The sequence below is a fragment of the Hyperolius riggenbachi genome, chromosome 3 (genome assembly GCF_040937935.1).
Source record: "Hyperolius riggenbachi isolate aHypRig1 chromosome 3, aHypRig1.pri, whole genome shotgun sequence".
In the NCBI taxonomy this organism is placed as follows: Eukaryota; Metazoa; Chordata; class Amphibia; order Anura; family Hyperoliidae; genus Hyperolius; species Hyperolius riggenbachi.
Genome location: NC_090648.1, coordinates 428,657,996 through 428,730,084, shown reverse-complemented (window position 1 = coordinate 428,730,084; position 72,089 = coordinate 428,657,996). Strand labels below are relative to the sequence as shown.

General features: G+C 44.0%; 1 protein-coding gene across 2 annotated transcripts; it reads right to left on the bottom strand.

The window, feature by feature from the left end:
• Positions 1-13,704: 13,704 nt before the first annotated feature.
• IPO8 (importin 8) lies at positions 13,705-68,843 on the bottom strand. 2 transcript variants are annotated; one of them, XM_068277603.1, is made up of 25 exons: positions 68,635-68,843; positions 62,538-62,619; positions 59,734-59,890; positions 58,489-58,647; positions 57,959-58,115; positions 56,373-56,462; positions 55,231-55,325; positions 54,324-54,408; positions 52,918-53,052; positions 52,348-52,447; positions 50,487-50,563; positions 48,861-48,977; positions 48,684-48,773; positions 47,550-47,715; positions 44,748-44,908; positions 43,865-43,990; positions 43,724-43,790; positions 33,724-33,849; positions 32,901-32,998; positions 30,194-30,289; positions 29,827-30,047; positions 27,790-27,995; positions 25,159-25,356; positions 21,629-21,745; positions 13,705-15,446 (listed from the first exon to the last, which is right to left on the bottom strand). In XM_068277603.1, exons 1-25 carry the CDS (start codon positions 68,716-68,718, stop codon positions 15,382-15,384), a joined length of 3,075 nt encoding a protein of 1,024 aa, XP_068133704.1. In that variant the 5' UTR covers positions 68,719-68,843; the 3' UTR covers positions 13,705-15,381. The 2 variants fall into 2 exon arrangements, with proteins under 2 accessions (XP_068133704.1, XP_068133705.1); XM_068277604.1 differs by having other exon boundaries at positions 43,724-43,781.
• Between the last annotated feature and the right edge of the window lie 3,246 nt (positions 68,844-72,089).

Genomic DNA, 72,089 nt, shown 5'->3' with positions numbered 1-72,089 from the left:
TCCTGGCCCCGCCCCTTTTGCGATCCAAATCACTCATTTTGATGATTCGGATGATTCGACTCACAAAATAGATTCGGATCAAAGATCCGAATCGTTCATGATCCGGACAACACCGCCGGCGCTTCCCTCAGCCGCCGAACTGCATATCTGCCCTCCAGGCAGCCGCGGCTGAGGGAGTGAAGCCAGGACGCCACCGCTGGAGCTGGAGGGAGGTTCCGTGCACCCGGGCTCCTATACCCAGCTAACCTACACTAAGGGCACCCAGCTTACCTACACTTAGGGCACCCAGCTTACCTACACTAAGTGCACCCAGCTAACCTACACTAAGGGCACCCAGCTTACCTACACTAAGGGCACCCAGCTAACCTACACTAAGGGCACCCAGCTAACCTACACTAAGGGCACCCAGCTAACCTACACTAAGGGCACCCAGCTAACCTACACAGGAGACACCCAGCTAACCTACACTGGAGACACCCAGCTAACCTACACTGGAGGCACCCAGCTAACCTACACTGGAGGCACCCAGCTAACCTACACTGGAGGCACCCAGCTAACCTACACTGGAGGCACCCAGCTAACCTACACTGGAGGCACCCAGCTAACCTACACTGGAGGCACCCAGCTAACCTACACTGGAGGCACAGACACCTAGCTAACCTACACTGGAGGCACAGACACCTAGCTAACCTACACTGGAGGCACAGACACCTAGCTAACCTACACTGAAGGCACAGACACCTAGCTAACCTACACTGAAGGCACAGACACCTAGCTAACCTACACTGAAGGGACCTATACCTAAGTACCTTTGCAGGGGAGTTCCAGGGAGGGGGGGGGGGGCGGTTGCCTTTGAAACGTCGGTAGATCTCCTGGCCTCAGCGAATTTAAAAGTAGCTCGCGAGCCGAAAAAGTGTGGGCACCCCTGCACTAACAGCATGCAATCAGAGTAGGAGGAGAAGTGAAAGGAGAGCGAGGTGAAGATGCCATCATTCGGGAAAAGCAGCTTGTTATGCTGTGTGAGGAGTCTGACAGTGTGTGAGGAGTCTGACAGTGAGTAAGGAGGGGGGAGGCAGGAGAGCAGCAGTGTTTCATTTGACTTGCACATCAGAAGGGAGGAGGTGGCACTGCTCTCCTGACTGAGGAGGAATGAAGTGGCTGAGGGTTAGAAGTTTGTTTGTCACAGACTCACAGCCAGCCAGTGTGCTATTGTGTTGAGCTGCAGCATGTCATGTGAAAACATTAACTGAAGCAGAGTCGAGTGTTGTGCGATCATTCTAAATTGGGGGGGGGGGGGGGGGTCGGCAGGGGGCCACATCCTCTCTAGTTTGCCTCCAAAAACTCTAGAACCGGCCGAGTATTTATATAGCGACAACATCTTCTGCAGCGCTTTACAGAGTATATATAGCCTTGTCACTATCTGTCCCTCAGAGAGGCTCCCAGTCTGATCTCTAGCAGGAAAAAGGGCGCCAGCTGAGGGTGGAGAAAAGGGTGCCGCCATGGACTCTAATGCAATTATCCTTAATAAGGTGAAAAAAGCAGAAAAAAGGCCACCCGATAAAAAACTGCAATGTTCTAATGTTGTTAACGATATTTAAGTATGTTATTGTTTCAGAAGCTTGCAACATTATAGTTTTTGTCATATTATTTTGTTTGTATGTACGGATTTTACGTTATTAAAGATATTATCGTTTCTATGTGTAAAAGGGTGTTTCTGCAGAGCGAGTGGTTAGGGTTAGGCACCACCCGGGCGGCGTTCAGTTTTAGGCACCACCAGGGGGGTGGTTAGGGTTAGGCACCGGTGGGGGGGGGGAGGTTAGGGTTAGGCACCACCAGGGGAGGGTTCTGTGTGAGAGTAGGGTTGGGTTAAGCTGTATTGTTGAATTATGTAACGATTTTTAACGTTAATATCTTTTTATTATTCCCTGTCTGTTTTCAAAACTGTATTTATCATAAACCAAGTTTGACAACGATATTTATTGTTATAAGATTTTGTTATATTAATATACATAATATATCCCTAATTATTAATTGTTTATTCAGTCTTAATTAACACATGGTAACACACCCATTTGAATGTGGCTGTTGACACTATGCATTGTGATCTGCAGCATAACTAGAACATAACATTGTAATGAAAGTGAATTTAAATATAGCTTTCACGCATTCAGCTTATTCACACAATTGTATTGCAAACTTAGGATTAACGTTATTTTCACAGTAGTGCATTGCGGTGCAGCTGTAACGGCCGCATTAAAACACAAAGTCACGCCAGAATGCAAAACCTATGTGACATTCACAGTGCAGACAGTGTGATCAGCACCACAGCAAACTGCATACAGTGCGTTACTACATAAGGCGTTCGTGAACAGTGAGACCTTGTTCACACTATACTCATTGCCATGCATATTTCGGCAACGTTTTTGGTGTGCAGCAAGCAAGAACATGAGAAGTTCATAGACTACACTGTCTGACAGTCACAGTTCATGCGCTGTGCAGCAGAGCGATGCGATGCAGCATGCATTATCGGCAAAATGCAACACTGACCCCATTCACTGTAGTTCCGATCACGTGACCATCTACGTTTGCTAATGTGAACAAGGCCAGATCTTTATGAGTGCCCATTTTTCCTGCTTCCATCGTAACCTTTAGCATCATCTAAGTGACATGTCCCTGAGCGTCCATCTGAACTCGCCCTAACCCTGTTGTTTAGCCATCACAATGTAGCCTTTATAAAAATCTGTCAGATCCTTATGAGTGCTCATTTTTCCTGCTTCCAATGTAACTTTTAGGAAGTGTTCACTTGTTGCCTGATATATATCACTGAAAGGTGCCACTTTGACGAGAAGCATTGTATTCCCTGTAAAAGCAGGAACACAACAGAAAAGTCACACAGCATGTTATGCACGTGTCACATCGCGTATAGTGAAGCATATGAAGTGATATATAGCAGGCAACAAGTAAACACCTCCTAAAGCTTACATTGGAAGCAGGAAAAATGGACACTCATAAGGATATGACAGACTTTTATAAAGGCTACATTGTGATGGCTAAACAACAGGGTTAGGGCTAGTTCAGATGGACGCTCAGGGACATGTCACTTAGATGATGCTAAACGCTTCTCTGCAAATGAACAGAGAAGCATTTGGCGTCTGTTTCCATTGTTCGGTAGTCACTTTGTGTTTTGAGCCCCCTAGTGGGGCATACATATGAACTGACCGCTGGGAGACTTGGGCGCAGGATACAGCCGGTATGGCTTATCCTGCTGCTGCACAAGTTCCCGGTGGCGGTAAATACTATTCCCCCTCTAGGTCCCCGTGGATAGTGGGGAATAATGTAATTCACCTTTCAGCTGTTTACTGGAAGGCGAATTACAGTGTTTTAGAAGCAACTTCAGCTCAGTTTTCTGACGTTGAGGAAGTTACTGACTGCGCGCCGCTATAGCCGGAATTCCTATTACGGTCTATGGTGGCGCCGGCTGTGCCCAAGTCTCCTGCACTGTAATCACAGCGCTCGCTAGCGAGACACGGAAGCACCAAACATAGTCGAGATGAAACAACTAGATTGAGCGTGGCGTTTTTATGCAGATGGGAAAAGCCTGGTTGCTACTAGTTACCACAGGTCCTGGCTGGTCTTAAAATACCAAATGTTTTACTTACTTTACCAAATGCTCTAATCTTCGCGAAGTGACATTTATCAAGGTTTTTACCGCGCAAGTCGGTAATTTACCTCACTAGTCAGTAATTTAACTTTTTAATGTGATATCAGCCTTAGTGAATTGATGTTTAGCAAGATGTTCGGTAAAATCAGCTGTTTTCTACATTACTGAATGTGGTAAGGCTTGAGGAATTGAAGCCATAGTCCGATACAAGAGCGGAAAGCTTTAATGTTGTATTATCTCATATGACTAATAAAATCAGCTAGTGTCGGGGGCAAATTATTTATAAATGGTCTAGCGCTCAACAAGTCCTAGGAGTAATGTATTTTTTCTCTCAATAGATACAGTTCAATAATATTCAGTTTGAGGCAAACAGTCCTTGGCCCATATGCAATGCAGTTAACTTTCTCCTGTGTTTTCTCCTAGGTGATATTTTTAAACTTGTCAATAAAATACTTCTTAAGCCGCCAGAAAGCAAGAAAATACTCAAAATAATTTTGTTATTACTTTTTCACCTACTTTTTGGTACTTTTTTAGTTGAAAAGTGCTGGAAAGTTATTTAATTATCTCCTAGGTGAAAACTCAGGTGAAAAAGAGAATTGCATATGGCCCTTTCTGTGCATAATACTCTCAGATTGCACTCACCAGAATCCAATGCCAATCGATAACAGATTAGCCAATGCGTTTTTGGCCCAGCCAGTGTACTCTTCCTGGTTTTAATCTTCTGGGTAGCTCATAGAAAAGAGAAAAACACACTCATGGTGCAGTATGTCAAGTCACTCCACTTACTAGTGCCCATACATAGAATTGCGCTCACCAGATATTAATGCCAATCGATTTTGGCCTAGCCAGATCAGCCAATGCGCTTTTGGCCTAGCCAGTACTTTTCTGTTCCCCGGGGGGATATCTTCAGTCACTCGTAAATATATGGGGGAAACAAGGAACAATTATGGTGCAGTATGTTCATGATCCACCACCACCTTATATGCACACACACATAACAATGCGCTCACCGGACAGTATTGCCAACCAATTACAGATCAGCTCAAGGGTTTTGTGGCCCAGCTAGTATACACTGGCGTCCTGCCCATAGCTGGCCTTTGACCTGAGCGACCGGAGCAGTCGCTCAGGGCGCCGGCTTCCAATGGGGCACCTACACCTAGCTACCTATACTGAGGGCACCTACAGCTGACTTACTATACTGGTTGCTTCTATAGCTGGCTACCTTTACTGAGGGCACCAACACCTGGCTACCTACACTGGAGGAACCTACGCCTGGGTACCTATGAGGGCGAGACCTTCAACTGACTTCCTATACTGGGGCACCTATGCTTGGCTTCCTATATTGAGGGCACCTACACAGGAGATCCTACACTGGGGGCACCTATACCTGGCTACCTACCTATACTGAGTCTTAGGGCATTTTTTTTTTGGGGGGGGGGGGGGAGGCTGTTGCGCTGTGGCTATTATGCGTGGTGGAAATTGTTGGTGCTGTGCTATCATTCCAAATGGAGGGGCCTAACTGTCCCACTGATAGTTTTTATTGATATTCCTGAAAGGTTCTAGCCTTCATTTTTAAGTATATTGAGGATAATGCAATCTTACTAGTGAAATGTCACGGAGATCTGAGCATTTGGGGTGATGTGTCATGATGTCAAAAAGGTTGGGAACTGCTGTCCTAGGAGGTAACTCAGGAGAAAAGGTGAATTGTGTGTGCGTGCGTGTGTGTGCACGTGCGAAGAGGATGAGGGGGCACAAAAATCAGGTTTCACTCAGGGCACTGTGAAACCTAAGACCGGCCCTGCTCCTGCCGTGTCTTCAACAGCTTGAAGAAAAAAAGGAACACATCTATGGTGTAGTGTGTCCAGTACAATCACCCTACATGCACATACACCACATGCAGTACCCTCATCAGATTTCGTGGCCAATCTAAGTCTATTAGCAACAGCGCTTTTGGCCCAGCCAGCAAACTCCTCCTTGTTAGCATTCACCCTCACGTTCTCATCCCATGGAAACAGATGTGCAATGCTTTGATACAGTATTGATCTGAACACCAGCCTTGTGAACCCACTCCACATAAAACTAGAGCCTCTCACCGGGTTCTGTTGCTGATCCCAATCCGACCAGCCCAGCTCACTCTTGGGTCCAGTCTCACAGTTTTCTCCAAAAGGATTCAGCCTTAAACTCGAGAAAAAGCTCCCATAGCATAATACTGTTTATTAAACAACTTTTTTTTAAAGTAGTGCACTTACAATTGTAAGAAGATATGCACATTTAAAAGCCAGTTGCAGCAACGTGTGTAGTGTCTCCCGTCCTGCCAAACTCCACCCGACTAGTTTCGTCGGTATGACTCATCAGGGGCGTGGCTATTGGCATTTGGGGAGACGCTTTTGACAGGATTTTATGATCACATGAAGCGGCTGTTTTGGTACCGCCATCTTGCAGAAATTGCTTAAAATTATAATTATATACCCAATTCCTATTATTCAGATCAGAGTTATCCTCTTACTGTTGCTTAGCTGCCATTCATTACATTTGATGTTTTAAATTTGCCTCTATTTGGTAAACTACCTTACCCAGAGGTCTCCATGCTCAGAACTACATTACCCACAGTGCTCTGGGGAGGGATCGCGTTCTAGCTACTTCTCACATATGGCAAATCTTGCGATATGAACTTAATTAGCATTACTACGCCAAATGACCTGCATCTGCACACTTTCAGCACTTTCTGTGTGGCAAGCATTACGATATTACCTTTGTTCATACTACTCGTCTGAGCGGTCTGTGTCTGCGCACTTACAGCTTTCCTTCAGCTGCTGTTCTTTTGTGCAGGGGCTCCCATGAATATCTTGCGTTTGTGCAGTACCATAGGGGTCTGATCTGCCCTATTGTGTCTGATTGCCAGAATGCCGCTCGGTTTCTCAATGTTATGCATAGTGCTTAAAGTGAACCAGAGACGAAGTACCCTTATGTATTTTACCATATACATCAGTGGGAACATTAGAGAAAACACCTACCCTGCTTTCTGTTTCATTCTTCACTGCTCAGCCTGCTTGTTACCAGCCCTGATAAAATCCCAGACTGAGCATTCAGTCTGGCTCTGCTCAGGAATCATTATAGCCGAGTCATTATAGCAGAGCCAGAAGGGGCAGGCTTGGGCTTGAAAAGACATCACAGAAGACAGACTCAGCTATAAAGATTCCTGAACAAAGCCAGACTGAATGCTCAGTCGGGGATTTTATCAGGGCTGGTAACAAGCAGGCTGAGCAGTGAAGAATGAAACAGAGAGCAGGGTAGGTGTTTTGTAACACCAACATGTAAATGCAGGAGGTTAACCCTCTCTATGCTCCCAGCAAAGCAGGAAGAAACCACATTGCAACATCTCTATGGAAGTTCTGTAAGTTGTAATGAAAAACTGTTTTCTCTAAACAGAGGTGCCTGGCTCTTCTACTGACCACATATGCTATTGCTCCGTTGTTATTGCCTGATGAAGCGGGATCAAACCTGCGAAACACGTTGCATATTTGGAGTTCATAAATAAAATTTATTGACTGTCTTTACTACAGTCGTCGTGTGTCTACTTGGAGGAAGTACAGGATCTTCTCAAAAAATTAACATATTGTGATAAAGTTCGTTATTTTCTGTAATGTACTGATAAACATTAGACTTTCATATATTTTAGATTCAAATACACACAACTGAAGAAGTTCAAGCCTTTCATTCATCAAAAATTAGCATATTTCATTCGACCAATAAAAGAAAAGTGTTTTTAAACAAAAAAAAGTCAAGCTTCAAATAATTATGTTCAGTTATGCACTCAATACTTGGTCGGGAATCCTTTTGCAGAAATGACTGCTTCAATGCGGCGTGGCATGGAGGCAATCAGCCTGTGGCACTGCTCAGGTGTTATGGAGGCCCAGGATGCTTCGATAGCGGCCTTAAGCTCATCCAGAGTGTTCGGTCTTGCGTCTCTCAACTTTCTCTTCACAATATCTCACAGATTCTCTATGGGGTTTAGGTCAGGAGAAGCGAGAGGAGATGGAAGCATGAACCCACTTTTGAACCAGAAACAGCGGCAGAAGCGCCTGACCTGGGCTACAGAGAAGCCGCATTGGACTGTTGCTCAGTGGTCCAAATTACTTTTTTCGGATGAAAGCAACTTTTACATGTCATTCGGAAATCAAGGTGCCAGAGTCTGGAGGAAGACTGGGCAGAGAGAAATGCCAAAATGCCTGAAGTCCAGTGTCAAGTACCCACAGTCAGTGATGGTCTGGGGTGCCATGTCAGCTGCTGGTGTTGGCCCACTGTTTTATCAAGAGCAGAGTCAATGCAGCTAGCTGTCAGGAGATTTTGGAGCACTTCATGCTTCCATCTGCTGAAAAGCTTTATGGAAAAGAAGATTTTATTTTTCAGCACGACCTGGCACCTGCTCACAGTGCCAAAACCACTGGTAAATGGTTTACAGACCATGGTATTACTGTGCTCAATTGGCCTGCCAACTCTCCTGACCTGAACCCCATAGAGAATCTGTGGGATATTGTGAAGAGAAAGTTGAGAGACGCAAGACCCAACACTCTGGATGAGCTTCAGGCCGCTATCGGAGCATCCTGGGCCTCCATAACACCTGAGCAGTGCCACAGGCTGATTGCTTCCATGCCACGCCGCATTGAAGCAGTCATTTCTGCAAAAGGATTCCCGACCAAGTATTGAGTGCATAACTGAACATAATTATTTGAAGGTTGACTTTTTTTGTTTTAAAAACACTTTACTTTTATTGGTCGGATGAAATATGCTATTTTTTGAGATAGGAAATTTGGGTTTTCATGAGCTGTATGCCAAAATCATCAATATTAAAACAATAAAAGGCTTGAACTACTTCTGTCGTGTGTATTTGAATCTAAAATATATGAAAGTCTAATGTTTATCAGTACATTACAGAAAATAATGAACTTTATCACAATATGCTAATTTTTTGCGAAGATCCTGTATATGGTAAAATACATGAAGGTGCTTCGCCTCTGGTTCACTTTAAAGGCTTGCTAGCATTTATAACTATGCCAGAGTATGGACTATTTCCTCTTTGCATTAGACTCCATGTGTATTTCTAGGGGTGAGTGTCACTGGAGTGGCTGCTCCCTTATATAGGTCTTTTTTAGAGGCCCTAAGATTAGTGTAATTAGGTTTAAATCTGATTGTCCCCAATTTAGCTATCGGCCACCGTGCCTACCTCCACAGTCCGCATCAACATAACACTCAGACATCCTAACAGTACTTAATCGTCTGCTATGAAGCAGTTTATATCCAGGTCTACATTTAACCCCATTGGTACAAGTGTTTTTTTTCCATAGATCCAATGTGTCTCCATTTTGGAGATCTCACAAATTTTATGACAACCCCTCCACCGTGTAGTGAGTTTTTGAATCCCTGCAAATTTTAGCAGGCTTGGGTCCCTATTATGTGTCTCTTCAAAATGCCGAGATACACCGTGACCTTTAAAACCCTTTATGTTGTTAATATGTTCTCCTATTCGTGTTTTTAAGTGCTCTTTTTGTGCAACCAACATATTGCAGCCCACATGGGCACCATAATAGGTATACCACATGTGAGCTGCTACAGTGAATAAACTCTTATCTTATAGTTAGCCCCTGTGTGCGTGGAAGAAAATTGGTGCAGTCTTACACTCTGAGAATGTTCACATGCATCTGATGCACGACATTTCTTAAATGGAAAAAAACAACCACTTGCCCCCACATATCGGTTTAGTTGCTACTTTTTGGACCCTCCACATGTTTTCACAAGCTGACATTGCAGGTTATTTGCCTTCTTTTTCTGTCTGGTAGTGTCTTACCCAAAATAGGGTCATTTTGCAGCAGCCCCCAGTGCTTTTTAATGATGCTTTCAACCTCTTTGTATTGGGAGTTGAAATTGAGCAAAACTGCATAATCATAGGCATTAGTAGCAGTTAGAGGATCATTTCGGTTTTGTAAAAGCAAGTTTCTGCCTTTATTCAATACTTCCTCTGCTGTTTTGGCCAATTCCTCACGTTGATAGCCTTTTTTCGACAAATCTATTTATTTGAATATTTACTTGCATGATATAATCAATGTCATTAGAGCAGTTCCTCCGTACTCTACTGAACTGCCCTTTGGGGATATTCTGCAGCCATTTGGGATGATGGCAGCTCCTGATGGGGCTATAATTCCTGTCCGTTTTTTGAAGAATGTTTTTGTACTTAATTCCCCTTCTTTATTCATAATGACAACGTCCAGAAATTCTATTTCATCTCTACTGTTTTTTTTGCAGTGAGTTTTATCCCCAGATTGTTCCCATTTAACCACTCTATATACTCTCCTAATTCTGCTTCCGTACCCTCCCATATCCAGAACAAGTCATCAATGAATCTTTGCCATTTTCTGACTGCTAAGCTTGGTCTTAAAGGATACCCAAAGTGACATGCAACATGATGAGCTAGACATGTGTATGTACAGTGCCTAGCACACAAATAACTATGCTGTGTTCCTTTTTTTTGTTTCTCTGTCTGAAATAATTATCAGGTATGTAAAGTGGCTGACTCAGTCCTGACAGGAAGTGACTACAGTGTGTGTGACCCTCACTGATAAGAAATTCCCCTTTGTATCTCTTTCTTGCTCTCAGAAGCAATTTTCTGCTAGGAAAGTGTTTTATAGTTGGAATTTCTTATCAGTGGGGGTCACGCTGTAGTCACTTCCTGTCTGGGTCAGGACTTAGTCAGCCACTTGCATACCCGATATTTAACTCTTCCAGGTAGAGAAAGAAAAAAAGGAACACAGCATAGCTATTTGTGTACTAGGCACTGTACATACACATGTCTATCTCATCATGTCACGTCACTTCAGGTATCCTTTAATTGTAACACTTTCTTCTCCCACTGATCCATAAAGATATTGGCCACGCTGGGGGCATATTTGGCCCCCATTGCACAGCCCAATACTTGTAAGAAAAATTCACCCCCATACCAAAAGTAGTTATGGGACAGTGAAAAATCCAATAAAAGAAAATGTATTTGTACCTTCTTCAATACCCCCTGTTCAACTGATCTGAGGGCCTCAACATGGGGAATAATAGTATATGGCGCCGTCACATCTGCTGTGACAAGTCGGCTTCCTTCTCTGATTTTCATCCCATTCATATTTTGTAGGATTGTTTTGTATCTCTCAGCAGATAAGATAGAGATCTTACCACTGGTTGCAGGAATTTGTCAATGTATTCACCAATTCTCTGGTTTATTGACCCAATCCCGCTTATAATAGGTCTACCTGGCGGCTGCTGCAAATTCTTGTGAATTTTTGGATTCATGTACATGACTGGTATTCTTGGGGCATCTATCATCAAGTACCTAAATTCTGCATCGTTAATTCCTTTTTCCAATACCCCTCTCAGGATGGTACGCATTTTCTCCTTAAAGAGACCCTGTAACAAAAAAACCCGTCCCCTGGGGGGGTACTCACCTCGGTAGGGGGAAGCCTCACGGTCCCAATGAGGCTTCCCCCTCCCCTGTAGCTGCAGTCAGTCCAGCGCTGGCTCCCCCCGGAGTGTCCCGGATTCCTCCCTCGACAAGGCTGACAAGCGCTGATTTAATTTACCTTTCCTGGCTTCAGCGGGGGCGCTGTTGCAGCTCTTCGCACGGAGATAAGCAAAAATAGCCGACCTCCGTCGGGCACACTCTACTGCGCAGGAGACTTGTGCCTGCGCAGTAGAGCGGCCCAACAGCGATCAGCTTTTTCTGCCTATCTCCGAGGCGGAGAGCCTATATTGCGCCTGCTCTGGAGCCCAGGAGTTAAATATTTACATCCTCGCCGTTCCGAGAGGATTTTTGCCGTGGGACCGAGGAGAATGGGGAAGCCTTGATAGGATCCGGAGGCTTCCCCAACCGAGGTGAGTACCCCCCCAGGGGAGGTTTTTCTCATTACACGTTTTACAAGTGCACTTGTGTCGGGTCACTTCTAAGTTTTTTGTATGTCTGTTGGTCACCAAGTATGTTCTGTATCTCTTTTTTTTTATTGATCAATGTGCATTATCACAATCCCACCACCCTTGTCCGCTGGACGTACATGGACTTCTTTGTTTTCGCTAAGTTCCTTTATTTGTTTTATTTCAATGGTATTCTTTCTTACCGTTATTTTCTCAATATCATTTAAAACCATAGTCTTAAAACTCTGCACCATACTGTCCTTACAGTTATCTGGGGGGTTAAGTGTCAGGGGAAGTTACTCACCCACTCACCCGTAAATCATTAATGAAACACTTTCCCCACTAGTGGCAAAACCGATGTGCCTCTTTTTTCTTGTGTTGCCAAAACTCTGACCACACCCACCTTTGTCACCATTGCCCGCCCCCAGCTCGGCAGCTGCGACCTAAGTGGTGGCCAGAAGCAACGCAGGTCAGGGTGGCCACAGAGTTTCCAAAACACTTTGGACAAAAATGGGAGGGATTCGTAGTTTCCACCAAAAATACTGATTTATGGGCAATCAGGTGAGTTACTTGATCCTTAACTTGAGTTAATCCTTGATGCTTGAAAAAATGAAGAACGAAAGAAGACGGCAGAGGTAAAGATGGATAGACAGAGTATGTGAAGCTATGAACATGCCTATGCAACATCTGAAATTTGTTGTGAATGACCAACACCTGGTGTGAAGAAGTAGATATGGTCATGAAGAGTCGAATAAATGAATGAGGTGAGTTACTGCCCTTGACAGCCACTGATTGTAGTAGAGCTTGAAAAGAGCTTTACATTAGGCCTGGGGCCTACTAGTGACGCTGGGAAAATGGGAGGAGTCAGTCTTCCTGGGAACACAGAGCTGACCCCACCCACCTCCTCTGTGTTGGCTGAAAGTCACTATTTGTAGTAAACACCACAACTAACGCTCTGCAGAGTCTTCCTGTCGTTTTTCCCGGCTATATGTTTAATAAAGCATTTACTCATCCTCCCAACAGTAAGGGCCTGTTTCCACTTGTACGATTCTTCTGCGATTCCCTGCATGCAAATCTGGATGTGTATTGAAACCAATAAAATGCTTCTCAATTGGGGGGGGGGGGGGAGGGAAGATTGGTGGTTGAAACAGACAGACAGAAGAGCAGCAGCATATTTTCACATTACCCACGTGTTTCCCAGGCTTGGGAATCGGATGCGGTCTTGCATCAGAAGTGCCGACATATGCCTTGGAGATGCGAGGGGCACAAGTGGAAACAGGCCCTTCAGTAAAACAGCAAGTGATGGATGATTTCCTACTGCAGGCAGGGTGATGTGCTGAGAGGAACACATGGCTTCTATAAACACACTGGGAAGGGATAAATTACACACTGAATGAGGAGGAACTATAGTTGAAGAGTAGGGAGATGGAGGGCTGGGCCTGATAATCTGCTCTATGCAGGGCAAGGAACTACTGTATATCCTGCGTATAAGACTACTTTTTAACACTTGAAAATCTTCTGAAAAGTTGGAGGTCGTCTTATACGCTGGGTGTCATTGATACTGGGTGAGACGCCCTATTCTGTTACCGCCTCTCTGATCTCACTGCTGAGGACTGTACTGAAGCTGCGCAGGTACATATATGTGAGATCTAAGAGGCAGAGAAGGAGGTAAATAGGATACAAGGGTGGGCCAGAAGGGTGAAAGAGGCGTATTTTATGGGCACAGCGCAATCTATTCTTCCATACTGCTCTGATTAACCAGTAGACAAGGAGAGCTGACCAATCCACTTATGGAGAGGGAGAGTTGACCAATCCAACCAGTCAATTGACTTTATACTGTTATATACTGGGTAACACATACAGTACAGCAGCAGAATATGTCCATATATAGCACCAGTATATGAATTTTTTTTATTTTAATGTGGTGTGCGTTGGAAGAGGGGTAGTCTTATACGGCGAGTATATCCCAAACTCTATATTTTAACTGTAAAAGTTGGGGGGTCGTCTTATACGCCCAGTCTTATACTCCGGAATATACGGTACCACTCTGCAGGCAGTAGGAAACTTCAGAAACAAGGGAGGAAACAGCAGCCAGGTATTTTAAATATATTTATTGCAAAAGTACAGATGTGCAATACACAGAACTCCGTGCATTGCTAATTAATGCAATCTTCTATTACAGTATATGCATTAAAAACAGGAGAATGAACTAGGACTTAAGGAAAATTCCACTTTCATATAAAATTGTGAAACAGATCCATGCTGCTTAAGTCTTCATAACTTAATATAATAGATAACCGAAATTTCATTTCAGGAGCTAGCTAAGAATTTCCGAAGAGGAAGCTCCAACTGTAATTCTGTGTAACCGTGACAACAGTACTCTGGAATACAGACTATCAGGAAACTCCCACTTTACTGCATGATTAACCAATCAAGTACCACCGTCACTTGGAATCATTTATTGACTGCCAGACAGCTTTGACATTCTAATCTTTTGTAGTGGTGGTGTTTTATATGCACTTAAAATGTAAATATGATGAGATAAGTTTTGCCATGGATCATTGTAGTTTATATTGTTTGAAGGCACCCTGTAATGAGAGGAGGCTGCCACATTTATTTCCTTTTAAATAATACTAGTTGTCTGGCAGGCATGCTGGTCTCTATCTGCAGCTAATATGGCCAGACTTTAATCACATCACCTGATGTTCATACTTGTTCTGGGTCAATGGCTGAAAATATTGGAGACACAGGATTAGCAGGACAGCAATTAGCAGCACTGTTTAAAGGGAACACAAGGTGAGAGGGATATGGGGGCTGCCATATTTATTTCCTTGTAAACAATGCCAGCCACCTGGCAGCCCTGTTTTTCTGGCGTAAGTAGTGCCTGAGTCAAAACCCTGGAACAAGCATATGGCTAATCCGGTAAAACCTGAGTCAGAGTACCTGATCTGCTGCATGCTTGTTCAGGGTCTATGGCTAAATGTATCTGAGACACAGGATTAGGACTGCCAGGCAATTAGTATTGTTAAAAAGGAAATAAGGTAGCCTTCATATCCCTCTCACCTCGGGTTCCCTTTAAAGGGAAATAAATATGTCAGTCTTCATACATCACTCTCACTACAGGGTTCCTTTAAATGAATGAACTGCATGTTTCTCAACAAAAGTGTAATTTTCCTTTAACTATGCAGGGGACTATCGGGCCCAGCATGCTGAATACATCTGACCTGTGCAAAATACAGACACAAACAGGTTTGCAGCTGATGGTTTGTAGATGTGCTTTAAACAGACATGATTCTTTATTGAAAGACAAGTATGTATAAGGCTGGCCTTGAGTGTCACACTGATTGTTTAGAACAAGGTTTATTAAGTTGTATTTCATTGTTAATTAGGATTCTGCTCCTAGGGGGTGGGGTCGGCTGCACACACCACGCCTCCTCTGCAGGTTCCAGAGTCTGCTACATCCAAGTAGCGCAGGAAGGGAATGAGTACAAATGCACCGGCCAGCTGAACTAGAGTTCTAGCTCAAAGCCCTTGAAGCGCTAATTTACACAGTCCTTCAGTCAATTCATAATTGGGTCCGCCACATTCTGTCATCAGTCAACTGTGTGCCCCAAGTAATCCACAGCCCTCCAGCAATGAATGTGGGCAATGGCTGCTACATCTGCGGCAGCGGTCAGCAGATCTGCATCATGATTTGTGTCTCTGCGGGACATCAGTAACATTTACAAAACGGGGTAGTGCAAATGTTCCAGAGCTCTTATCCACTACTCAGTTCATTGTTGGGAACCACCAACCATATGTGCCGCGAAACATTGCTCTATCTCCAAGCGTCGAGTAGCTGCGGGGAGAAAGAGGAGAAGTATGAGCTTCAAACGTCAGTATAACTAAAAGGTGCCCATACATTATTCCATTTCCCTTGTGGATTCAATCACTGTGATCAAATCAGCCAAACATCAATTATCCATCATTGTCACCAAATTGTATTTTTTTCAGTTTCAGACTGAAATCGATCAAAATGACTGATCAGATAGGATGGTGAATTTGTGCTGGAAAGAGGGTGATGGCGGCGGCACGATGGTATCTATGCCAGGGGCCCAGAGCTCCATGATGGGAAACCCAGGTGTCTCCCCAGCCAATACTGCTCCCCCAGGTCCACTACAGAGCATAAGCGGCAGCGGAGCAGACTCATTACTTACCTGTCCGGCTGGCGCACTCTCCTGTGTCCTCTCGTCATCTCTCGATGCCCTTATTCTGTAACCTGCCGGTATTACTTATGTACATTCTGCTGGGTCACCAAGTACAGGCACTGGGAGAGCAAATACTCTGTAGGGGCCCTGCAGGAGCAGTATTAGTGCCAGGGAGACCTAGTGGTCCCGTCACCAGCTGTGGGGGAGCAGCAGTAGAAGCAATCCTATACATTTTTCATTCAATAAAACTCTATAAAAAATTTATCTGCAGCGTGTGGCAGTAGTAGATCCCTTGCTGATCAGATGTCGGTCAGAAAGAGATCTATCTTTTGGGCAAGTCGGTGGTAATCTGCCAGTGTATCTCAGGCTGAATTATTGTTGTGCTAGGATGTGGTGTTAATGCAGACTGTTGTATCTTACTGTGTCTGGAAAACTGCAAATGATTTACAGCTATGGTACAAACACAGCAACAATGCGTTCATATAATGCTGATGTGCTTTTCTACCACTGTTCATATATACAGGATCTTCTCCAAAAATTAGCATATTGTAATAAAGTTCATTATTTTCTGTAATGTACTGATAAACATTAGACTTTCATATATTTTAGATTCAAATACACACAACTGAAGTAGTTCAAGCCTTTTATTGCTTTAATATTGATGATTTTGGCATACAGCTCATGAAAACCCAAATTTCCTATCTCAAAAAATTAGCATATTTCATCCGACCAATAAAAGAAACGTGTTTTTAAAACAAAGAAAGTCAACCTTCAATTATGTTCAGTTATGCACTCAATACTTGGTCGGGAATCCTTTTGCAGAAATGACTACTTCAATGCGGCGTGGCATGGAGGCAATCAGCCTGTGGCACTGCTCAGGTGTTATGGAGGCCCAGGATGCTTCGCTAGCGGCCTTAAGGTCATCCAGAGTGTTGGGTCTTGCGTCTCTCAACTTTCTCTTCACAATATCCCACAGATTCTCTATGGGGTTCAGGTCAGGAGAGTTGGCAGGCCAATTGAGCACAGTAATACCATGGTCAATAAACCATTTACCAGTGGTTTTGGCACTGTGAGCAGGTGCCAGGCCATGCTGAAAAATGAAATCTTCATCTCCATAAAGCTTTTCAGCAGATGGAAGCATGAACCCACTTTTGACAGCGGCAGAAGCGCCTGAACTGGGCTACAGAGAAGCAGCACTGGACTGTTGCTCAGTGGTCCAAAGTACTTTTTTCCGATGAAAGCAACTTTTACATGTCATTCGGAAATCAAGGTGCCAGAGTCTGGAGGAAGACTGGGGAGAGGGAAATGCCAAAATGCCTGAAGTCCAGTGTCAAGTACCCACAGTCAGTGATGGTCTGGGGCGCCATGTCAGCTGCTGGTGTTGGTCCACTGTGTTTTATCAAGGGCAGGGTCAATGCAACTAGCTATCAGGAGATTTTGGAGTACTTCATGCTTTCATCTGCTGAAAAGCTTTATGGAGATGAAGATTTCATTTTTCAGCACGACCTGGCACCTGCTCACAGTGCCAAAACCACTGGTAAATGCTTTACTGACCATGGTATTACTGTGCTCAATTGGCCTGCCAACTCTCCTGACCTGAACCCCATAGAGAATCTGTGGGATATTGTGAAGAGAAAGTTGAGAGACGCAAGACCTAACACTCTGGATGAGCTTAAAGAGACTCTGTAACCTCAAAAACCTCCCCTGGGGGGTACTCACCTCGGGTGGGGGAAGCCTCCGGATCCTAATGAGGCTTCCCACGCCGTCCTCTGTCCCACGGGGGTCTCGCTGCAGCCCTCCGAACAGCCGGCGACAGAGCCGACTGTAGCTTCAATATTTACCTTTGCTGGCTCCAGCGGGGGCGCTGTAGCGGCTTTCGGCACGGAAATAGACGGAAATACCCGATCTCCGTCGGGTCCGCTCTACTGCGCAGGCGCCGGAAACTTGCGCCTGCGCAGTAGAGCAGACCCGACGGCGATCGGGTATTTCCGCCTACTTCGGCGCCGACAGCCGTCAGAGCGCCTGCGCAGGAGCCAGGAAGGTAAATATTACGTCAGCGCTGCTTGGAGGGCTGCAGCGAGACCCCTGACGGATGGAGGACGGCGTGGGAAGCCTCATTAGGATCCGGAGGCTTCCCCCACCCGAGGTGAGTACCCCCCAGGGGCCGTTTTGTCGTTACAGTTCCTCTTTAAGGCCGCTAGCGAAGCATCCTGGGCCTCCATAACACCTGAGCAGTGCCACGGGCTGATTGCCTCCATGCCACGCCGCATTGAAGCAGTCATTTCTGCAAAAGGATTCCCGACTAAGTATTGAGTGCATAACTGAACATAATTATTTGAAGGTTGACTTTTTTTTTGTTTTAAAAACACTTTTCTTTTATTGGTCGGATGAAATATGCTATTTTTTGAGATAGGACATTTGGGTTTTCATGAGCTGTATGCCAAAATCATCAATATTAAAACAATAAAAGGCTTGAACTACTTCAGTTGTGTGTATATGAATCTAAAATATATGAAAGTCTAATGTTTATCAGTGTTTTTATTTATGTTTTTTTTTTTTTTTTAAATGCTGCTTTTTTTCCTCATTTACAACCCACCCTCCCTCCCTCCGCCAGCCTATCACAGCGGATCGCTTCCCAGTGTCCCAGGGGGACAGCAGTCTCACACGGCTGTCCCCAGTACAGCGCTGCTGCGCATCGCAGCGCTGTACAAAATAATTAGACGGCGCTTTCGCCGTCTAAGTCTCCCGAGCGGCGATCGCCGCTTGGAGACTGAAGGTGAGGCAGAGCTCCGCCCCCCCGAGCAGGAGGTGCGCGCGATCTCCTGCTAGCCCCATAGACGGCCGTTCACGCTAATAGCCGTGGAGCGGTCCTGGGGCTGCTGCACTGCTCACGCCAATTGGCGTGGAGCAGTCGGCAAGTAGTTAACTTAAATATGTACGCCATCTTTCTTTTGTAAAAAGCCAGTCTTTGCAAAAGAAAAATACAGATTGCACCAATTGATAGATCCTCATCTCTCCTCAGTGACTTCCAGATGCCTGATCACTTCTAGTAGGTCTGAACTGATTAGGCTAGGTTCACACTGGGGCATTACATTCCCTGTAAAAACAGGCAATGCAAGGGAGGAGAAAAGTTGCTTTGCACATGAGATGCGATACGGCGCATATAGTGAGGCATACAGTCAATGAAACTGTAAATTTGCATACATGATATCCAGTAAAGCACAGCATGCCTCACATATCTATGGATACAACACACCACACCGCTAACGCACCGATGTGAATGTACCAATACAATATTATTGCATCATGGCTCATTTTTTAGTTTCTTTAAAAAGGAACCCGAGGTGCGAGACCCATGGAAGCTGCCATAATTCTCATTAAACAGTTCTGCTGATCTTTCTGGTCAGTTGGATCAAAATCACACACCTGAAACAAGCATGCAGCTAATCTTGTAAGATATCCGATCTGCATATGCTTTTTCAGGGTCTATGGCTAAAAGTATTAAGGTGCCCATACACTAGAACGACTATGGGCAGATTCCACCAAGAGACAAATTTATCTCTAATCAAATCTGATTAGAGATAAATATGTAATCTAATCTGCCCATACACTACAGGCCGATTCCTTTCCGATTTCAGCATGAAATCATCCGGGAATCGCCTGAGCTACCGCTGTCCGCCCCGCCGCTGCCCCCAAAATGTATAAATGTATGTAAAATTATGTAGTGCATTTATACATTACCTGTCCTGAAGCAGCTCGCTGGGTCCACTCGTCCATCTCGACGGGTAAGCCGCATACACGCTAGCGGCGCATAGCGTCTGACAGCCGCTATGCGCCTTCGTGACGTCAGAGCGCCGCCGGCGTATATGCGGAACTTGGCGAGATGGACGGAAACCGCGTGGAGGCTGACACCGGACAGGTAATGTATAAATGCACTACACACATTTATACAATTCAGCGGCAGAGGCGGGGGTTTCGTCGTCTCGTCGCAAGTCGGCCGCCGTACCGCCGCGCACCACGGCCCGAAATTTACCAACATGCGCGATCGACTGTGCGGCGAATTTCTGTCCCGAAATTGGTCACTTTGTCGGTCGGGCATGCACTTGGCAGCACCAATTTTCATCCAATTTGATTATATTTATCGAATTAGATGGTCGATTGGTTGGTCGGTCGCCTAGTGTATGGCTCCCTTTAGAGGAAAAGGATCAGCAGAACAGCCAGGCAATGTGCATTATTTAAAAGGAAATAAACACGTCAGCCTCCTCATCCCTCACACCTCAGGTTTCCTTTAATAACATAAGTATACACACACTATTTCTTTATAAAGCGCTAACATATTACGCAGCACTGACAATTTAAAGAGGAACTCCAGTGTAAATAATGTAATAAAAAAAAGTGCTTCATTTTAACAATAATTATGTATAAATGATTTAGTCAGTGCTTGCCCATTGTAAAATCTTTTAAATCCCCGATTTACATTCGGACATTACATGGTGACATTTTTACTGTTGGCAGGTGATGTAGCTGCTGCGTGTTTTTTTGGCAGTTGGAAACAGCTGTAAAATCCTATTTCCCACAATGCAGCAGGATTCACAGACAGGAAACTGCCAAGAGTACGTACTCAGAATTTATTTGTGGGAGGGGTTTCACCACAATATCAGCCATACACCGCCCACCTAAAGGTCTGTTTGTGAAAAGGAATAGATTTCTCATGTAAAAGGGAGTATCAGCTACTGATTGGGATAAAGTTCAATTCTTGGTCGGAGTTTCTCTTTAAGACCAACTTCAGCCAACACTTATTTTGGATTTTCATTGTTTTCAATGTTTCTGCCATGGAGAATTGCCTCATTTTCTGTCACTTTCAGTGTAGACAAAAATGGGTAAATCACAAATAATGCGGGCTTGTTCACACTATCAGCTGTTTGCTGATTTTTTCTTTTAAGCGCTGGCGATTTTGTAAATCGCCCTACAAGCGCTTGTGTAATGATTCCCTATGACAGTGTTCACATGTAAGCGTTTCGATTTCATTGAAATCGCAATCGCGCAACATGTACCATTTTCTGAGTGCTTTGGCTCAATGACCGGTATAGGGAAATCGTAAAGCGCTTGAAAAAGTGCTTTGTATAGCGATTTCCTGAGCGCTTTTATGAATAAATACATTGTATTTATTCATTTCCGAGTTAAAGCGTTCTGGGTTAAAAATCATCGCTGAGCAAAAGCACTTTTGAAAGCGCAAATCACAGGGAAAAGCTCTTTATGTGAACAAAGCCTTAAACACATAGATGAGTGGGTAAGAAGACAGATCACTACTTATTGCGTTCATGACACTATAGAAGAGCATGCTGCACCCATGCAAGTACGGCCGCACAGCTCTGCAGCATGGAGCCACATGTGGACGAGCAGCTGCGGTTTACTACGTGCAGTTGTGGCCATACTTGCGTAGATGCAGTACAGCAGTGCTTGTGCCCCGGAAGATGATAGCAACAAGGTAATATATCGGATAATCTCTATGTCAGATGTTCCGCACGTCCACATGAGCCAATGGTGGGGGCCAGGAGGATATGGAAAACCTCTGCATGATACCTCCCTCTTCTTAGATACTGGTATCTTATTTATTTTCTACGCCCCGGATGCACTTAATGTTTTGTATTGCCTGGACTTGGGCTGTAACTAGTAGTCGGTAAGGTACACAATCAAATGAACAGCAGCTCCTGGCATTCATCCAGCCAGGTTCTGTGGAACTGACTTTGGTACGTTTTTCAGATTTTCACCCAACAGTGATGGGAGATACTTGGGACACAAAGTGAATGCTGGCACAGGATTGGTCACTGACCGGCTGCACTCTTCCTCTGCTCCGACAAGGTGTAGATCTCCTGCAGCTGTTTCTTCTGGTCGTTGCTGAGCTGCGCTGTTAGCGACTGATACCAGGCTGGCTCTCTGCTTTGTACCTCTATAAGAGGAAAAAAGGAAGAACATATCAGTGTATGGAGATCTTCCCAGCCTTTCTACATGTGTTTCCCTACAGAGGTGTGTGTGTGTGTGTGTGTGTGTGTGTGTGTGTGTGTGTGTGTGTGTGTGTGTGTGTGTGTGTGTGTGTGTGTGTGTGTGTGTGTGTGTGTGTGTGTGTGTGTGTGTGTGTGTGTGTGTGTGTGTGTGTGTGTGTGTGTGTGTGTGTGTGTGTGTGTGTGTGTGTGTGTGTGTGTGTGTGTGTGTGTGTGTGTGTGTGTGTGTGTGTGTGTGTGTGTGTGTGTGTGTGTGTGTGTGAGAGTGTGAGAGAGAGAGCTTAATTCCATTTTGGTTTCCCTAAAATTACAACTGCATTGTGGTAGTGTTGTAGCCTCTCATCACTCCTCCTACCAACATACATCTCTTAATTGTAGCACACTTATCCCTGGAACAGCAGATAATGCTCGGTACACACGGTTCAATTTCCTGTCCAATTTATAGGAATCAGACTATTATTTCTGACATCTCCAAACAACAAAAGAGACGGCACACCACTGGCTGCAACAAACTTGTTGTATTCACGAACAAGTACACCAAGTACTTGTTCGTGAATACAACAAGTTTGTTGCAGCCAGTGGTGTGCCGTCTCTTTTGTTGTTTGGAGATTCCATTAGCCGTGGGAGCAATCCGGCTGAGACAAGGCACCGGCAGTTATTCAGGATTAGGACCTGATTCACTTATTCTCCGTGCACCGGTTGATGTTATTATTTCTGACATGTCTGATCTGTTTGATAACGGGATTTTGCTATGTTATCACAGAAACATCGATCCCGTTATCGGTCGGGAGCAGTTTGGACATGTACACGATGCAACTTCCTGTCAGATTACCTGTCGATAGGACGCGGTATTGAATCGTGTCTACCCTGCATTAGAAGCAGTGAAAGCGGTTTTGACCACAGATAACACTCAGAGGAAGCTGGGCATCCCTCTGACCTGACCTACTCTAATGCTGGGAATACACTGTTCGTTTGTAAGGTGATTAGATGGTTCGATAGATATTTTCCGACATGTCCGATCTACCTTTCGATCCTTTTGCCGCTCGATTTCTGAAAGAAGTGAATGGAAAAAGATAAGAAAATTGAGAGGAAGATAAGTTTAACGACAGCAGATTCGAGCGGAAAAAAACGATCGAGAGGAGAATCGAGCGCCAGAAATGAACCGTGTATTCCCAGCATAAAGGAGCAAAGGAGCCAACTGGTGTCAGAGGAGGAGAAGAAATGACACCAACAAAGCAATGTGAGGATTCCAAATTTCCAGATATAATTAAAAACTATTTTTACCAAGACTACAGTACATTCTCGTTATAGAAAACCTTTGGTTATAGTAAACTCAGATATAGTAAACTCAGTTTCCAGATCCCAACCATGCGCCTCAATGAATATACAATGCATGATGAATTCTGATATACTAAACTCAAACGCAATTCAACATTCCTGGGAATTTACATACAAGAAAAGGTGGCCATGCTCATCCTGCTTTTAGATTGTAAGCTTGCAAGGGCAGGGTCCTCCTCCTAATGTTTTTGTCACAATATTTGTGCTGCTTGGAACTCTGTTAGTTGTATCTATGTTCCCCTTGTCGTCTTATTGTGCTTTGTAAAGCGCTGCGGAATCTGTTGGCTCTATATAAATAAAAAATAATAATAATAATAATAGACCAGGATTTTAAAAGAGGAAAGCAGGTGCGCACACACACACACACACACACACACACACACACACACACACACACACACACACACGTATAGATCTATATATCTCACTTCCTGGTTAGCGGCCATGTATTTTGTTTGTAAACTGCCTAAAACCTAGGGACCAAGGCTGTAAAGGTCCCTAAGCTCTCCTTTCTTGTATGGATGTTTTAGCAGCCTGATACTCACCTAAGGCCTCTTTTCCACTGACTATTGTGCTCAGCAAGCAGTTGCCAGACAGCAGTGAGCAGTTACCAGGTAGCAGTGAGCAGTTGTGAGAGTTTGAGAGGCATTTCACTGCCTATCAACAGTCAGTGGAAAAGAGGCCTTACATCTCTGGCTTCAACTCTGGCATCCAAATCACTGTTCCAGTGCTGTAATCTTCATGGGTGCCAGATGGCAACCCTGAGGCAGTTTTGCCATTGGGGCCAATCCACCCACCAAAGCAGTTGTTATAGCTGAATGCAGTTATATAAAACAAGACAAAATAATGACAAGCACAGGAGGCCAGAGAAATGAAAAGGGACTACTCCCCACCTGTGACACGGCTAGAGTACATACAGTGCTGCCCATAATTATTCCTACCCCTGGCAAATTTTGACTTAACATTACTTTTATTCAACCAGCAAGTAATTTTTTGATGGGAAATTACATAGGGGTCTCCCAAAAGATAATAAGCCGATGCACAAGAGGCATTATTGTGGGGAAAAAAATTCTCAGGTTTTATTTACATTTGAGCAAAAAGTGTCCAGTCCAAAATCATTCATACCCTTCACAAACTGTCACAGTCTGTGGGAAAATCTAAAGCTACAGCTATTTCAATCATCTCCACAGGTGAAAAACAGCAGCTTGTATTTTTTTTAATAATACGTTGCACTATAGCCACTGGAACTAAACATTTCTATAAAACAAGTTCTATATCATTCCAAATAGTCCAAGCTGTTCTAAAGCATCCTAATTACCCTGATTAATTGGGAACAGCTAATTTAATCAACTCAACAGGTGAAAAACAGCAGCTCTCTGCAGTTGGTTTGTGGACAGTCATGGCTAAGACAAAGGAGCTCAGTGAGGTCCTATAGCTACGCGTTGTAGCTGCTCACAAGTCGGGAAAGGGCTACAAGGCCATTTTTAAATGTTTTCAAGTTCCAGTGGCTACAGTGCAAAGTATTAAAAAATACAAGCTGCTGTTTTTCACCTGTTGAGTTTATTAAAACAGCTGTAGCTTTAAATTTTCCCACAGACAGTTTGTGAAGGGTATGAATAATTTTGGACTGGACACTTTTTGCTCAAATGCAAACAAAACCTGAGAAAGGTTTTTTTTACCCACAATAATGCCTCTTGAACATTGTCTTATCTTTTGGGAGACACCTACGTAATTTGCCATGAAAAAAATGACTTGCTGGTACAATAAAAGTAACTAAGTCAAAATTTGCCAGGGGTATGAATAATTATGGGCAGCACTGTAGAGGTTTGCGTTGAGTTCATTTTCTGAGGTTGACCTGAAGACAAACTGTAAACAAGATCCATGTTCATAAGCCCAAATGGATAGACTAGCCATTGTCACTCAGAAGAGTTGTGTGTTGTGAATTCATTCAAACTAGTCAGTAAGGTAACCAAGATCTATTCAGTAAATTACTAATTATTTTAGATGGCAAGAACAAGCTTACCCAGCAAGGCATCTGTAAAATACCGGTACTCATCCAGGATACCTGGGCAGTCGATTGGGGTGCTAAACCCTTCCAGGGCAGTCTCCTCCAACGCTTCCTCATCCCAATCATCGTCGTCATCATCGTCATCCTCCCCCGTCTGTGCCTGGATGGCCTGGCCCAGGCTGTTTGCCTCCTCTTCATCACTTGGAATTTCCTCTTCAAAGGAAAGAAAGATTTACAGTTTTCACCCCAGCTTAATACGTATATGATGATATTTTATATGCAGCTTCTCCAAGTCCTGTATACATATGATTACAGCAGGAAAACGATAATAAGTTTGAATCAGTTCTACATAGTCAAGCAGCATCAAAAGCTAGGCAACATTCTGTAAAGAGAGTGTGTGTGTGTGTGTGTGTGTGTGTGTGTGTGTGTGTGCGTGCGTGCGTGCGTGCGTGCGTGCGTGCGTGCGTGCGTGCGTGCACACAAGTGAGTAATGAGGTTAAAATATCCCCATGTCCCCATGGCATGCACAGATATTTCCCAGCTCGCTGGACAACACTTTTCCAGGACACTGGTCTAAAGTTACCACGGTAATCCAATTTTCACTGAAAGATTCTACATTACCAGATTGGTCCAATGCTTCGGAGCTCTGTGATTGGGCTAAAATTACAGAGTGCGGTAAATTGGATTTCCGATTTCCAAGTTCAATTTCAAAGAATCCAAATGGGCATCCACAGCCGAGAGGAGCCATCAGTGCAGCAGAATCAACTGAGAAAGTTATGAATAGCTGCCACCACATATTATGAGAAAGGTTCGCCCTTCAAGACAATCATGGATTGCACACATTTGACCTTTAAAGGACTACTGAACTGAGTGGGACATGGAGGCTGCCATATGTATTCCTTTTTATAACAATACCAGTTGCCTGGCATCCCTGCTGATCTTTCATGCATTGGTAGTGTCACAAGCAGTGCTGGCAGTCAGCAAAGTGCTGCTGCACAAGCAATCCTATGGGATTAGTTTCACTGCATCGATTGCAGCAAGGCATGGACTTTCGAGTAGTAATCTACTTGAATTCGAAATTCAAATGAAGTCTAATGACTTAACCTGTGACCATGGGATGGGGGGGGTCAACTTACCCAGAGGTCTTCGGGCCAGCTGCATTCTATTATGCGTGATAGGTATAACGAAAGCCGTGTTGCATTACTCACTGACGTGCTTCCTCTTTCAAGCCGGAAGCGCAGGAGTGGTGGAACGCGGTTTTCATTACACCTACCATTGTCGCCGATAGCAAATGCGATGCATGCAGCATTTTCCTGGCAATTGCGTCACGATTCTCGTTCACTAAAATAAGAACCGCAAAATGTAATTGCCCAAAACATAATGCAAAATCATCCTGCAAAGTAAACAGCCTAGTCTAAGCCACAGTGGGAGGGCAGAGCTACATACCAATATACAGCAATATATAGCTTAAACAAGTTTTTCTGATGCTGAAACTAGAATATATAACAAAGAGAAACCGTGACCAAGAATTGAACTTCATCCCAATCAGTAGCTGATAACCCCCTTTTACATGAGAAATCTATTCCTTTTCACAAACAGATCATTAGGGGGCGCTGTATGGCTGATATTGTGGTGAAACCCCTCCCACAAGAAACTGAGGACCATGGTACTCCTGGCATTTTCCTGTCTGTGAACCTTGTTGCATTGTGGGAAATAGCTGTTTACAGTGGTTTTCACTGCCAAAAAAAGCAAGCAGCAGCTACATCACTTGCCTGCAGTAAAAATGTCACCATGGGATAAATGTCAGAATGTAAATCAGGGATTTAAAAGATTTTACAATGGGCAAACACTGACTAAATCATTTATACATAATTGTTGTAAAAATGAAGCACTTTTTTTTATTACATTATTTTCACTTGAGTTCCTCTCTAAAAGTGGGTATCCTGAATAATTCACTGCAATCTTATTATAGGTCATTACAGTGATTAAAGGTGCACTGAATACGCTTTTAGCTGTTCGATCGATGAAAAGTAATATCGGGATGAAAATCAACCCACCCCCCCTTCTGGTCAGGTTGACAGAGGTGCAACCTCCTCATCATAAACCCATAATTACAGTGACCACACGTGCAGCACGTGACAAGCTATTCAGATGGCACTGGATCGCTGCCTCACTCTCCAGCCTCACACAATGACACTGGGATGACATTTACGTTACCATTAAAGAAGCAGATAGGGGATAACTGCTAATAGAAGTTTATTATCATTTAGTAAAAAAATCTATATAAAGCACGGATTATGACTAAACAAGACATCGCCTCAATTCACTAAGCTTTATCAAACACTTTATCGAACTTTTGATAATTTACCTCATGGGTAAAATCTGATTTTGAATTCACTAAGGTGTTATGGATTTATTGAACGTTTTATCGATAAAAACATTCAATAAATCTTTAACACCTTAGTGAATTCAAAATTCGATTTTACCCATGAGGTAAATTATCAAACGTTCGATAAAGTGTTTGATAAAGCTTAGTGAACTGAGGCCATGTAACTGATTGCCATTGAATATTTCTCATCTTCTGTCTGCAATGGCAGTCTCCCTGTGTTTGACAGTACAAGCCTCCTTTGTATAGGCAGCTCTCACCATTTTCCTCAGCGTCAGTCTTGGCATTGCGGGACGACGTCCCCCGGGAGGGGTGGTCGCGGTTTGCATACACTTGCCGCAGGCCCAGGAAGAGGAGGAGGATGGAAGGCACGATGAGGGAGGACACAGTGTTGATGGCAGCCGGCCTGTTTGGGAGCTCCATGAGGATAGTGAGGCCGATGATGCACATCTTCCTGTCATGCAGCCTGCAGAAGAACACACGCTGTCACATGACCGTCACACAGGGATCATTTCATGGTGCTGTAACTGCTGAATTTACCCATTATGAATAAACATCATCCGGATTCATACTTCTTATTGTATGTACTGGTTATGTGCTTTTGAACAATGGCACAAAACTGTACAGCAGTCCCCACCTGATATAATTTGAACGGGGAGGGGAGGGGGACAACAGAATCCAGACTTACAGTATCGCCTCAAGTTATGACATTTAAATATATTATATGAGAGGTGCCAAAAGGGGGTGAGGCCAATCAAATCCATAAAATCAGTTAACCCTTTGCACACTCACGTGCACATTCTTTCATGCAAATCCAGGAACCCTGACAGGCTGAGGCACTGAATGCTTACACTAGGCATGTTATGGCACCAGAGGTAGGACACACATGAATTCTGGGGAGCCTCTGTGTGGCATAGACTATGCAAGAGAATGTATTCTTTTGTAGAGAAGACCTCAGGTTTTAACTTAGCTATAGGGATAGCAGTGGCTCCTGGATGACTCATCTCCATGAAAGCTTTTGCATGTGAGTGTGCCAAGAGTTATAGCATTAAAGGATATCCAAGGCGATTAAAAAACACAAAACTATCTTTTACTTACCTGTGTTTCTTCCAGCCCCTAGAGGACCTGTGTGTCCCTCACCACACCTCCAGTCTTCTCCCGGGTCCCGCTGACAGCCTCTGGGTTCAAATCTTCTGCACTGAGTGCAAACGTGCACTGCGCTTGTGCAGTACGACGCTGCCACCTGCGCAGAATACGCTAACCCGCTGGGGGTCGGTGATACTTCAGAGGCTGCCAGTGGGACCCGGGAGAAGACCGGAGCAGCGGGGAGGGGCACAAATTATTTCTATGGGCTAGAAGAAGTACCAGGTAAGTAAAGATATTTTTTTTTTTAATCGCCTCGGATATCCTTAAAAGTGGATCCGAGATGAAAAACTAACTATAACAAGTAACTTGTCTATATATCGTATCTAAAGTTTAGATAGTTTACACGGCATATCTAGCTGCAAACAGCTTCAACAGTTTATAATTATTTCTTCCTGTGATACGAGAGCAGCCATGTTCTGTTTGTTACATTGTCAAAGGCTGAGGGCTGGAGATGCTATCAGCTTGCCTGTGTGTAAATTCAGTCCCCTCTCCTCCTCCCCTCTGCAATCAATGGCTAGTAACCTCCTCCTCCTCCTGCCCAGACTGAGCTCCCATAAACCCTTGCTACAGTGCCAAGGCACTCTAAAAAGCTGTGGGTGAGGCTTGTTTAGTTTATGTTGGCGCTTTATAAATACAATAAATAAATCAAAACATAAAAGTATTTGGCTTGAGGAATGCCCTATAAATTATAAGAAAGGAACACAATTATGCAATGAGTAAAAGTTTATCTCAGATCCACTTTAAGTTACCTTGGGACCCCTTGGAGGACACCTGTACACACACTAGATTCTCTGGTGAAATAGGCCTGACCAGCAACCTCGGTTGAGTGCCCTCTACCATGTATATGATGCTTTACAGAGTGTGTTGAAAATGCCTGCAACGGTTAACTTTTGAAGGGCAAAACTTCTTTGACAGGTAAAAAATTACAAATGTTACATCTATTCAATGCTCAAATTCATGAAAATCCCTTCAGAGGCAGTTTCTGTGTCCTGACTGCCTGAATTCATCAGCTGCACAAATCACACATCGAACTTATCGCCATGCTGCTATACAAAATATTCCAATAATCAAAAGCTGAGATTCATTAGATATGTTGATCTCTATGAGCTGCTGAGTTATGCTGTGTGGTGGAGCGATGCTGCATTACTTGCCCCAGGAAGCAGTCTGTGTCATTCAACCACTGGTTGATGAACTGCGCTGTGATTGGCTCTGAGCTGTGCGGGAAGCGGATCTGTTCCAGGGTGTTGAGGAGGAGAGCTGGGTCATAATACAGAGCTGCAATGGCCACCTGCAGACACATGGTGCGTAACTCGCTGGATTTCACACCTCGCGTCAGCCGTTCCAACACAGCTTCTACAAACAGCGGGATACACTGAGGGGACACAGGAAAACACTTATAGTTATTAATACATATGCCCATTTCCTTGTATGAGGATGAGAGGAGTAAATGAGAAGGGGAGGGGCACATCACAGACATACTGCTCCACTATGGACAAGCAAAGCCCTAGTTTTACTTACCTGATCAATCCCTCGTCCATTGCACTGCAGGATGATGACCTCTAGGAGCTTAGCTGCGTGACACTCCGCATCCTCCCCAGCATCTCCCATCAGCACCTGTCCAGACACAGCTTATTATTATAGGTTGCTCATAAGCAGGGGCCTAACTAGAAATCACTGGGCCCCTCTACAAAACTTTGGATGGGGCCCCCTCTTCACCTCGCTTTCTGCAGAGAAACTGAGAACTAATGTTCTTCAATTGGCTAGTGCTCATTTTCCCCATGCAGATAAAAACAGACAGCAGTGAAGCACTGCAGGCATTTTCTCCATCATTACATTAGCTTCTGTGATAAAATGTGTTTTCACACATAAAGACCCACATGGTGTGCAGAAAACAGACAGATGAGTGTGCTCCCAGCCTAAGCTTATTACACTCACTCGATCTCTGATGCAGCAGAACTGGCTTTGCAGACTTCTCCAGCATCATTACACAGCACTTGGGGAGGGGTAGAGAGGTTGGGGCTGGGCGTTGTGCACAATTCCCTGCGGAACACTGAATAGGGACAGTCTAAAAATCTTTGTCTGCAAAACTTTGTATGATTCCTTATCCGTGGCTGAGCAGATGCAGTCATAAGAACAATTGTGCAGAGCAGAAATCTTTTTTCCTTTCTGTGACCTTAGTTGTCAGTCTCTCTGGAAAGGGAAAATAAACTTCTCCCCCCACGGGGCCTCCTGCGGCTTCTGGGGCCCCCTGTGGTTGCATCCCTTGCAAGGTCTATTGTTAAGCCCCTGCTCATAAGTGAATAATTCAGTGCTCTTAAAGGGAACCTAAACTGAGAAGGATATGGATTTTTCCTTTTAAAACTAATACCAATTGCCGGACTCTCCTGCTGATCCTGTGTCTCTTATATTTTCAGCCAGAGCCCCTGAACAAGCATGCAGATCAGGTGCTCTGACTGAAGTCAGAATGGATTAGCTGCATGCTTGTTTCAGGTCTGTAATTCAGCCACTACTGGAGCTAAAGAGATCAGCAGGACTGCCAGGCAAACGGTATTGTTTAAAAGGAAACATCCATATACCTCTCAGTTAAGGTTCCCTTTAACAAAACATGTTGGGTTCCCTGCCCCATACAACCTAATGAAGCCCACCTCCCAGCCTTCCTAACCAATAATGTCTTAGCTTCCTTACAAAATCACCTCACACTTTGTATAACATTTGCCTCCATTAGGTCTGACCATCATGTGACACCATGTATGTTTCCCGCATAGCAAGTGCTGCAAAACTACCTCAATGCAGAAGGTAATGGAATTCGATATATTTATCTGCTCGCTCTGTTTTCCTCTTTGTATTACACGCTTACCCATCTCCGAGTGTCGAGACATGACATTCGCAGAGAGCAGGGACAGACATGACAGCAAAGGGTGGAGACACCCACTGGAGGATCGCCAAAAATACACAAATTCTGCTTCTTTGTGCCACCACATGGGTGGGAAAGGGGATGTGGTGGCTCCTCAATTGTGCCCAGAAACATCCCTAGGCCTGGGGTAACCAGAAAAGCAAAAGAGATTCTACCACAACATAAAGGAAGGAAGACAAAACAAGGAGCAGGGAATATTTATAGAGCTTTATTCTATTCTATGCTGTAGCTGCCAACTCATCAGTTTGTGGTTGACAAGCTGACCATTTCAAAAACTTGAGGAGAAAACCGGACCCTTCTCACTCCTAGGTGCTTCAGAATTTTTTTTATCAGTAAAGGGGCCCACTAATGTTACAATCTTGATTGTACAATCTTACCAAATCTACATAGTAGAAGGGTAAACTGAGTGATTATACTTTGAATGGCCATTTTAGGAAGTCTCTCATATTACATAGAAGTGGTAAGATTGGACAATCAAGACTATCACCAATGGGCACCTTACCCCTTCGGAAAGATGATGGCCAATGCCTAGTTTGACTCGGTACTTTGATAAATAAATAATATAAAGAGACAAAGCATGACAACCTTTTGCAAAATACCCGAGTTCTTCAGGTGATAAAGCGTCCAGAGTTGTGCACTGTTTAACCTGAGGTACCTGCTTTGACATGTACTTTTTAAAGCTACATTGCACACACTAGACTAAACTTCTCCAGGGCGGGTGATAAAGACTGGTTAAGGTGATAATTTAGCACGAGTATATATCCGCCCCCCCACCAGGTGATAAATTTAGTGTTTGTACCATAAGCCAGCCTACGCCCCCCCCCCCCCATGTCACCTAAAGATCCTGCATGCCAAATCCTTCACAACGCCCAACACCAGAGCTACCTCCCAACGCAGTGTTCTTCTGTTCACCCACCCCGCCAGAAGCTGCTTCATTATATGCCACGTTTGGTCCCTTCTTAAATGCCACTAGGCTAATGGTGCATCTGTACAGCTTTGGCCCTCTGAGGGATCAAGTTCCAATCCCTACCGGACTAAAGTCCTTGTTTGTGTATACGAGGCCTAAACGGGGCAAATGCTTCCCTCACATTATTTGTTCTGTTAATAGATTTACCATACGATTGCCCCTCAAAGCAGCCAGATCAGGTCATAAGGCCTGCTGACACATTCTACATAGCAAATAGTCATTTCATTTCCAGAGGGTGTGGGACTATATATCATTATTGTTTTAAGTCTCTGGTTTCCTTTAAAAACTGACATTTATTATGTATATGTAGAAAGAAGTTGACCAGATATGGCTGTGTCTCTCACCTTTTTACACATGGTGTAAATAATCTCTAGGCGTTTGGGGTTGGACAGCAGAGTGTTGGTATCCACAGTAATGTAGTTATGAAGCAGTGGCATCATATCTAAGGACAGAAAAAGTAGTAATCAGGCAAAGACAAAACAAACACCTGCACAATGGAAGGAATTACGGTGGGTAAGGTAAGGAGGGGAACAATGCACTTGACTGAGACTATCCAGCCATCCTAAGGTGATGCATTGGGCTGGCTGCACACACGCTAAGTTCTTGATGAGGCAACCTCAGCAGAGAAGGCTCTAGCACAGAGTTGGGAAAACTATTTTCTGCAATTGGGCCGCATTCCTATTTAATGAGCGCCTTCTCGCTCCCTCCCTCCGGACTTGTCTGGCCAAGAAGTGCTTGGGTGTAACTCACCCACAATCACTTGTTCCAGCGGCGATCTCCATGGCGATGGCACGCGCTGGTACGTAATGACAGCAGGTCACATGACACCGCCGTGGCCATGGAGATCAACCCTGAAAAGAGTGTTTGGGCAACATTATTTCTTGTGCGTGCTCTGCATGTATAGTTTAAAGATTGGCAGGAGGGAGAAGGGGAGAGGAGGAGAATGCAGCTCCCTATCGGCGGGCCTTCTCTAGCATGTGTACTTACCTTACAGAGCATGGCTCAGATGCATTCTGGAAAATCACCACTAGATAGGGTAAATGCACAGCCACAACAAGCAAGGGCTATGTGAAATACAGGAAGGAGAACTTCTGTAGTGACTGCACTGGACAACCTAAAGCTATCAGTTCATCACAACATCTTGGGGAAGATAAAAGAAAAATAAACCTGTAAAGTATTCATAGCAGTCCTTCTGAAACACATCAAACAGGATCTCCAGTAGCTGCCACATTTGCGGGGAGATAGTCTGATTGGTGAGGCTATACGCTAGTGACAAGATCTCCTCATAGAACTCTGTAGAAAGAAACAAAATTTCAGTCAAGGCAATTAAACTACATATTCATATAAATGCTTACATCATAATAGTGTCAGCATTTAACACATGATTACCCAGCATCTTAAAAATCCTTTGGAAATTTTGTTCATATGACATTTTAGTTGCAGTTTCCTGAACAGAAATATTTAGCTCAAGGAAAGAGGTGAGAGGCAACAACAGAGAGCAGATCTCAGTCAGGATGGTCAGTGCAAATCGTTCCGAATTCATACAAGATTATGCAGATCTTGTAATCAAATATATGCACCTCGAAAATGTATCAATCGAACTGTGCTAAGGTATAATCCAATTGGTCCATTTTCAAGCTGCATACGTTTCCATACAAAATTTGCATAAACATGTATAAACTCGAAATGACTACGCAGAAAAGACAACGTATTAGTAAGAGGACTTTTTGGTCCACCTGAGCACCTATCAATATCCTAGTGGTTCTGGGTCACCATGAACTGTCTGGGTACTCTGTACTACTTCGCTGCCAAGCCCCACCTCACAGAGACACATTAATCCATGCCTTGCACTGAGGAGGAGCAATCACTCCACAACAGCTATACGCAAGTTGGATTAGTATGGCTCTGTAAAATGAATAGGTCATAGGCATACTTCACTCCTGTGGTTCCAGATGTGTGTCTGGCTTTTGAGGGCACAAAGGGATCATTCAGTAGTGACGCATCATGGGAGATCTTTCTTGTTTACTCCAAGGCAACTAAGCATCTTAGGGATAAAATATAAAAAAAGAACCTCCTCCTTAGGGAGGTTTGTAAATAGAGCGAACTGTGGCAGGCACTAACCTTCAGAGGGCTGCTCCCTAGACACGTGTTTTAAAGCATCTTCTCCAGGGAGACCCAAAGTGCCTGCAATGCTGTCGCACGCTGTTGGCTGCTGTAATTCATGCCAGGACATGTAGTCCTTTGATGTCAGTACAGTACATCTCCTGTCCAGTGGTCTCTGAGGAAGCCGGGTATTCCGGCGACACACGTGTAGGACCAAACTCTCATGGCAGCTGCGGCATTGTGGAGTGAGGTAGTGAACAGGTAATATGGCGGTCTTCTATTCTCACTGTACCACATTATAGTGCTCGGATGCTTATAAGACTGTTACACTGGAGCCTTACTGTTGTGGTTAGATAGGATATTGAGGATTGCTGGACTTATCAGCGCTGTGTACGTTTATGCACTGGTAGCACTTTATTATTGATCATTTTACAAGTACCTTATTGTGGATATATTATGCTTATATGGTCTTGCTTCCTCTACTTGTGCTCTATAGATTGTACACCCAAGCACTTTAGTACTGCTATTTACACTTGTATTTTTACGCCTATTTCCTGAGCTTTCTATATGATTATATATATTGTTATATCATGAAACATATCCCCCCCCCTTACAATTTACTCCAGATGCAGCCACCAATCCCCACACATATTATTGGGGGATTTTTAACTTGTGTTCCCTTTTCTGTGGTTTGTTTCCCCATTGTGGGTTTTTTGTCTTATATGTAATGGAAATATATTGGATTAAAGGGGCACTACAGCGAAAAATTGTAAAATTTTAAATATGTGCAAACATAGACAAATAAGAAGTACGTTTTTTCCAGAGTAAAAGGAGCCATAAATTACTTTTCTCCGATGTTGCTGTCACTTACAGTAGGTAGTAGAAATCTGACAGAAGTGACAGGTTTTGGACTAGTCCATCTCTTCATAGGGGATTCTCAGCAAGGCTTCCGTTCTTTATGAAGATATTCCCTAAAAAGGATTTAAACAATGATGCTGGCCAGCTTCCCTGCTCCCTACACAGTTTTTTGGCAGTTAGACAGAGCAACTGCCATTCACTAAGTGCTTTTGAAAATAAATAAATCCCTGAGAATCCCCCCATGAAGAGATAGACTAGTCCAAAACCTGTCACTTCTGTCAGATTACTACTACCTACTGTAAGTGACAGCAATATAGGAGAAAAGTCATTTATGGCTCATTTTACTCTGGGAAAAACGTACTTATCTGTCTATGTTTGCACATATTTTACATTTTACAATTTTTCGTCGTAGTACCCCTTTAATAAAGTTGAAATAATTTATTAACTTGATACGTCTGGTGCATGTGAGATTTTTTTCTGTTGCTTTTGCTCTAGATATGCAAATTCGTATAAATTATTAATAGATTATAGTCTCTGCACACTCCATAGCAGGTATATCAAACCGGTCCTACGAGGTCCGAGATCCTGACACATTTTTGATACAGCTCAAATGAATTGATGGGTCTGAATCAGGAAAGGTGTGGTCCATCGGGTAGAACACATTCCTTTCTTTCTCAGTCCATCCTAAACACTGGCATGGATCTGGCCCTCCAGGCCTGGAGTTGACACGTTTATTATTTATTTATTTATTTATTGTATTTATAAAGCACCAACATATTATGCAGCGCTGGACATTAATTTAGGTTACAGACAATATTTAGGGGTGACATACAGCAATACAGGAATACAAGAAAACCAGATCACGCAGCACAATATGAGCATAAGGTAATGCTTAGTCACTGGATGGGAACATGGAGATTAGGCAAGTTAGGTTCACTCAAATGCATAGCATGGGTGCACAGTAATGGAGGTAGGACACAAAAGGAGGAGGACCCTGCCCAAAGGCTTACAATCTAGAGGGAGAGGTAGGGACACAAAAGGTAGGGGACCAGAGTTCAGCTGCAGGTTTAGAGCAATTGTGACACGTGCTCTATAGTGACTGACATCAAATGACTACATCTATTAGCATGAATCGCAGTGGGCCCGAGATAGCGTCAAATAGCCGTCGGTGATTCAAACTGTTGCAGCTGTGGTGTCACCCTGGAGAAGATGGAGCAGTGCATAAAGACACGGGGCGGCTAGGGAGCAGCCCTCTGAAAGCTAGTAACGCCTGCCACCCCCTCCCCCCATGAGTATGATATAACGTTTGCAAATTGTCTTGTAGAATGTACATCTCAATTCAGTGTTTGTTTTTTCTATGTTAAACTGGGACTGCTACTTTGGTACATTGCTACCACTGAGAACAGCAATAAGGAGTGGCAGAATGTGAAGCCCCTCCTCCCTCTGAGAGCAGGCTGCGCATACAGCACTGCTGGTGTTAGCCCATTTCAAAATACCCTGGGCAGCAAGATGGAAAAAGCAGATAGAATAGTGGAACTTTAAAGTGTAAATGTCAGGCATAAGTTGCTGGGCATGCTGGGTTGTCCTTTTTTTTGCTTCTGTATTTCCCCTCAGACTTAAAGAGACACTGAAGCGAATAAAAATATATGATATAATGAAATGGTTGTGTACTATGAATAATTACTAGAAGATTAGCAGCAAAGAAAATATTCTCATATTTTTATTTTCAGGTATATAGTGTTTTTTCTAACATTGCATCATTCTATAACATGTGCAGATTACACAACACTCAGCATTCAAAATTATTCTTTCAGAGCAGTTTGTGAACTAATGACCTCTCCTCTGGCAGAGAAAACTAAACATTAGCTTACCTGGTAATTTTATTTTAGGTAACCCTCCAGGACAGGTATACATCGAGATCTGGCCCCTCCCAGGAAACAGGAAACATCCACAAGCCTCTCTATAAGTAAAAAGATTTGTCAGGTATCCGGCAGTATATAACCAAGAAACAACTACCAACAGGTCTCAACTCCTGACACCTAACCAATAGCGTATTACAAATACACATAATTATTATTATTATTACTATTAACACTTGCCAACCTCTTTCATAGTGCACAAAATTAACATATCTTCATATATACATAAACAATATATACATAGCTTATGAACAATACGGGTGGGTTACCCCACCTGTCCTGGAGGGTTACCTAAAATAAAATTACCAGGTAAGCTAATGTTTAGTTTTTTCCATTAACCCTCCAGGACAGGTATACATCGAGATGATACTCAAGAAAACACTAACCTTAGGGTGGGCTGACCGCATGTAAGACTTTCCTTCCAAAGTCTTGGTCTGATGAAGATATCCGATCTAGTCTGTAGTGCCGCATAAACGTTCCCAAATTCTTCCACGTTGCTGCCTTACAGATTTCCAGAGGAGAAGCATCAGCTCTGAAGGCCCAAGTTGTTGCTGTCCCTCTCGTAGAGTGAGCTTTAAGATTCTTTGGGGGTACAACCTCCATAATTTTATATGCTTCCAAAATGCATAACTTAATCCAGTTAGCTATCGTTCTTTTTGAAGCTTTCTGCCCTACTAATTTGCCTGTGAAATTTACAAATAATGCTTCAGTCTTTCTTAAATTTTCCACTCTTTCCAAATAATCTTTAAGTATTTGTCTCACATGTAATAAATGTCGTTCCTTTTCCTTGTCATTTGTCGGAATCGGATAGAAAGTTGGCAGTATAATTTCCTGAGATCTGTAAAAAATATCTCCAACCTTTGGAATAAACTCTGAACTTGTTCTAAGGACTACTCTGTCCTTATAAAAAATACAATAGGGTTTCCTACAGGATAATGCCTCTAATTCACTAACTCTTCTTGCAGAGGTAATTGCTATCAAAAAAAATAGTTTTAAATGTTAACAAACGCAAGTCCATTTCTTTGTGGGAATCAAAAGGAGGCCTAGTTAATGCCTTCAGTACTAAGGATAAATCCCACTTCGGAAATGGTTTAACCGCAATAGGTCTATTCCTTTCTATTGATCTCACAAAACGAGCAATTAAAGGATGGGTGGCCAATTGTCTGTCCAAAAAAACAGAAAGTGCTGAAATTTGTACTCTAATCGTGCTTAGAGCCAATTTCTTCTCTACTCCACTCTGGAGAAACTCTAATACTGTAGCAATCTCATTCGACTTAAATCCTGATTGTTCCTTCCATAAATTATATGTCTTCCAATACTTCAGATATATAGCCCTCGTATTCCTCTTCCGACTCTTAATGAGTGTGTCTATCACTTTGTCTGATAGGCCATAGCTTTTTAGACTCCGCTCCTCAGTAACCAAGCTGTTAACTTCCATTTGTTGATGTCTGAGACCAGCTGCCTCTGAATTAATACTAAATTGTCCTGAACAGGCAGAGGTAATGGATCTGCTACTTTTAACTTCAGCAGCAGAGGATACCATGATCTTCGCGGCCAATTCGGGGCGACCAGAATTACTTTCGCTTTGGATGCTGCAATCTTTCTCAAAACCAGAGGTAGAAGGTTCAATGGTGGGAATGCAAATGCCAGACTGAAGTCCCATGTTTGAGAAAGAGCATCCACTGCCGTCGGATTGTCTTTGGCGTTCAGGGAGAAAAACTGACGACATTTGGTATTCTCTCGATTGGCGAACAGATCTATGACTGGAGTTCCCCAAACGGATGTTATCCATTGGTATACATCGTTGTTCAATTGCCACTCCATATTCGATAGCTGTTTGCGACTGAGTAGATCTGCTAGTAAATTCATAGAACCCTTTAGATGAATTGCTGTAAGCGACAACAGAGTCTGTTCTGCTATGTTCAAGATTTCCAAAGCTAGTGTCAATAGTTTGTGTGATCTCGTTCCTCCTTGGCGATTTATGTAGGCTACGACTGTGGAGTTGTCTGTCCTTAGCTGCACATGCTTTGCCGTTATCAAATGCTGAGTTGCTATAAGGGCTAACTTGACCGCCATGAATTCCCTGTAATTTGAGGACTGACTCCTCATATGCTGCTGCCAAAGACCCTGTACTTTGAAACCCTGCACATGGGCCCCCCATCCTGACAGACTTCCATCCGTAGTCAGAATTACTTGTGTAGGGAACTGCCAAGCTCTGCCCTGAGATAACGAGTGGGGGACTGTCCACCATTCTAAGCTCTCTTTCACTGTCTCCGGAATTTCTATCAATCGGTCCAGAGACTGGATTGTCTTGTCCCAATTTCTCAACACCCAGGACTGCAGTATACGTGCATGTTTCATGGCCCACTGCACTGCTGGAGCTACTGAGTTTAACAGCCCCAACAGCCTCATTGCATTTCGGATCGAAATAACATTGCTTTTCCTGAAATCTTCCGTCTGTTGCACGAGTTTCGCAACTTTTTGTTCTGGTAGGAACATTTTCTGTTCTATTGAATCTATCATAAATCCTAGAAAGAGAATCTTCTGAGTGGGTTCTAATTGTGATTTCTCCAGACTTATAATCCATCCCGCTTGCTGAAGCTCCTTCACAACTATCTCCCTGTGTAGTAATAATGTTTGTCTCGAATCTGACATTATCAATAGGTCGTCCAAGTAAGGAACAATCATTATTCCCTTCTTGTGTAAGTGGGACACTAGCTCGGCAATCACCTTGGTGAAAATTCTTGGAGCGGACTTTATGCCAAAGGGGAGGCAGCGGAACTGATAATGGGTTATCATTGGACCCTCTTTTACCGCAAACCGGAGAAATCTTTGAGATTTCGCTTCTATTGGGACATGCCAATAGGCGTCCTTCAAGTCGATGCTGAGCATGAAACAATTGGCTGTTAGCAACGTTCTGAGAGAATAAATCGATTCCATTCTGAACTTCTGATGTTTTATAAAGGGGTTCAGAGGTTTGAGATTTAAAATTAGTCGATACTTTCCCGACGTTTTTTTTACCAGGAATATCTTTGAATAAAATCCTCTCTTTTGCTCCAGGATTGGCACCAAAGTGACTACCTTCCTTGTTAACATGTCTTGCAGAATGCAGGACATGGCTGCCTGTTCCTCGACTGACCTTAAATTTTTGGTCACACTGAATTTCACTGGGGGTTTTTGCTGAAATACTATGTGGTACCCCAGTTTGACCAGATTGAGGATAAATGGGCTGGTTGCGAATTTCTGCCACTGTGGGAAAAAGGCGCCCAACCTTCCCCCCACAGCCTGTTCGCTGTCACTGCTGTCTCTTAGCAGCGGGGTCTGAACTGCCAAACAATGCGTTTGGTCTGTTCTGCTCACGTGAAAAAGACCAGGGCTTGCGTCTATTTTGGGGTTTGACTTTATTTTCTTGACGGTTCTTACGAAAAAACTTCTTCCCCTGTCTAAATGGTCTCTTTCTGGGGAACCCTTTCTTTCTGTCTGATGTTTGTTCCAATATTTCATCCAACTGTGGACCGAACAACAGATCACCAGAAAAAGGAATAGTACATAACTTGTTTTTAGATATATTACTACCCTCCCAGGTCTTGATCCAGATATTTCTCCTGGCTACATTAGACAAAGCTGCAGCCCTTGCTGTAAGGCGAATGGACTCTGTTGCAGCGTCAATAATAAAATTTATGGCTTTGAACATCACGGTAAAGGAATTTAAGATTATTTCTTTACTGGATCCCATCTTAATGTGACGCATTACCTGATGCATCCACAGATCTAAGGTGCGGCCCACACACGTAGTTGCAGCCGCTGGGCGGAAATTTGCACATATAGCAGACCAAGTCTTTTTTAGAGCAAACTCTGCCTTTTTATCTGATTGGTCTTTAAGGAAACCTAAATCCTCAAAGGATAACTCATTTTCCTTTTGTACCTGTGAAAAGGCCGCATCCAGCTTAGGACATTTGTCCCACAGCTTACAGTCTTCCTCTGCAAAAGGGAATCTCCTTTTAAACCCCCTAGATAAAAACACTTTCCTATCCGGGTTTCTCCACTGGCTATCAATCAATTGCTTAGTTGATGAATGTACAGGGAAAACCATTGGTTTCTCCCCCTCCATTCCTGCGTACAATGCATCATGTGTAGATACTGATGAAGGCGTTTCATCTTTTAACCCTAATGAATCATAGATTGCCTTTAATAACTCATCTGTCTCGCTGGCACAGAACCTAAATTTAGACGGTTTATCCTGATCTTTCTCTGATAATTCTTCCTCAGAATCACACTCAGAAATCTCATCTGAGTATTCTTCTGGTTCAGAATCTGATAAAACAGGACGATCCGTTTTTGCAGTTGCTTTCTTATGTGTCTCCGAAGGTAATGTCTCTCCTATAGAGACATCAGTAGATTTCCCAGTAGGTATAGCCGTTTGATCTATAGGATAACCAGTCGGAAATTGTTGCGGGCTTGTGTCTATAACAATAGGACACTGAGCAATGACCACAGGTTGCTGTATAACCGGCTGCGCAGCAGGAGCAGCAGAAGGTACAGTTCCAGAACCAGTCGGCATTTGTACAGGTGGTTGATTAATAACAGCTTGAGCAGACATGGATTCTCTAAAGACCTTCATAGATTCTGACATTTCTTTGCGGACCATTCTCAAAAAATCTTTATAAGCCACAGCAGATTCTTCATTCAAAACTCTAGTAGAACATTGCTGACATAATAGCTTATTCCAATGCACTGGCAGCTTCACATTACAAGAAGGACAGCGTTTTTTAGGCCTAACAGCTTCTGATGCTTCAGTAGCAGTGGTAACAGTTGTAGCAGTTGAAGCTGAAGATGAAGCTGCAGCGCTCTGAAAAACAGATAAAGTACCACTATTGAAAACAGCCTTAGCCTATTTTCAAAACACACAACCATGTGAGCAACTTCCCACCGAAAGCTATGTCACCAGCCAAATCCCCAAAAACACAGTACTAGCAAAGAGCCACCACAGAAGCCTTCACATAAACAACTGTTTGTATGTGTATAAATGATACCTTAGTATCCGGCTTTGGCTCTTGCGTCTTGGATTCCTCCTGAGCAGCCTGCTGGCCCACGCTCAGAGCAGACGCCGACTGTGTCTCCATTTTGCGTCCTGCACGAGTGCAGAGACGCTGGGGACGCTGCCCACTCTTCTATCCGGCGGGCGGAAGTGACGACACCGGAACCGGAAGTACTCCGGACGCCATCTTGGATTATGGCACGCTATGCCCCACTCAGCCTCCGCTTTCCGCATAGCGTGCAGTCGCCATTCCAGCCGGCGGCGCCTGCCAGTAAGAAGCTGCAGCAGCCCTCTCTCCTTTCAGACCATCCACAAAGGCAATATGGAGAGGTAAGCGGACAACACAGGATAACAAACCTAATGCTCCTGGACATGCCTCCGCCGCACCAACAGCCCTTAGCCCCCCAAGCTCTCCAGGACTGCAGCGCAGGTATAGAGAGACCTGTCCCTGGACAGGAAACATCCATACTGCCGGATACCTGACAAATCTTTTTACTTATAGAGAGGCTTGTGGATGTTTCCTGTTTCCTGGGAGGGGCCAGATCTCGATGTATACCTGTCCTGGAGGGTTAATGGAAAAAAATACATTTGTTTACTTACAGTTGAGATAATAAAAGTCAGAAGACAGCCCTCTCCACGACTTTGAAAGTCGCAGAGCTTAATGGCTTTTTTGCATAGAGATAACTGGAGTTTCTTAACTCTTCCTGTACTGGAAACAATTAGACTGATGTATCTGATCTTAATGTTTTATTTTTTTAACTGTACTACACATGCAAATCATAATATCATAATTTTTTTTTCGCTTCAGTGTCTAATGCAGCCTGATTGGCTGAAGCCTCTTTCCCTCCTGTTTTCCCCTCCCACACGTCCCTTCCTCTCCGATTGGCCAATATTTCTCATGCTGAGACAATGCACTTTCTATAGTGAAGGGTGGGCAAATCAGGCAGAGGAGAGTAGAGCAGGAAATGACATCAGGATTGGCTTCAAAATAGCCACACTTAAAATGGGAAAAGCCAAGAAGGATTTTCTCTGTTTTTACTGTAGAAAAATCACTAAAATCAAAACGAGGACAGTGCAATACATATGTTAAGTAGAGCAAGTATTTATCTACTTATATGTGTGAGGTTTTTTTTCCTGAGATAGTATGGTTGACAGCTCCTCTTTAAAAAAGATGTAAGTATGGTGTTTATTTTTGGAAGTTGGGTAAGGCAGAGGGTGGGAAAGATTACAGAAAACCTAGCCTTCATACCTATAATGTGTTTTTGGAGAACAAGGCCAAGAATCTGCAGACAGATGTCCTCCAGCTGCTGCTTTACCTAGAAGATAGATACAGAATCAAACAAGGGAAGGAAGAGAGGGGAGCAGCAGTGAAGGCACTAAGGTTGCGCACCTCTTTATGGTCTTCCACAACAGTCAGCACAATATCAATGGTATGGAGGATCCCCATAGCCATGACTGTCTTGTCTTCCACCTCCTCATACTCATCGCTCTGCAGAACTTTGATAAAGATCTCCGCCTACAGTGAGAACATACAGAGCAGTTAGGGGGCCCATACACCTAACGATTTTCCCACCGATATACAGCCGTTTCAATCACAGTGATCGAAATGGCTGTGAAATCGCCGCGCATACCGCTGACAGAACGATCGATTTCCGTCCGAAATCAATCGTTCCCGTCAACCCATCCAAGCGGAACGTTTTTCTCGGTCGCCGGCGGGTCGGGAGTGCGTCGATAGCGGCGTTCGAATGCCCGACGACCGACGCAATGCAGTGGGTATACATTACCTGCTCTGCCAGCATGAGTCCCGCTGTCACTGCTGTCTTCTCCTCTCTGGTCCGGTCTCCGGCATGCTCCACTTCTTCCTGCCCGGCAGGAAGTTTAAACAGTAGAGGGCGCTCTACTGTTAAAACTTCCTGCCGGGCAGGAAGAAGTTAAGCATGCCGGAGACCAGCCGGACCAGAGTGGAGAAGTCAGCAGTGACAGCGGGACTCGCGCCGGCGGAGCAGGTAATGTATGTGGGGGGGAGAATAGAGCGGCGGCGGCAGCACCACCACCACCACCGATTGTGAACGGTTTCAGGCTGAAATCGGTTCACAATCTATTTGCAGTAAAGGTGGCCATACGATCCCTCTCTGATCAGATTCGATCAGAGAGGGATCTATCTGTTGGTCGAATCTGATGGCAAATCGACCAGTGTATGGCTACCTTAATGTGGTGAGCAAGTTTTATGGCAATCCTGCACAGACATATCAGAATTCCTGACCACCACTCACCAGATGCCTGGTCATGTCCACAGCAATGGGGGCCACTTCCTGGCTGTACTCGCAGATCATCTTCTGGATGACGTTGGTCAAGTCATCATTTTCCGTTTCCCGCATGATGTGCAGCAGCTCCTGCATGACTGGACGGATGTACGGCTGCATGTACTCCTTAGCTGTGGGACACAGACATTGAAGATGAACCAAACCTGAACAGACAGCTTCCCTTCACTTGATATTGCCTCATATTCTGTATACCTAAAAACATTGTTTAACTAATGTACATTGCCATCTAACTTAGCTGGCCACTAAAAAAAAAAAAAAACAGAAATCCACCATGTGTGTCTTTATATAGAACAGACTGTCTAATTCTCCCTTATCTGCAATTAATCAGCTCTCTGCTGACTGAATAATTCTGAGCTAATATGTAAATGCAGGAGGTTAACCCTCTCTATGCTCCCAGCAAAGCAGGAAGAAACCACACTGCAACGTCTCTATGGAAGTTCTGTAAGTTGTAATGAAAAACTGTTTTCTCTAAACAGAGGTGCCTGGCTCTTCTACTGACCGAATATGCTATTGCTCCGTTGTTATTGCCTGACGAAGCGGGATCAAACGTGCGAAACGCGTTGCATATTTGGAGTTCATAAATAAAATCTATTGACTGTCTTTACTACAGTCGTTGTGTGTCTACTTGGAGGAGGTAAGTCCACCACTGCCTCCTCCATTTACCAAGAATTTGGTTTTTAAGCTCATTTAGCTTCCTTCTATCCTCTTGGCGCCTCTGTTTTCCTGCATAATATTGAGTCCACCCTGGGTGGAGGGTTGAAATCCTTTTTCTCATCTACAGAGATGACTTCTTATTCCTGAGTGGGGTCAGGAAAATCTCCCCACCTGCCTTTACAGTGGTTGCCTAATGATAACCCTGGTTTGTGAGTATTAATATTTACTCTATCTAGTAACCATTTACCAGTACATATTACACTATTGGGGCTCTTGGTGTTCCTTGTTTTCTCTAAAGGTTATTCTGATGTTACTTATCTTTTGCAGTAGAGTGAAAGTTCTGAGTTCAGGTTCGCTTTAAAGTTTGCCTCCAAGCATGTCTGAGAGAACACTGTTTACACAAGAAGAAGGGGGCAACAAACAAACAGTATAGGTAGCAGCAGTTCCCAGCTCTACTGTAAAGTGAAGTAATGGTTGTCCTTTCATTGAGACATCAAACAAGTGAGAATGCAATTAAAATAAATAAAGCGATGTACCGGCATGCAATAGCAGCAAAAAAAAATTAGCCTCTGAAAAAGCTCTGAATGGCACAAAATGAAAGGCTTCCCCCTTTTCACCAACTACCCACTCATGCGGGTACATCCGCTTTACTGATTACAATTAGATTCACACTTTTTGGATGTCTCAATAAAAGGACAACCATTACTTCTCCATTCAGCAGTGCTGGGATCTGTTGCTACCTATACTTTAGACACATCTCCTCTACCCCAGAGCACACTGCTCGAAGCATACCAGCATATACTCTCACTACAATCCCTGCACTGATTGGAAGTGCCAGCAGTGGCAATGCTTCTATGATAAAAACAGGAAGTTCGGATTCTTGATTAGTTGCCACAGACCTATGTAAAAAAATGTGTATATAGTTCTGGTTCAAAGGGCACCATGCAGAGCACTAGAGCTTTTATTTATATGGCACAAACATCTTCCGTAGTGCTGTACATAGTACAAAATGGGGAGCATAGATACATGAGCAGTTCAACACACTGTGCAATCAGGACATCCAGCGACACACATATGTTCATTGGACTAAGTACTAGGCCTGAACAATAAACCGTTTTTGGATCAAAATCGTGATCACGGAAATGATGATTGTGTGATCACCGTAGCGGCAATTTTCATCCCCCTCTTCAGTCAGCCCTGCATTCCCCGCTACCACTCAGTGCAGCAGTGGTTTGCGGCGGCTCAGTGCCTGTACTTTCAGTTGCCATGACAGAAGCAGCTCAATCTCTCCCCCAACTTCCACCTACTAGTGTGCAGCCAATCAGCAGAGCGGATAGCAAACTCCGCCCACAGGCTAACACCTCCCAGCACCTCTACATCACTAGCTGGGCGGGCGACAGACTCCGCCCACATGCCAGGCTGTCAATCATGTTGTGTCACGGGCGGCAGGCTCTCACTCTTGGGGCGGCTCACTCCAGGCAAGGTTATTTTGTATTAAGGGCGGCAAACTCTGCCCGCAGGCTGTCACTCGTGACTCACTCCTCCCAGCGCTTCCACATCATTTGTTGGGCAGGCAGCAGACTCCGCCCGCATTCATGTCAATCAAACTTTGTGTCATGGTCAACAGACTCCGCCTGCACGCCTGTCTCTCAAGTTGTGTATCGCCTCCGCCTCCATCAGCATGATAATGACTGCTGTGGTGTGACTGTGGGGATCTATTCTTTCTGCAGCAGGCAAAGCTGCAGTGGGGCACTTTGAATTTGTACAAACTAAGGTGGTATTCCTTTCCTTCCTATTCCTTTGTATTTCCTTCCTATTCATTGTGAATTTAGTGCTAAGGCTTGATTTGAAGAAAACCGTGAATCGAATAGAAATCGCAATTTGACAGAAATCATGCAATTCAATATTTTCCTAAAATTGTTCAGGCCTACTAAGTACAACAGAAACAGGAAACACTATGGGGAGGTAATGCTTGAACTGTATAAGTATGATTTGCGAAGCCTCTCTTTTTATTCTTAGGAACAATGGAGATATGCTTCTGTGTAACACCACTAACACTTAAACACAAGCCACATTTACAACCAATGGTCTCCTTACCAGCCCCCTGGTTACTGATCAGTGTTTGCAGTGCAATGGCGGCCTCCACTTTCACCGGTAGCTCCTTGTCTTCCAGTAAACTTTTCTTGGCCAGTTCAACAGCATTTCTGAGGTTCAACTCATTATGAAATTTTAGCGTGCTGAACGAGTGGAGAACCCAACACGACTGCAAGACAAACCAAGTGGAGGATGAAGGAAGAGGGACACAAGACTAAAGTAATATTTAGCTTCATTCCAAACAGTTAATAAGTCAAACTTGACAGTAGTGTTCAAATTTGGCATAGCCGATTCGGAACTCTCAAATACTCCCAACTGCCGCTGCTCTGCGCTGAACAAGCGGACAGGGTGAGGAGGAGTTCGCTGCCTTGTCTGTGACGTGACTCCGATGCTTCCTCCTTCTAAATGGGAAGGAAGTAGTATCAGAGGCGGCTGTGCTGAATTGGAACACCAACAGTGTAAAATGTATAGAAAATAAAACTAAAAATTACTTATACATAAGAGAAAAAGTACTAGGAAGAGTAAGGGTTAATAGTTAAGAAAGAAATCACTCCTGCTGTTTAGATTAACATGACATTCTGCATGAGACGCTGTTACCGGTGGACTTCTGAGACGCTTAATTTCATGCCATAGGGGAGCAATTAATCATCCTTTTAATGCAAGAAAAGTTTCCCCTCTCCTTGAGGTAATAGTTGTTGGACCATCCCAACAACATAATCAGTTCCCAAGCATGGTAGTAAAACTGTCATCTGCTTTCCTAAAGAGATGCAGAATCATCATAGAAGCTGAAGGACCCATGCCTGAAGGCTTTCCTCTGCTGTGCCTGTCAACCTGGAGAGGTAACAGCATGATTTTTTTAACAATTAACCTTACTCTTCCTTATACTCTTTCTCTGATGTATCAGTATTTTTTAGTTTTAGTTTTTATACACTTCCCAATAGTAGTCCTGTAAGGGTAAGGTTGCATTCTATTTACATCCCTTGACTGGCCCTCTTATCATGAATTAGTCTCCAGTTGGTAATTATTACAATATTTTTGCAAGCGCCAAAAAACGACAGAGTGGACTGTGAGACAACTCTAACTTATAGGCAGCCAGATGGCTGGCATATCTGCAGGTTTACAAGTATGAGGACTTACCCGGGCCCGAAGATAGCCCAGCTCAGACAAAAACAGTGGGAAGACATGATTCTGAATGAACACTTCCATCTGGTCCTTGTACACAGATTTCTAGGGGAACAAAAGCTCTACAGGTTTATATACAACTTAAAAAGTCCACAAGTACACTGAAGGGATATAAAGATTATAAGCCATTACCTTTAACAAAATCTCGGCTAAGGAGCCCAGCACATGAAGTGCTCCATCTATTTTTCGTGGGTCCACAGAGGAACTAGTTAGAATCTGGTAACAGAAATTCATCATCTTTGGCAAGACCTATAGAAGACAAGAGTAAGGACTTTTAGGCTTTAAAGCCCCAGCTCAGGTACTGGTTTTATATGCAATTTGCACCTATTCATAGATCCTTATCTTCTCAGCGGAAAAAAAAAAAAAAAAAAAAAAAAGCGTATTCCAAAATGGTTCAACTGTAACTAAACGTCGTCCGATGACAAATCTGTCATATTTATACATTTCATAGTGTTTGAAGCTTTTGAAGACATGAATGAATAGAAATGTTATTAAAATTGGCCTGGTGTAAATAAAAAGCCCACACGGCACAGGCAGAAGTTCCAGAGTAGCTGGAAAAAAAAGGTCTAAAAACTGACCACTTGTGCCATAAAATCCAGATTTTGTTGGTTAGTCACAAGAATATGGAGGCTGCCATATTTATTTCCTTTTAAACAATACCAGTTGCCTGGTAGCCCTGCTGATCTATTTGGCTGCAGTAGGGTTTGAACAACACCAGATTCAAGCATGTGGCTAATCTCATCAGATCTAACAATAATGTCAGAAACCTTCTCTTCTGCATTTGCTTGTTCAGGGTCTATGGCTAAATGTATTAGAGGCAGAGGATCGGCAGGATAGCCAGGCAACTGGTATTGTTTAAAAGGAAATTAATATGGCAGCCTGCACATACCTCTCACTACAGTGGTGTGGGAGTAGAAAAAAAGTCAGTCTGGCTTTTTTTCACTTTGGAATTTATAGTGGAAGTCCATTTGAAGTACAACCTGAACTTCAACTAAATGTGTTAAAACTGCAGAACAGATTTTGCTGAGCACAGGAATCGATAGCACTGTTTAAAGGACAAGTCAAGGATTACAAAAAAAAAAAATTAACAGGATCTACTTACTTGAGGCTAGCCAATCTGTCCCTCGCCCCAGCTCTGGTGGCCTGGGGTCCCCTCCGTTGCCGATGCTGACCTCGCCAGGTCGGCATCCTCTGCGCCTGCGCGCTGCTCACAATCGCGCCCATGTGGCCTGGATCGTTATGTGCAGGTGCAGAAGTACTGTACCTGCACAGCAATCTCAAGTAGCGCAGCCGCACACAGTAGAAGCAGACCTGCCAAGGTCGGCATCTTGACCGGAGGGGATCCCGGGACACTGGAGCTGCGGCGAGGGACAGATCGGCAGAAATGGGCTGGAGGAAGCCCTAGGCAAGATCTCATTTGTTTTATTTCTGGGATGTGTCCTTTAAGACATTCACATTCATTTTTTTTGGCAGTTCACCAGTCAACAGATGACAAATTACATCTGAAGAACTGATAACAATTTGACTTGCATGATAGTCAACCTCAACGGACACAAATTAACAGCTATTACAAATTTAATTTAATTCACAATTCATTTAGAATCAATTCAAACAGGTACATTTACTAAGTGTACGTAGCTTTATAAAAAGTAGGCAAAGTTGTGGGAACAACACGGAATATGGTCTTTGCTTTAATCCCGTATTTTGTGAACAAGCTCCTCAGTGTCACCAAAAGCTTGGCCACTGGTCCCAACTCACCTCTTTCCTCTTCTTTGAGGCTGTATAGAGGAGATTCTGAGCAGCAGTAGCGGGAGATACATAATCTTCAAACACGTCTACAAAAACATAAATACCACATGAGAGAGCCCCAGTCTGCATTGTTTCTTTTAAAAAGCTACTTGCATAAACTCTCTCTCTCCTATCACTCCAAAGCTACGCATACACACAATGATTTTCCTGTTCAATTCAGGGCAAATTTGATCACTCTAATCGTATCTGCTGTAAATCATCTGCACTGTGTCCAATCAATTGCATTTCAATCCATTTTGATTTAAAATTGATTAAAAGCATTGCTTGCTGTCAGATTTGTTCCAGCACCAATGTAGTAAATAGACGTGCATGGATCCACTTTGGAGCAACAAGCAGTACTACATTGGTGCTGGAAGAAATCTAAAAGCATTGCTTGCACATGATGGAAAACTTCCGTTTCAATGATTGGGGGCGGAGCAGGAGCAGCAGCTGCTTGATAGGCCATAGCGTTGTTGCACTGCATCGGACAGTGGAACACTGCACTTCAATTAGTTTTCAATAGATTTATTGCTGGATTCCATGGACAATTGACGTACTGTGTGCAAAAGGAATCAATTACAATTCATGTGGATTCTGATCATAGTCATTTATTGAGTAGGCACATCGGCTAACAATCGAGGCTTGTATGGCTAGCTTAACACTAAGGAATGACCTAACCCCATTGACACAAAATCCTTTCAAAAGATCCAGCAATGACAACACATTCGGACTTGCATCAGAAGAGCAATTGTGCCATTGCAGTTGCAGCGACTCAACCAGTCACTTCTGTGAGGAGCCAAAATACATACACCACTCACTCTTTCCTTCTCCACCTACTTGGGGGTGTGGCTGCAGACACTTACCTTCCCCTAGCACTTTTACCAGCAATCTTGAGGACAAGAGACTGTACATGTGAATAGCAGTGGCACAATGAAGAGAGCATTATGGGATTGTTCAGGGGCATGTGAGAGGGTGTAGCTGGTCTACCACTTAACTCACCCTCTATCCTTCCTCGTGGAAGTGGTAGTTATGGCCAGGGACAAAGCTGAGTATGGAGGCAGTCTGCTCAAAGGATGTCGACAAGTGACACTACCCCCACCACCACCATCCCCAAGTTGAGGAGTCCCATAAAAGTATAAACTTTTGGGGGCGAGGGCATACTTGTACTTTAGAAAAGGGTAAGGAGGAAAAGCTTAATAAAAAAAGATCTGGAACATGGGTTAAAGCCCAGTATATTATGCAGCACTTGTAGAGCGCTAAGTAGGGATGGGCCTGCCTAGGAGAGCTCACGGAGAAGCATGTGATTAGTTTGATCAGCTGACAGATTAGTAAGGTTCTGATTTATTGTGACAACTTCCTAGTTTAACACATGATCATGACCAGCAAATCAGAGCCTTGAAATCTATCAGCTGATCAATATGATTACATGCTTCTCTGCAATTTTTCCTAGGCAGTGCCACCCCAGGCGCTAAATACAATCACAACATGGCAGTCCTGTATCAATGACCAAATGATAGTCAGTGTGGTAAGGACCAGATATGCGACAGTTCTATGCCAGAGACAATATTAGCTGCTATCAAGTGACCTGCCTATGTCAAAAATACGGCAGCTTTCCACTATGGCTGCCATTTTGTCTGACAAGGCTTCTGTGATGTCACATATCTAGGCCTCTCCATACAGTCTAACAACAAAATGGCAGCCCTGTGCCAAAGATAAAATTATAGCTGGTATGGAGGAACTTGGTCAGAAGACAACAAGGCCAGTCAAAGACAAAATCTGGCCTGTACACAAAAGGTTTTTATATGAAAGAAAAAAAGAAACTCGCACTTACCGAACTTCATGCGGATGTATTCGTATGGGTCATCCTGCCACAGATCCTCATCTTCATCTTTATAGCACATTAAGGGGAAAATGATCTCTTCAGAAATACCCTAAAAGATGAGGGAAGCAGTTACTCCAAAGCCTGTCATTTTAAGGGTTATTTATTTTTTTGAAGCCTACGTTTTGGATAAAGTGTGGTAATGTTTTGAACTTCTGTCCTGCTTTTATTGCCATTTGTGTTCCTGATAGGAATATTTGCCTTCACATGTCATAAAAGACAAAAGGAAGCTAGAGTAATCACCCCCTTTCACAGTTGCCACTGGAACAGCTGTCCCATGGGGAGTTTAATCCCAACTTCTAACATGCAGAAAGACTTGGAGCTCCAATTCAGAGAGAGAAGGGAACAGAAATCTAGCCAGGTGAGAGTGCAAACAACTAAAAAAACTAGTTTTTCACTTTACCTCTTGGGAAAGTGTTCAGCTCTGTATATATATTTGAGCACTCTAGCCTTTTCAACACAGATAGTGATCACAGTGACAGTATCACAGCTACTGATAACTCCTGGTGAGCCTGTTCTTACCTGCATGCTTGGCTTCATGGTCTTCCAGGTGGGTGCGTGGGACACACCAAGGGTCAGGTAGTTGAGGGTTTGCTGCAGGACCCTGGGGGCCACATACTGCTTCTGTTTATGCAGCTCTAGAACCTTCATCAGCACCTGAACACAAAACACAGCGAGACCTGAAAAGAACGCTTAACATGAGGGATGCAGAAAACCTGGGCTGGAATCCATGAAAACTCTTCTAACAAGCACCACGTTTGCTAGTCTCACTCGATTCATACTGCACAATATAGTGAGGGCTCCTGAGAGGTCATAATCTGCAGTTGTGTGACATGAGAACTAAGTACTTTTGTTGCAATAAAGCATAATTGTGTGGATTCAATAAAGCATATCCAAATGACAGAAATGCGACTATCCAGCTCTCACTATAGAGAAGCTTAAATCCAATAGCCCAATACCAGGTGACCAGGTGTTTTTATTACCGTATGTCCTGCAATTGTCTGAAAAATGCCACGGACATCACCTATGCTATGCTTTCTGATACCAATTTATATATTTGAAATGCTACTCAAATAGGTGTGTGAGAAAACACGCTGCCCCTCCTCTCTCCATACATCTACCTGTATAGTGTATTTTTATTTACAAAGCAAAATGTAAAAGGACCTCAGCTCAAACACACAATAAGCCAGAGGACAAATGTGATCTCTACAATTAAACATAGATCATTCAGGTTTATGCCAAACAAGAAATGTCCGAAGCTGGAGGAGTGTAGCTGGGAATTTGGGCAACAGTCAACACTGACACCACTTACCGTGTTTCCCCGAAAAGAGGAGTGTCATTAATTTTTGCTCCAAAAGATGTGCTAGGCTATGGCATATGTTCTTATGTTCAAGGGATGTCATAACATTTCCTGTTCCTTTGTATTGTGCTGTTCCTGGATTTTAAAGTATGCTACTGTACTGATCAGGCCTTGCTGTGTGCTGGAATTAAATGACTGCAGCCCGATTGGCACTGCACCGCTGTGTCTCCGCTTACTGTCCGCCTCTTCATCCTCTTTAACTGCCGCTAGGGCTTATTTTCGGGGTAGGGCTTAGATTTCAAGCATGTTCAAATTTTCAGCTAGGGCTTATTTTCAGGGAAAAATGGTAGCCCGTCCTGCAGCCCTCTACAAGACATTTTTAATAGTGATACAAACGTAATAAATAAAACACAACAAATATGCTTGTGGAAGTGGTCTATAGCAGAGGCATGGTTGTTCAGCCAGGTGGTGATCGCCAAGGATCTCAAGTAAGGTCCAGAAGGGACCCTTTCCTCAAGCCATTGGAGGAATAGAGTGCTAAACATCCAGTTCCTTGAGGAAGCTGCAGTTTAAATAAACAGGGTAGCAATTATCAGCCTCCAGTTATCAATATGGAAAATTGTCTGACCTGCAGAACTCCCACAGCGTATGTCTTCAGGAAGAACTCAGAGAACTCAATGTACTCCTTGGTGACACTGCCGGGACTTCCATACCTTTATATAATAAATATTATTATTAGTAGTAACAGCATCAATGATAAATAGGATGATAACACAATTATAGTGATTTTAGAATAGTAATGCAAAAAGCAACAAAATGAAGATTCCTATTTGGTCATTCTGGCACAAAAACGTGTCTGAAATGGCATTTATGACCTGAAATAAAAATACATCTCAAAAAAGTTTCCAACAACAAAAGCCACACTGCACTGTTCATTTAAACTGTACCTGAGATGTAACAAAACAAAAACAAAAAAAAAAATCATACATACCTGGGGCTTCCTCCAGCCCCCTTCGGCTTGATCACTCCTGTGCCCTCTTCTCCCGGTGGCAGGACCGTAGCAGGGCGCACACGCAGCCGGTCCTCACAGTAAGCTCTGACTCCCGAAGTTACTGAAAGCCATAACGAGGATCCAGGAGGCTGAAGAGGATGGCAGCGGGGGAGCGATCAGGCCAAAGGAGGCTGGAGGAAGCCCCAGGTATGTATGAATTGTTTTGTGTTTCAGCTCAGGTTCTCATAATATATACAGCAAAGTGTATAAAAAGATAGTGATACAGTATATATAGTGATGGAGAAAGTTATATAGAGAAAAATTAAAACATTCCATTAGGGATAGAGAAGAATCAGGCTGCTCTTTCGCGCTAGACTCTCCAATAAAGCTTATTAATCAAACTAGAAGACTTACTGGTGATAGCTTCCTCTAATGCCCCCATTCATAGGCACACTACATGGAGACTGTTTACACATCAGGTCAGCTACTACATAGTTCAATATACTGCAAGTCCATAGTTATATTAAAAATTACATCGGTTTACCGTTCAAATAGCCGAGTGATGATGTGCAGGGCCCACTTCTTACACTTCCACCAGACCAGCTCTGGACGGTCATCTTCATCCACCTGCAGAGTCTCCTGTCATAGGAACAGCACATCAGATTAATAATGGTTCCCACTAACCTCTAAGGCGCTGTATGCCACCTAAGTGTGCAAAAAAGCTACTGCATCTTCATTACAAAATATTTTCCTAAATCTGTAAAGAATGCAATAGGCTTTTACAGTATGACTGGAAATACGAATGTCAAATTTATAAAACAGAACCTCCCCACCAGATCAACAAATACTAGAAAAAATAAATAGGTGCACCAATCACACTATTTTCTATTGCTCCCGAAAATACATTTTTGGGATAATTGCATGTTTAGCACTATTGGCAAACAGAACACTAGTAACACAGAAAAAAAAAAGTCTCATACTTTTATTCTCAGTTATAAAGCATCATTTTTAAGACTACATTCTAAGCAGCAGCCAAGACAGCCTGATTTAAGATAACACTACCCCATCCCCTTAAGAAAGGAGGGTATTTTATTGATTATGTACAAAACAAAAAAATACTGAAACGGGACTATGATTTAAAGAGACTCTGTAACATTAAAAAAACGCCCCTGGGGGGTACTCACCTCGGGTGGGGGAAGCCTCGGGAACCTAATGAGGCTTCCCACGCCGTCCTCTGTCCCATGGGGGTCTCGCTGCAGCCCTCCGAACAGCCGGCGACAGACCGGACTGTGACTTCAATATTTACCTTTGCAAGCTCCAGCGGGGGCGCTGTGGCTGCTGTCGGCTCCGAAGTAGACGGAAATACCCGATCTCAGTCGGGTCCGCTCTACTGCACAGGCCCCGGAGACTTGCGCCTGCGCAGTAGAGCGGACCCGACGGCGATCAGGTATTTCCGCCTACTTCGGAGCCGACAGCCGTCAGAGCGCCTGCGCTGGAGCCGGGAAGATAAATAATGACGTCACCGCTGTACGGAGGGCCGCAGCGAGACCCCCGAGGGACGGAGGACGGCGTGGGAAGCCTCATTAGGATCCTGAGGCTTCCCCCACCCGAGGTGAGTACCCCCCAGGGGACATTTTCACGTTACAGTTCCTCTTTAAAAATTGTTTTTATGATCTTCATACTTACAGGTGGCACATCCCGATCAGCAATACTGCTGAATATCCCCATCCACTGTGTCATGGTCTGGTTGTTCAGGAGCTGAAGTGGCAGTGTGTACTGCAGAGAGACAAATCCAGATAAACCACTATGGAAATATTTTCACATGAGTTTTCACACAGGGGCACATCTGCAATTAACTTTTTTTCCCGAGTCTTCTCCTAGGAGATCATTTTTCATCTACTATTTTGCATAACTTTCCAGCTCTTTTCAACTGAAAAAGTACTAAAAATAGGTGAAAAAATACTATCAAAAATATTTTGGAGTATTTCCTTGCTTTCTGGTGGCTTAACCACTTCAGGACCACAGGTTTTTTCCCTTTCAGGACCAGAGCAATTTTCACATCACGCTTCTCCCATTCATTCGCCAATAACTTTACTGCTACTTATCACACTGAAATGATCTATATATGATTTTTTGAAGGACAAACTAGGCTTTCTTTGGGCAGTACTTTTTGCTAAGAATTATTTTATTTAGTTTAAAAATAAAATGTGCTATTGATTATGAAACCGACACATTTTATTTGCCCATTTGTCCCGGTTATTATAACATTTAAATTGTGTCCCTAGTACAACGTATGGCAATAAGATTTTATTTGGAAATAAAGGTGTCTATTTTTCCGTTACTGTTTTTTTATCAAGGTGGCACCAGATCGACCAACAGATAGACCCCTCTCTAATCGAATCTGATGTAATAGATTTTAGCATGAATCTATTGGAAATCGTCTGTTTGTTGATGTTGCCCCCTTCAGTGCAGGTCCACCTGTCACATGCCGGTGCGAATGCTGATCTGCTCCGGCACCACCGCAAGCGCTTGTACCACGACACCAGCGCAGGTAGTGGCGTCGCTACATGTGTCACCTAGTAAAGGCGATTGGGGTGAGCCTTCAACACTGCACACAGGCAGGGACACATACACTTGGGGGGAGTCACCGGCCCGGGGTTTGTCAGGAAGTCAATTGAAAGAAATTGGGTGTCCATGTTTCGGTACCAATTCTCTTCTGATACAATAAAATTATTGGATCAAAAAATCGAACATCCTGCAAAATCTAGCAATATCTGGGCACCCTTACTGTACCAGAAAAGACTTCTTGAGTGATACTGGGAGAAACATTTACTCTAGCAGCTATGAAGATGTTATTTGTCTAAACAAGATGAACACACAAAGCCAAGATCAATCAAGGCTGAAGTGCCTAAAATAATCTATTCTTTTCCTGGAGATTCAAAACGGTTACCTCTTGGTAATAAAGGTAGTATTCTATGTACACTTCACACTGCTTTCCAGAGAGATGCTAACTGGCCTCTGCTGACAAAATTGGCTCTGCTAATAACAGCTGTTCTGTAAAATTGATGGAAGCCAATTAACTATTTACATTCCCAAACTTGTTCAGTGGACCAGATTACAGGTAGCCTATTAATGTAAATAATTCCAAATCCTACTGAAAATATTTGTTATGTGACCAAAATCAAAATCCCATCTTAATGGTCCTGCCTTGCTGTGTCTCTGTACCACTGGACAAGCACATGTCCTGTCTTCCTAGACATCACCCGCCTAACCTGGATGAGGGCGTAGAAGATCTTGAGAATTTGCTTCTGCATCAGCACCGAGTAGTGGGTGGGGTCTGGAAGCAGCTGAATGGTCTGCTGCTGGAGGCGGGGCAGAAAGATCTGCATGGCAGCAATCAGAGGCCCTCGTTCATCTGCTTTCTTGTACCTGGGGGAAAAAAAACAGCATGCTTTTAGCAAACCTAAGTAATGGTAGACATAAAATACAGCTATTCTTAAGAGATGCAGGGAGACAAAATAAATACTAGATTTTAGTATCTAACCCATTAGCAGCCATGAAAGAGTTACGTCGTGTATGATAATTTGATGCGTCTGTACAGCAATCAGCCCTGAACTATTGCCCAAGGGATTGAGTCCTGATTGCTCTGTACCCTGCAACAATAGAACACCTCTTTTATGTGCTCTGTACCCTGTAACAATAATCACCCACTTTTATGTTCTCTATACCCTGCCACTATTATCACTCTCCTCTGCAAAGGAATACCCCATCCATGTGGGCTGAGTCCCCGGCTGACACTCACTCATAGGTTTTCACCAGCTGGTAAAGGCAGAGCAAGCTACCCAGCCAGCCACCGGTGTTCGGAGACTGCAGGTAGAAGCCAATCTTATCCACCACGCCGGTCCATCTCCCTGGGAAATCGTGCTTAATGATGACACGTAAGCAAAGCGTCAGCTGTGCCCTGGAACAAGATCAGACATTAGGTCCACTGACATGCATACTTTTGATACTCAACATAACACATACAAACATGATTTTCAAGAAAGTATAACGAAGTGAATAAGAGACAGCACTTATAGTTTACAGTCTACCAGGTTTACAGGAGGTAGGAAGGAGCCTACATGCCAGCATGCAATACCAAACGGAAAATAATGGTACAACAATCCTTGTCACTGCAGACAAATACAGAGAGCATATAATACAGAGAATGACACATTATTGATCTGCTCTTTAGATCCTGAGATAAAATATGGAGCAGGGGTTATGAGGGATCTGTTGATTAGATACTGAGAAGCAGCACGAAGCAGAGGTTATGAGAGGATCTAATGAGCAGATTCAAGAAGAAGCACAGAGTAGGGATGGATGATGGATCTGCTCATTAGATCCTAAGAAGCATGGAGAAGGGGTTATGATGGATCTGCTCACTAGAGCCTGAGAAGCAGCACAGAGCAAGGGTTATGATGGATCTGCTCATTAGATCCTGAGAAGCAGCACAGAGAAGGGGTTATGAGTGACCTGCTTATTAGATCACAAGAAGAGATAGATAGATAATTTGCATAAGAAATCATAGCTATGTATCAGCTTGGAACTACTGGCATCCTAGTGGCCATCCCTAGTCCAGGCTGGTGGAGATTTGGGATGTAGTAAAGTAGGAGACTCATAGCATATTATGCAGCTCACAAACGTGCAAAAATTGCATAACACTCAAGTCAGAATCTCAAAAGAATGTTTCCAACATGTTGGTGAATCCCTGCAACAAACAGCCGAGGCCATATTGAGGACAAAAAGAGACCCTACCATGTTTATTGTTCCTAACAAAGTGCTTAGTTGGTGTATGTAGCATGGCTAGGCAAAGCTGACAGTGCAGGAGAGTGAGGGAACAATTTCAAATGTCAAGCTGAGAACGTAAGAAGTTCCTTCTGAATCTGGTGACCATAATTTCCTTGCTTACACATAAGAAAACTAGAGACCATCAAGGAGCAACAAAGGTCCATGGACACTTCCTCAGCTCTGGTATATAAAGCCTCGAGGACAAGTCACTCCGTACCTCACAAGATCAGGTGATCGGATGATCCCCTCCACAATGTTCTCCCGAATCTGCTGCCGGTCATTCTCATGTATGTTGAATGGGAAGACTGCTTCCCCTGCCATGGGCTCTCTGTCTGGCCAGTACTGAGTCACCATGTTCTTCAGATAAATGGCAGCTATAAAAAAATAAAAAAAAAATCAGTAGAGACGTTTCAGCATAACAAGCCTCAATATACACTGGAGAGATGTCAAGATGGAATTAAATTGGTTCATTTTCAAGCTGCATACATTGGCATAATCTTGCATCAACTCTGAATTATATGCATCTCATTGACCATCACTAATATTTTTAGAAGCTTCTGGATACTCCAGAAGCTTCTAAAATTCCTCTACAGCACAAAGTTCCAGCACTGGGTCACTCTTCATCTTCTGTCCGCGACCATGGTTGTAGATCAGGGGTCTCAAACTCAATTTACTTGGGGGCCGCAGGAGGCAAAGTCAGGATGAGGCTGGGCCGCATAAGGGATTTCACAATCAGCAGCAACACCACCGGCCCAGCACCATCCCCCCCCCCCCCCCCCCCCTTGCATTGATTTTTATTTCAAAATCAAATTCACACTGAAGCAAACTATTTTGCCTATTTTACCTTATAGTTCGCTTCAGTGCTCCCATTACAAGTAATCCGCCGTGTCCCCACCACAAAATAAGGGTTGCAGAGCCCCAAAATCGCCCAAGGGGCAATCCGCCGGCATTTCCTGGAGGGGGCAGAGCTTTCAGCTTCAGCTCTGCCCCTCCTGACGTCAATCGCGGCGCATCGCCGCCTCTGCCCGCCCCTCTCACTCTTCCTTCACAGAGAGGGGCGGGGAGAGGCGGAGACGTCAGGAGAGGCAGAGCAGAAGCTGAAAGCTCTGCCCCTTCCAGGAAATGCCAGCGGATTGCCCCCCGGGCTATTTGGGGGCTCTGCAGCCCTCGTTTAGCGGCGGGGATGCGGCGGATTACTTGGGAGCACTGAAGCGAACTATAAGGAAGCTTTTGCAGGCGAGGGCCACAAAATATTGTATCGAGGGCCGCGAGTTTGAGACCCCTGTTGTAGATGGACCATGGTTGTAGAGGAGTGAATTTGAAATGGGCATGTTCATGTTTGCTCAGTGCTTCCCTCTACTGAGCATGTGTGGATCCGCACTTCTGCATGCCCAATGCAGATGCACTCATGCATGGCCACACCTGAGGCCAAAAGAAACCTATTTAACTCACTGGGTTGAACAGGTATAGAGGGTCCCAGTGCTGTTATGGTGGGCTGTAAGATGACCAGGGATAGCCTAGAGGCTTCCCTCTTCTGAAGTATTAAACTTTTGTTATATTTTTCTTTCACTTCAAGATTACTTTAATGTTTTGATGAATCAGTGTATACTGCAGAAGGAGAGTACTGCAGAATAGAAGAATAGCTTTCAGAGACATAAGCAACTCCGCTTTATTTTTTTGTTTTGTTAATAGTGACTAATGGGTTTGTATGTCATTTAGAGGCTTTTCCAAAGGACTGCAGTGTGAAGATTACGAATCTGATGAAACGCGTAGGGCGGAGCCATGTGACCGGCAACTGGATGTGAAGCACAGGACGCAGCATGTGTGAGAGTGGCTACCTGGGATCCGTCCAGACACTTGTACAAAGCGCTCTCTCTGTTCCTTGTGAGTGCAACTGGAATTTTAGATTTTTTTTTAATAAATGGTTTTACAGTATTTGTGGTTCTTTTAGTGTTAGTGCCAGTGGGTTCCAGTAACTCTTTGTCTGCCACTCATATGCTTTAATCCTACCTCTGGACTTAGTGGAGGCCTCTAGGGTGAGTGCAGGGGGCGTGTCTCTGCACGGACGATATTGCGGTGGAGGTGGTTTGTTTGCACTGGAGAGATGAAGTGTTACTGAGTGAAATTGGTTACGCTATGTACCCCCTCTTTTCATGTTCGACTTGTTGGTCTAAAGTGAAGAATCCGTTCCTGATCTTAGGAGTGTTAGCAGCCCCCTGTCCCCTACCATAGTGGATGAGATGTTGAAGTGGTTATTGGACGGTGACATTTTTGGACTGTATTTTTCATTGATAACTGAGCGCGGTCAAATTGTATTGGATCCAGCTAATTTTGTTGAATTTTTGTCAGAAACATCTGATCTGCATATGCTTGTTCAGTGTCTATAGCTGGAAGTATTAGAGGCAGAGGATCAGTAGGACAGCCAGGCAAATAGTATTTAATAAACATAATAGCCTCCATATTCCATAATTATCGGGGCAGGGCCAGTTCACGGTTCAATGCGGCCCCGGGGCAAAGGTAACCTTGGGCCCCCCAAGTAAACTCAGCTCCCAGGGCACCCAAAACTGGCTAACCCAACACCTTCTCCCCCCAATCTCCCATCTTATGTGCTACAATACCAGCATAGTAACTTAACTGTCCCAGCGGCCGGTGCGCTGCTCGTCTTCTTCCTGCTGTCTGCCTCTTGTGACCGGCGCATGTTATGCGTAACAAATCGAGGCTAGGTAGTGCTAGGGGGCTGTCCCCCTTGCTTTATTGGAAGCACCTTCCATAAATAAGTGGGGCTGAGGGGACACCTTTGTCTAGTACCCACCTCCAGGGGTATATTGGTACATTTCCTTTCTTGCAGATTTTTTTAAAGGCTGAAGTAAACAAATGCAGTTGTGACCAAACCATTCAGCAACTTCCCTAAGTATCTTTGCTATTCATGCAAATGTATAATACATTTATATTCAACGATCCTTGGGATTCATTAAACTGTGAGAGAGGAGCAAAATTGTTAAATGACAATGACCAACTCACCTGCCTGTCGTACGGGGAACTCCACCTGATCAGAGACAATGATCTGCAGCAATGTTGGAGCAAAGCTGATAATCTTGTAGGACTGCAGAAAGAACCAAATATATGTGTGAAATAATATTACTTGGCTAATGCTATTATTACCCCAAAAAGCAGAATGCTGTTCCCTTCACTGACTATATTACGCAAAGGGGTAGATGCCGAGGTGACATGTGACATGATGAGATAGACATGGGTATGTACAGTGCATAGCACACAAATAACTATGCTGTGTTCCTTTTTTTCCTTTCTCTGCCTAAACGAGTTAAATATCAGGTATGTAAAGTGGCTGACTCAGACAGGAACTGACCTCAGGGTGACCCTCACTGATAAGAAATTCCAACTATAAAAACACTGTCCTAGCAGAAAATGGCTTCTGAGAGCAGGAAAGAGATATAAAAGGGTCAGTAGTTCATATATTTTAGCTCTGGCATACTAATGTGTCATTGAGCAAAAACAATAAAATAGTTAAAACTTAAAAAGTAGATTTAAACAAAATAAAACTGTGGAATGTCTTAAAAAGTCATTTTTAGGAGAAGGAAGATGGATACAAATGTTTATTTCATTAGCTTATTTTCGCATCGGTTGTCCTTGAATAAGACCTTCAGGCCTAGTTCACATTATAAATCGCTAGCGCAATCGCTTTTGAAATCGATTTTCCCTTCGATTTCAAAGCGATTTACGTTTTGGTAAGCTCTTTTGTTGTTTCTTCCTGAAGTGAACTCCTTGACAGCTTTAACTCCTCTGGGAAGGGTTTCCACAAGGGTTACGAGTGCATTCGTGAGACTTTTTGACCATGAGGTCAGGCACTGATCTTGGACAAGAAGGACTGCCCAACACTATCAGGTCAAATTCTTCCCACAGGTGTTCTGGAGCTAGTATGGTTTAGGTGACTCAGCAAGAACGTCCATAGGGAAGTACCACTAACGTGATTGTTTGTACAGCACCATCTCGAAATTCTAGGTTTCATTTAGATAGGTTGTAATAATAATAATAATAATAATAATAATAATAACACGCTATTTGACCAATTGGAATGCTTCAAGTTGTAGATGTTGCTGGGTCACCTAAACCATAGCTCCGGTGTTGAGGTCAAGGCTCTCTGCAGGCTAGTCAAGTTCCCCACACCAAACTTGCTTATGCATGTTTTCACAGTGCATGGACCTTACACTGATGTGCAGTTATGTTGGGAGTAGGAAGGGGTAATCCCATTTGTTCCTACAAAGTTGTGAGCATAAACTTGTCCAAAATGTCTTGGCTATTGACTCTGCACAAAGTGGGTGACCTTTGCACATTTTGCATCTAATGCATTGAGAGTTCCTTTCCCCAATCCCTGAATAAGAACCCCACATGATAATCCAACCTCCACCAAATTTTTCACTTGGCACAATGCAGTCAGACAAGTACCGCTCTCCTGGCATCCATCAGACTACCAGACAGAGAAGCGCGATTCGTCACTGCAGAAAGAACATCATCTCTGGCAGCGTGCTTTACACTACTGTATTCAACACTTTTCATTGCACTTAGTGATGGAAATCCATTCCATGATGCTCTCTCTGTGCACTGTTCTTGAGCTAACCTGAAGGCCATACAACGTTTAAAGATCTGTAGGCATATATGTAAAAAGAAAGACCAATAGTAGAATATCAGTAAGTTTACTGATATTCTACTGTTACAGTGCAAATGAAGAGTAAAATATTGGGGATACCGATGTCTTACCACAGCTAAACATAACCCTAACCTAACACTGAAGCCTCCCCCCACCGATACCTAAAGTGGATATGAGGTGAACTCTTACTCATTGCATAATTGTGTTCCTTTCCTATTGTTTATAGGGCATTCCTCAAGCCAAATACTTTTTTGTTTTTGTTTTAATACTCTAATTCCCTATAAACTAAATAAACCACGCCCGCAGGTTTTCAGAGAGCCTTGGCAGTAGCAAGGGCTCATAGGAGCTCATTCTGGGCAGGAGGAGGTGTTACTAGCCATTGATTTCAGAGGCAGAGGGGAGGATGGAGGAGGGGGAATTAGTGCTCAAGATGCAGATAAGCCTGCCTCTGTGTAATGTTTACAAACAACATGGCTGCTGTCATTGTATCACAGGAAGAAATAATCATTTTCTATTAAAGCTGTTTGCAGCTAGATTTGCTGTGTAAACTATCTAAACTTTAGATAAGATATATAGACAAGTTACTTGTTATAGTTAGTTTTTCATCTCGGATCCGCTTTAAAGGACAACTGTAATGAGAGGGATATGGAGGCTGCCATACTTATTTATTTTTAAGCTATACCAGTTGCCTGGTTGTACTGTTTATCCTCTGCCCCTAATACTTTTAGCCACAGACCCTGAACAAGCATGCAGCAGATCAGGTGTTTGACATTATTGTCAGATCTGCCAAGATTAGCTGCATGCTTGTTTCTGGCATGATTCAGACACTACTGCAGCCAAATGGATCAGCAGAGCTGCCAGGCCACTGGCATTGTTTAAACAAAAATAAATATGGCAGCCTCCATATCCCACTCACTTCAGCTGTCCTTTGACCTTAACCTCCCCCCCCCCCCCATGGCTAACAATCATTTCCCCCCACAGCCAACCTTTAACCCCCCACCACCAAGGATAACCTCAATCATTCCCCCCTACAGCTAACCTTTAAACCCCCCCCCCCCCCCCCAAGGATAACCTTACCCACATCCCCCCTCACAAGTTTTCTGGCACCGCCATAGGTACCCATTAAAATAACGGCTGTGGGACAAAATTTGGGTGTTGAGACAGCCCACAATGCAAAATTTGTATAGCTATATAATACGGGCGCCCACATTTCTCCCCCATAGCTGTTATAGGCAGCCAAACTTCCACCGAATACGGGTGCCCAAATTTCCTGTTTCCATCTGTAGCTATTGACTCTGCACAAAGTGGGTGACCTTTGCACATTTTGCATCTAAGCATGCGCTGACTCCGCTTTGTGATTCCTTTGTGGCAGTTATTCCTATTTGCTTTAACACTACTGGCAGTTGCCTGTAAAATATTAAGCAGCGAGGAAAGTTCACAAATAGACTTATTGCACAGGTGGCATCCTATTCCTTTACCACACTGGAATTCATACTAATAATACCTCTCTGGAGAAAGACTAATAAACCCCTCAATGATACCAATACCCCTGGTGGCATAGTATGTTCCTCCTCACTTCTTATACCATTACCCACAGGGAAAACTAATGCACCTCCTCACTGACACTTTTATCCATAGGTGCAGAGTAATGCACCTTCTCACTGACACTATTACCCACAGAGGCAGACTAATACACCTCCTCACTGACACCATTACCCACAGGGGCAGACTAATACACCCCCTCACTGACACTATTACCCATGGGAGCAGACTACTGCACCTCCTCACGGACACCATTATCCATGGGAGCAGACTACTGCACCTCCTCACGGACACGATCACCCACAAGGCGGATTAATGCATCTCCTCACTGACACTATTACCCATGGGCACAGGCTTCTGCACCCCCTCAATGACACTATTACTTATTGGTGCAGACTAATGCATCCCCTCAATGACACTATTATCCATAGGCACATGTTAATGCACCCCCTTACTGACACTATTACCCATGGGCACAGACTAATGTACCCCTTTACTAAAACTATTACCCATGGGCGCAGACTAATTCACCCCTTACTGACACTATTACCTATGGGGGCAGACTAATGCACCCTCTGAATGACATTACCCATGGGTACAGACTAATGCAACCCCTCACTAGAAACATTACCCATGGGCACAGACTAATGTACCCCCTTACTAAAACTATTACCCATGGGTGCAGACTGATGCACCCCTTACTGACACTATTACCCATGGGCACAGACTAATCCATCCGCTCACTGACACTATTACCCATGGGCGCAGACTAATGCACCTCCTCACTGACACTATTACCCATGGGCACAGGCTAATGCACTCCCTCACTGACACTATTACCCATGGGCACAGGCTACTGCACTCCCTCAATTACTTATGAAGCAGACTAATGCACCCCCTCAATGACACTATTATCCATGGGCGCAGACTAATGCATCCGCTCACTGACACTATTACCCATGGGCGCAGACTAATGCACCTCCTCACTGACACTATTACTTATGGGCGCAGACTAATGCATCCGCTCACTGACACTATTACCCATGTGCGCAGATTAATGCACCTCCTCACTGACACTGTTACCCATGGGCACAGGCTACTGCACCCCCTTACTGACACTATTACCTATGGGCGCAGACTACGGCACCTCCTCAAAGACAATATCATTACCCAAAAGGCAGATTAATACACCGCCTCACCGACACTATTACCCATGGGCACAGACTAATGCATCCGCTCACTGACACTATTACCCATGGACGCCGACTAATGCACCTCTTCACTGACACTATTACCCATGGACGCCGACTAATGCACCTCTTCACTGACACTATTACCCATGGACGCCGACTAATGCACCTCTTCACTGACACTATTACCCATGGACGCCGACTAATGCACCTCTTCACTGACACTATTACCCATGGACGCCGACTAATGCACCTCCTCACTGACACTATTACCCATGGACGCCGACTAATGCACCTCTTCACTGACACTATTACCCATGGGCACAGACTAATGCATCCGCTCACTGACACTATTACCCATGGGCACAGACTAATGCACCTCCTCACTGACACTATTACCCATGGACGCCGACTAATGCACCTCTTCACTGACACTATTACCCATGGGCACAGACTAATGCATCCGCTCACTGACACTATTACCCATGGGCGCAGGCTAATTCATCCACTCACTGACACTATTACCCATGGGCACAGACTAATGCATCCGCTCACTGACACTATTACCCATGGGCACAGACTAATGCACCTCCTCACTGACACTATTACCCATGGGCACAGACTAATGCACCTCTTCACTGACACTATTACCCATGGGCACAGACTAATACATCCGCTCTCTGACACTATTACCCATGGGCACAGACTAATGCACCTCCTCACTGACACTATTACCCTGGGCGCAGACTAATGCACCTCCTCACTGACACTATTACCCTGGGCGCAGACTAATGCACCCCCTTACTGACACTATTACCCATGGGCACAGACTAATGCACCCCCTTACTGACACTATTACCAATGGGCACAGACTAATGCACCCCCTTACTGACACTATTACCCATGGGCACAGACTAATCCATCCGCTCACTGACACTATTACCCATGGGCAAAGACTAATGCACCCCCTTACTGACACTATTACCAATGGGCACAGACTAATGCATCCGCTCACTGACACTATTACCCATGGGCACAGACTAATGCCTCCGCTCACTGACACTATTACCCATGGGCACAGACTAATGCATCCGCTCACTGACACCATTACCCATGGACGCAGACTAATGCACCTATTCACTGACACTATTACCCATGGGCACAGACTAATGCATCCGCTCACTGACACTATTACCCATGGGCGCAGACTAATGCATCCGCTCACTGACACTATTACTCATGGGCACAGACTAATGCACCTCCTCACTGACACTATTACCCATGGGAGCAGACTAATGCACCGCTTCACTGACACTATTACCCATGGGCACAGACTAATGCATCTACTCACTGACACTATTACCCATGGGAGCAGAGTAGCAGACTAATGCATCTGCTCACTGACACCATTACCCATGGGAGCAGACTAATGCATCTCCTCACTGACACTATTACCCATGGGCACAGACTAATACAGCTTATCACTAACTCTATCACCCATGGGTTCATACTATTGTACCCAGACTAATACACTCCCTCACTGACACTATTTACCTACAGAAGACGATGACTTATGCACTCTCTCACTGACACTATTACCCCTTGAGGCACACTAATGCACACCACTGACACTATTACAGACTAGCGCACCCCCTCACTGACACTGCCCCTACCGGGAGGGGGCATGGAGCAATCTGTGCAATATCTGCCCCTCCCCTACCTGATTGAGCTCATTCTCGGCCGCCAGCCTCATCTTGGGGTCTATGGTCCCCCGCAGGGCCTGAATGATCCGGTTGGGATCCATTTTTGGTGCGGTCACTGTAGATAGCTGTCACTGCGCGGCCGGGCGGCTCACAAGGCTGCCGCAACACCTGCGCTTTCTGCACAAGCCGTCAGATATAGCAGGCGACCATATTGTATGATGGAGCATGCGCAGTGCGGCGCAGGAGTCAGTACGGGGAGCAGTGCGGGACAGCTTGCATGGTTTTATCCACATGACTTGAGGGAATGACAGGGTAGTAGCAAAAGGAGCCGCTGCCTGAATAGAGGGGAGGTGGAAGGAATCTGTGAATGGAATAATGGGAGGAGCCTATATAGAATAATACAAGAGATGGAGATGCCTCAGATAATAGATGTGGGAGGAAGTAATGAATAAAAGGAGATTAAATAATGGACGAATGGAAAGAGTCTTGGTATGGAGTAATTGGAGAGATATGGAAATAATTTGTATATATCGTCTGTGTGAAATCAATGAAGGGAGGAGTCTTTGTTTGGAATAAATAGGGTTGATGGGGGGAGCTTCTATATGGAATAATAGGAGCATGATAGCATCCTCAGTATGATGATAATGCACATGGGAGAAGCCTCTTTATGAAATAATAGATGGGAGGAGTCCTTGTATGGAATAATAGACAAAAGCAAATCTCTGTATGGTATAAAAGATGGGAGAACATGCGTTCAACACACAAGGCTCTAGGCTTCATGTTTTCAAAAGGATAAGCTGTTTAAAATTAAAAATGTAGGTGCCCTGACCACTAATGGTACAATTTTCAGTGAAGAATCTCTCAAGCTATGAGTTAAATGCGACTGGAAATTAAATGTCACAATACATCAATAAACCTGCACTTCCTATTCATCACAACTTTGTGAAAATTGTTCCGATCGACTTAATTCATGTTGAATAATCACCATTAGAATCTTTCACAGTCGATATGGGACATCAACAAGGTTTATTTTCTGCTAATCTAATCATGTTTATCTGATCACTTGGGCAATTCTTTGCTGAAAATTGTACCATTAGTGGGCACTCTGAATATTGTGTCTTGGTTGTGGATGCAATGTATAGTGCTTTTGCCCAAATGTGCACAGCAGCCAATACTGTTCTGGGTATGTAAATTTCAGAAATGACGCTTGTGTATGAGCAGTACTTGTCAAGTACACATACTCATAACACTTCCAGACAGGAGCAGCAAAATATAAGGAGCACGAATGGACAGAGTATGCGCTGCTTCTTTGTCCTCTGTGCCACCAGCTGCAGTCAGAGCCACAAAAAGGTGACGGCAGCGCAATGGCGAGAAGCCCATCCAAAACAGAGAACAGGTAAGTAGCAAACAGGAACGTCTTGTCAATATATAGAAAGAAGGCTTAGTAGCAGAAAGCTTTTTCTTTTAAGTTAGCCAATAAATATAAATAAAAAAAACGTTCTGCCTTCACTGATGACTAACACGTTACAAATTACAATACTCTATTGCTACAGGTAATTAGAGATGGCCCGAACCTCCGATTTTAGGTTCGCAAACTTCTGCAAAAGGTTCGGTTCGCACAAACTTTCGCGAACCGCAAAAGACTTCAATGGGGATGCAAACTTTGAAAACTAGAAACATTTATACTGGCCACAAAAGTGATGGAAAAGATGTTTCAAGGGGTCTAAGACCTGGAGGGGGGCATGGATGAGTGGGATACACGCCAAAAGTCCTGGGGAAAAATCTGGATTTGGCGCAAAGCAGCATTTTAAGGGCAGAAATAACATTGAATGCTAAATTGCAGGACTAAAGTGCTTTAAAACATCTTGCATGTGTATACATCAATCAGGGAGTGTAAATAGAGTACTGCTTCACACTGACACACCAAACCTACTGTGTAACGCACCGCAAACAGCTGTTTGCGTAGTGACGGCCGTGCTGGACTGGTGCGCACCGTGGCGATAGCGGTTTTCAAGCCCATATGGTCGACGGGCTGTGGTAGCTCAATGATAGAACAACAGTGACTGTCCAGCTGATCAAATTTGGTCTGTCCACAATGAAGCAACGACCTTATTATCTTCTTGTATGTAGGTAGGCATAGGTAGGTGCCCCAGTATAGGTAGGTAGGCATAGGTAGGTGTCCCAGTATAGGTAGATAGGCATAGGTAGAAGTCCCAGTATAGGTAGGTAGGCATAGGTAGGAGTCCCAGTATAGGTAGATAGGCATAGGTAGGTGCCCCAGTAGTTAGCTAGGCATAGGTAGGAGTCCAAGTATAGGTAGGCAGGCATAGGTAGGTGTCCCAGTATAGGTAGATAGGCATAGGTAGGTGCCCCAGTAGTTAGCTAGGCATAGTTAGGAGTCCCAGTATAGGTAGGTAGGCGCCCTAGTATAGGTAGGTAGGTGCCCCAGTAGTTAGCTAAGCATAGGTAGGAGACACAGTATAGGTAGGTAGGCATAGGTAGGTGCCCTAGTATAGGTAGGTAGGCATAGGTAGGTGTCCCCGTATAGGTAAGTAAGTGCCCCAGTAGTTAGGTAGGTGTCCCAGTATAGATAGTTAGGCAGGGCCTGGCTGGCACAGTAATAACAATTACCAAGGTCCAGCTGCAACAGATAGGGCTGTATAATGTCAGTGTCAGTGGGCAACACACAAAAAAACACATCAGGAGAACATTAGCTCTCAAAAGAGCGGTTGAGGGGTGCTATTTTAGCAATAACAATCAGCCAGGAGCAAGCTAACAAGCCTACAAGAGCCTAACTAATCTTTCCCTATAAGAGTCTGCCAACAGCTGTCACTTCACTAAGTAATGCAGGCACACGAGTGAGTGTAAAGCCCGGGGCTGCCTGCCTTTTATAAGGGGAGGGGGGAGTGGCTCCAGGAGAGAGTGTAGCCTAATTGGCTACAATGTGCCTGCTGACTGTGATGTAGAGGGTCAAAGTTGACCCTAATGGCGTACTATGGGGGCGAATCGAGCCACTGAAAGTTCGCCTGGAACCGTTCGCATGCGAACTGTTCGGGCCATCTCTACAGGTAATTAGAATAATCCTAAACTACATACAATGGCATAGATGTAGGTATCCTTTAAACTGACAATTTAGTATTTAAAACAGAAAAACAGATCCTAAAATGAGTCAGGAAAGAGTTAATTGAAGCCTAGATCACTGCTGCCATAAACATTCCTGGCTAGCAAGAAAAAAAAGTCATACATTTACGGTTAGATAAGAAAGTCATTCTGACAGCTTCGGAGAGAGGGAGAAGTATCTAGCAGAGCTGAAATTCCTCTGTAGCAGCAGAGTATTGTACGGTGTATTATCCAGATTTAGAACTTCTTGAAATTCCTCTGTGAATGTGTGCATTAAAACTGAATGCAGTTCTTTCTGCTTTACTGTAAACAGGCACTTCTCACACAGCAGCATGTATGTTTATCATACTGA

Bases quoted from the DNA above. Each gene is read 5' to 3' on its own strand.
- IPO8 (XM_068277603.1), bottom strand. From the start codon at position 68,718: ATGGATCCCAACCGGATCATTCAGGCCCTGCGGGGGACCATAGACCCC. The intron at 59,891-62,537 runs GTGAGTTGGTCA...ATTTTTTTATAG, and splicing joins GTTCCCCGTACGACAGGCAG to CTGCCATTTATCTGAAGAAC. The intron at 43,991-44,747 runs GTGAGTGGTGGT...TTCTCACTGTAG, and splicing joins TGGACATGACCAGGCATCTG to GCGGAGATCTTTATCAAAGT.